This window comes from Abramis brama (genome assembly GCF_963993115.1).
Source record: "Abramis brama genome assembly, chromosome: 3".
NCBI lineage: Eukaryota > Metazoa > Chordata > Actinopteri > Cypriniformes > Leuciscidae > Abramis > Abramis brama.
Window position 1 is genome coordinate 15,810,178 of NC_139965.1, and position 60,948 is coordinate 15,871,125.

General features: G+C 37.6%; 3 protein-coding genes across 3 annotated transcripts; 1 reads left to right on the forward strand and 2 right to left on the reverse strand.

Annotated features, from left to right (window-relative positions):
• Positions 1 to 13,080: 13,080 nt before the first annotated feature.
• On the reverse strand, positions 13,081 to 22,094 carry rce1a (Ras converting CAAX endopeptidase 1a). The gene is made up of 8 exons (XM_084109802.1): positions 21,757 to 22,094; positions 21,175 to 21,277; positions 19,652 to 19,735; positions 18,825 to 18,903; positions 18,379 to 18,546; positions 17,353 to 17,424; positions 17,208 to 17,270; positions 13,081 to 16,463 (listed from the first exon to the last, which is right to left on the reverse strand). The coding sequence occupies exons 1-8, from the start codon at positions 21,918 to 21,920 to the stop codon at positions 16,237 to 16,239; spliced, it is 960 nt and encodes a 319-aa protein (XP_083965928.1). The 5' UTR covers positions 21,921 to 22,094; the 3' UTR covers positions 13,081 to 16,236.
• A 975-nt stretch (positions 22,095 to 23,069) lies between these two features.
• peli3 (pellino E3 ubiquitin protein ligase family member 3) lies at positions 23,070 to 47,275 on the forward strand. The gene is made up of 7 exons (XM_084108056.1): positions 23,070 to 23,421; positions 32,277 to 32,470; positions 35,411 to 35,540; positions 38,571 to 38,672; positions 39,949 to 40,170; positions 44,003 to 44,191; positions 46,479 to 47,275. The coding sequence occupies exons 2-7, from the start codon at positions 32,298 to 32,300 to the stop codon at positions 47,094 to 47,096; spliced, it is 1,434 nt and encodes a 477-aa protein (XP_083964182.1). The 5' UTR covers positions 23,070 to 23,421; positions 32,277 to 32,297; the 3' UTR covers positions 47,097 to 47,275.
• A 2,493-nt stretch (positions 47,276 to 49,768) lies between these two features.
• Positions 49,769 to 60,130, reverse strand: rab1ba (zRAB1B, member RAS oncogene family a). The gene is made up of 6 exons (XM_084108067.1): positions 59,814 to 60,130; positions 57,212 to 57,284; positions 56,944 to 57,039; positions 56,609 to 56,704; positions 54,164 to 54,295; positions 49,769 to 52,205 (listed from the first exon to the last, which is right to left on the reverse strand). The coding sequence occupies exons 1-6, from the start codon at positions 59,825 to 59,827 to the stop codon at positions 52,011 to 52,013; spliced, it is 606 nt and encodes a 201-aa protein (XP_083964193.1). The 5' UTR covers positions 59,828 to 60,130; the 3' UTR covers positions 49,769 to 52,010.
• Positions 60,131 to 60,948: the final 818 nt, after the last annotated feature.

Genomic DNA, 60,948 nt, shown 5'->3' on the forward strand with positions numbered 1-60,948 from the left:
GCAAGTGCTGTGACTAATAATAGCCTTAAAGACTGTTCTACAATAATATATGTGCATATATAATTAATTAGTATTTCTTACAGGAACAAATGAAAAGTGTGACTTTTTTTTTTAGTTAATTCATTTCTTAAGAATTTAGGAAGCCACATTTTACCGTTCTATTGTTTCACTGTAGTGTTTTACTGTAGCATAAGAATGGGGGGGGGGGTTCAGACAGGCCTACATTAGGTTTATTTAACAACAGAAATATAATAAACAAATGTACAAATAAAACACTGCTTAGACAGATAGACAGATGTCACAATAATGTGATTGTTGTGTGAGCAATATATAATGACTTTTAAGATTGACTGACGAACGGACGGATGGATGGACAGACGGACGACTGGCACTCACACAAGCTCTGTGAAAACAGAGAAGACTTGTTGGTACAGCAGCACAAATGAGCATCATCCCCCATAAGAACACAATGACCCATCATGACAAAGTAGTTATGTGTGTGCATGAGTTAGTGGACACAGAAAGACAGCATATATGGTAAACTTGTTACCTGCCCTTTCTCAGGAAGTGTCACATGTTCGGGCCGTAGCTCGTGACCACTCTCATGAACAGGGTGACGCTGTTAAACTAAAGACCAGCGGCCAAGCCTTGACCCCAGGGTTCAAACAAACAGAGCAATGTTAGGAGAAAGGATAGGAGACAGTATTGTAACAGACAAAAATCAGCTGTTACAGACATTAATATTTGTTTTTGTTTTTTGTACCGTTTTCTGGGCATAACCAGTGGTGTAAAGTATTTGAGTAAATGTAATTACTGTACTTAAGTGTCCTTTTGGCTACTTCGTAGTTTGAGTATCAAAGATATTAACAACTTTTACTCTCTACTCTATTTCATTTTTGAATAAGTATATGTACTCTTAACTCCTATATATTTTGCATGGCACCTAACTTTTTCTGCAGCAGTTTATTTCTGCTACAAAAGAAGTGATGTCGCCATCTACAGGGCACTGAAGGTACTATATCTTATGCGTTTTGCCCTTACTCACCCACACTTGTCAATAATGCTACTTTATGTGAATGTGAGTGCATTAGCAGGTAGTTGCTGAATCGCAGTTGTTTCCTTTTGTATTTCACAATTGTATTTATCTTTCATATTGAAGAGACCTTTTTTGAAGGATATTGGTTTATGGATGATTTTCTGTGTAAGGTTTGAGTCATTTACTCAAGTATGGATTTCAAGTACTCTTTACACCGCTGGGCATAGCCTAGATTATTTTCTAGCGAACTGCTTTCTAAAATAGCACTAGTGCACAGTGATTCATTTATAATAAGTCTCCTTTTGGCTGCATGTAAGTGTCAGAGCGATCCAGCTTCATTTGCATCCACTTTCCGCACCTGATTGCTGATTGGACGACGAGAGGCAGCTGTAATGTGCAATCCAGTCTCAGGAGCATTTGAATGCAAACGCATTTATGAGTCTTTCTCCAGATGGACTTCACTAGTTTATTGTAAAATGTCACACGTCAACTTTCCTCACCTCTAATCAGTATTTTTTTGAACATCACACTCACTCACATACTGTCACACACACCAGGCCGGCCATGAGTGGCCATGGCAATTATGTTGATAACAATAACTCTGGGTGTCTTTGATACTTTATGCCCTGGAACACGCATAAGTGGATCATTTGTGTGGGCATATCAGGGCATAGACAAACACAGTGGAGGCCACAGTGTTTGCCGATCAACGACAATAACCACAAACCACTTGCATTCATGCTGGAGCCCAATGGCAATTTAAAACATGAAGAATTGTGATTACGGTCTCTGCTCTTTTGGATTTATCATGATGACTGAAGTCACGCATCTCAGGGTTAAAACAGAACAAGTCTTGACAACCCCACAAAATATTTTTTTAATGCGAAAATTTATTTTTGAATTATTTGGGACAGGCAAACCGATCTAGATGGCTTGAAAGAGAGGCCTTTGCAAAGAAACAATTTTTTTATTGATTTTTTTAAATGTATTTTCTATTTATTTAAGTATTATGCTCACCAACATAAAACAATACAGTAATATTGTGAAATATTATTACAATTTAAAATAATTGTTTTCTAATTTAATATATTTTAAAATGTAATTTATCCCCGTGATTCAAAACTGAATTTTCAGCATCATTACTCCAGTCTTCAGTGTCACATGATCCTTCAGAAATCATTCTGATATGATGATTTGATGCTCAAGAAACATTTCTTATATCAATAATGAAAACAGTTGTGCTGCTTAATATTTAAGTGGAATCCATGATCATTTCCTTTTCAGTATTTTTTTGATGACTAGAAATATTTATTACGTAACATGTCTTTACTGTCACTTTTGACCAAATTATTGTCCTTGCTAAATAAAAGTAATAATTTCTTTCAATAATAATAATAATAATTATTATTATTATTATTATACATGTATAGTAATTACATCTTTACAACATTTATCTCTACAACTTTATTATTCAATGCCAATAATTGTATTTATTTGCTAAATGAAGACTACAGAATTACATGACTAATAAGCAAAACTTTTTCACCAGTTGTATGTCAAAACTATTTAAATTGTAAATTAGAATTGTAATTGTAAATCGTCTTCAAAATATCACAATGCAATTTACCTAAATGGTACTAAAAATAGATTGAATTTATGCAAATCGAGGACATAGGAACAATCGAACGCACAATGTAAACCTTATTAGGTAGGCTTATGAATATTAATTAGGTGATTATTGGTTGAAAGAAAGGTAAGTGGTCTATAGCCATAATATATTATCTACCGCATGAACACTGATTCAATCTCATGCCAGACGACGTAATAATTGTTAATGATTCAAAATATCATGTGTCAGCATTTTGATTTTAGGGTGAAATATGACCCTTTGTGCAATATTCTTTTGTAAGAAATGTGATTGATTTGATTGAATTTCCATGTCTTGACAGCTTAAGACCATTTGAAATGCACTGCATATCGCATATGGCCTAAAGCGACAATTAATCAGATATTTAAAACTTTCACTGACTCTCATTTAGATTTTACTATACACGTTTTTCCTGTTGCACGTTACTTCTGCGAGTTCCCATCTTAAGGGGGTATTGTGTTACTGTCTTGCCAGGAGAATTTTGTCAGTATAACTTCTGCGTTTGTGTGCTCAGTGTCTCTGGAGGACGATGGAATTAGACCTTCCACATTCAGCCTTCCTGATTTACCCTTCACCTCAGCGTCCGCAGCCCCGAACTGCAACAACCACAGGAAACGGGGAAAGTGGTTCCGAGTGACATGGGATCGAACAAGGCCGTGGTTCTGTAGTGCACGGGTAAATTGAATTAGAGCAAACGTACGGGTTGATTTCAGAATGCAGAAGAAGTCAAAGCAAAGCATGTTGCTTTCTGTTTCACTAAACACTATCTGTTTCCAATATGTTCATGCTGTTCGCTTTGGAGAGCTAGGATAATAGCTCAGGTTTCCCATTGAGAAGCATTTCATCTTATTGGCTTATTTTTGGAGAACCCAACGGCCAGTTTTCTTTGCATTTTATTTAATTTGGGTAACAAATCTGTGCCACTTCAGTTCAGGGTATAAAAAGTGCAGAGAACATGACAGCTTTAAGTCACGCATCTCAAGGTTAATTCTAAAGTTGGTAAAAACAGAAGTCTTCCCAGGTGAAAAAGTTTATTAAATTTATTAAAAATGCATTATGTGTATTGTACTAAAAAGTACATTTTTAATACATTTAATCGTACGTCTTTTTCACATGGATTGATATCCCCAAAAATATTTGAATTAGAAAATAAATTTTGGAATTATTTGCAAATAGATCTAAATGGCTTGAAAGAAGGTGAGAAACTATTTGTTAATGTTTTTTGTTTCTTTTAAGTCTTATGCTCACCAACATAAGACAGTAATATTGTGAAATATTATTACAATTTAAAATAACTTCTCTAATTTAATATATTTTAAAATGTAATTTATCCCTGTGATTCAAAACTGAATTTTCAGCATCATTACTCCAGTCTTCAGTGTCACATGATCCTTCAGAAATAATTTTAATATGCTGATATGATGCTCAGGTAACATTTTCTTATTATACAGCTTTAATGAGATAGTACAATACATTTTAAAGGGATATTTCAACCAAAAATACAAATTCTGTCATCATTTACTCACCCTTAAGTTGTTCCAAACCTGTAAGAATTTCTTTCTTCTGTTGAACACAAAAGAAGATATTTTAAAGAATATGGGCAACCAAACAGTTGATGGACCCGACGTTCATTGTACGGGGAAAAAAAGCCAATGGGGCACATCAGTTAGGTTACAGACATTCTTCAAAATATCTTCTCTCGTGTTCAACAGAATAAAGACATTCACACAGGTTTGGAATAAGTTGAGGATGAGTGAATGACAGAATTTTCCTTTTCGGGTGAACTATCCCTTTAAGTGAGCATATAGAGATGAATAGCTGTATTCTCAATTCATTGGCTTTTTAAAGGCACCCTAATAACCTTCTCTTTTCACAACTATTGAAAGAGAAACATTTTCAGCTGAAAACTGACATTCCACATAGAAAATTGTCAGACAACAAAGCTAGCTGTCAGTTTTATAACAGCAAGGTTGTGCGACACACAGCCATGACAAAGACCATAACCTCACGACACCACAACTGAATAATACACAAGAGCGAGGGATTAACTAAGCCTACCCACAACTTATCCCTAAATTCAGAGGGAAATGATGATTATATGTCAAAAGACCCCTTATATGTCATGTCTTGACCCCTTTAAAAGAAAAATGGAACAAGAAAAATGATGCAAATGAATAAAGAAATGGAAATCATGCAGCTCGAGTGCTGCAGTCATTACAGCGAAAGTAAGGCAAAATAAATGCTAAGAAATACATATCATGAGTAACATTTTACAATAAGGTCTCATTTGCTGACACTAATTAACTAGATAACATGAACGAACAATGAGCAATACATCTAAAGCATTTATTATTCTTAATTTCAACAATTACTAATACATTATAAAAATCAAATTGTATCGGTTAACATTAGTCAATGCATTATAAAGTAACACAAACAACTTCATTTATATCTTTAACATTATACTAATAATGAATACTACAAATTTAATAAATTCTGTAAAAACTCATGTTAGCGATAATGTTAACAGACTTTATTGTAAAATGTTAACAATTCATTCATTTTTCAATTACATTTTTCACTCACACTGTTAAGGTATTAAATTAATGCAAAATAGAAGCATTTTCACAAGTGGACTGAAGGCATAATTAAACGAGGCAAATTATTTAATAAACAAACAGGGATAAGACAGGGTCAGGTGGTGTAGTGGTTTGTGAATAATGGGTAATCCAATTCAGCATGTGGGATGGTTTATACCTCAACACCTCAACTGGCAGGAGAGTGACAACTATGTACGAAAGACAGACATGACTTCATGCGGCAGAGACACAACCGAGAGCGATGGGCGCACACGCTGTCATTATTTTTCTCCGTGGGAAAGAACACTGCCTAGAGATAATGCCTCATGCGCCACTGTAACTGCAAAGCATAAAAACAACAACGGCTGGAAACTCTTCCATCATCGTGTCATCAGACAGGCGGCAAATACCGTGAAATGCAGTGCTTCAGTTCCTAAAGATAAACTGTCTTCACAGACTGCGAATCTATTAAGATCTTGGGAAATGTGCACTCAGCAAGAGCACCTTCATTACCGACAACACTGTCTCTTCCACCCCTTCAAATATCACCGCCATCTGTTGTCATACAACAGCAAAAGAGGTATAATGCTGCTTTTTTTGGGAAAAGAAAATAGAGTGTGAATCACCACACAATAGGAGGCAATATTTCAAACGTAATGGTAAAGTTAGAGGACAACTGAAAAGAAATGAAGTCACACTTAAAAATGTCTGAATGCCATGGCATTAGATACAACATTTCAAACCAACTGGCTTCTGCAAAACAAGTGATTATGACCCTTTTCTCGGAATTAACTTTTACTTTACTTTTAAACAACTGGTCTCAATGTGATGCTCAATTTGAACAGAGTATCTATCCATTTCCATTTCCATTTCAAAGTACACAATGAAACTGTTTGTTCAAAATTAACAAGTCAATATGCCTGTGTGTCTCTCGTCATATCTGTAAATAGAGAAAAAATTAAAATAAATAATGAGTAAATAGAGAAACTCCGGCTACTATGGAGGAGAATCTGCTGGCAAAAAGAGAACATGACAGAGCTCGTAATAAAACAAGAATCAACATGGGCTTGGCTTTTTGGAGATGGCGAGAACTGAGGGATTTGAAATGTTTAGAAAAAGTTACACGGAGATGGTGTTTTTATTACTCAACAGGTGAGAAAGGTATTTTATTGAACAGATAACTGCCATATGTAGCTCTAACAGAGTTCACTGTAAAGCATTATCTATTGTGAAGGGTCGTTTCCTTATGGTTGTTGTAGTGCTGTGCTGGATTTTATTTTCAAGGAAGTACCGTGTCTATTAATGGGTAAAGCTACAGTAACGTCTTCAGCTAGTCAGCTTGAGATCCTTTTCATCTAAACTGGTTATATCTCTGAAGTCTAGTTGTGAATGTTTTATGAGCAGTGGGATGATCTCTTACTCTTTGGCCAGAATATCAGTTATTAAAAATATGCAATATGTTTGACCATAAGACTGGCAATCGCCATGATAACTTTGTAACATCATTCATTCAAAAATATCAGTGTTTCCAATAAGTCAGAACAACAGCATAAAATATTGCACTTACATGCTCAGATGTCAATATTTGGGGATTTCCATGTGTTGCCATGAACCATATTCATCAGCAGAGCCGAAGCACAACCAAAACAATGATAACAAGGCCAAAAGTTACATAAGCCGTGTCCCAATTCAGAGGTTGCATCCTTCGAAGGCCACAAAGGTCGGATCGAGCGCTGCAAAATGGGACGGTCTGGCTTACGGAGGACTGTTCTCGTCTCCATAGCCACTGAGACGCATTTGGCCTTCGAAGGATGCAGCCTCTGAATTTGGACACAGCTATTGTGTTCCTCTAATAAAATTAAATGATGGAAAATGGAAAAACAATATGTTAAAGCATTATATAAAATAAAACAATATATGAAGTGAAAACAAAATATAATATAAAAACATATCATATCATATATTTCGTTATCCTTTGCCAATTCGATCATTGTGATATCATTGTCCAAGTAGTTTTTCAGGCCCACTATACACCAGGGCTTAAATGTAGCCTTTCAAATTAACTATATTATATATGTAGTTACAGTTTTAGTTTATATACTATTTTCTTCCACTGTAAAATAATCACTTATGTTCATAAACACATTGCTAAAGACGTTAAGGTTACTGTAATTTGATGCACAGGCAAATCTAAGCGTTCTAGAGACCCGTCTGCTGAAAGGTCACCGCAGGACAACGTTCAACGCGCCCCTTCCTTAGAAACAGGAAAGAGAAAGTTCCCTGAAATCTGCTTCTCCAAACTGTGCAGAAACTCAGTATCGAGCCACACTGGCAATTCTACAACTCTCTCAGGACTGTTATGGTGGTAGAATATATATATAGATTCAATGTCAGTCTGCATGAAACCTTGCATTTTAGCCTCGGCTTTCCTTGGTATTCAAGTATGCATGTAATAAACAGAGTACAAACAAGAGAAGGCAAGGAAATATCAGATTTAAACAGATGGTGTATAGCCTCTTCCAGGAATATAAACCTGGTGAAAGATTTTTGAAGCTGCATTCCTGGTTTTCTCCTCAGCTTCATTTTCTGAAAAATCAATGAACTCCCTATTTTTTTATTATTATTTTTTATATAATGAAATAACTGAAATAATATGACAAGTAGTCATATGCCCTGTTTTTTTATAAAAAGGGCCAGGTGTGATATTTAAATACATGAATTTACATGCATTCTCTTGTGTGATGAATAGCAAATGTTCATTTCTGTGCATTTATTAGCAACATTAATTTCTGCCAAAATGTTGAATGATCCAGCTGACAATTTGTTCACTTACCGTATTTTAAAGAATGAGCCATATTTTTCGATCATCTAAAATGTGCTGCAACTTATATATTCCAAAGTGACTTATGTTTTTGTATAGCGCATATCCCACTCGCAGGTAGCTTTGTTTAGGCTTGGTTCGTTTGTTTATCAAGTTAACGCCATGTTAGCATCAAGGAAATTTACATGACAAACACAAGGTCAATATAACAATCCATAAACTTGACATTTCAGATTGAAAATCTAAAATGCATTTGGGTGATGCATGAAAATTCCATGTAAACATATTTCTGAATAAAAGTGTTTTCTGTTTATGCTTGGTGTTTATAATTGATAATTAAATTTAATGTTTATGAATGCCACCATGTTTGCTTTGTACTTCAGACCAATCTGAATACCATCGAACAAATTTGTTGTGGAGTGATTAGAACTATATTTAATTTTATTTACCAGTATTTAACATTATTTCTGAATGTATATACTTTTATACTAATGCAACTACTTTAGCGGTGTTGTTTTTTCTCTCTCAACGATGCAATTTGAAACAGAAGTTGCATTAGTCTTTTCTTCCCTGTTGTGACGTATATCCGTCGTATACGTAACGTAAAGCACGTATAGGTAAAAGTAGGGTGGGACTTGATTTTGTTCAGCAGTAATTCATTGGATCGTTGGATGGTTGTGGTTCGCTATTGGTCGATCACATGTGAGGAGGTTGTCCCGTAGTAAACGCATCAGTCAAGTTATTTTTATTAGAGATTACCAGGGCACATGATTTTTAATAATAATAAAGCGCACACATAAATCATTTAAAATAAATACGGCAACATTCCATAAAAAAAGAATGGCAAATTTGATTTCATTGTGACTAAGATTTCACACTTTGGTGACATAATGCTAATAGCCTACTCTGTTGTGAAGGCCGCATCAGAGCAGCCTCGGCAAAAAGTGCACAGAGAGCACTTATAAGCACCCTTCTGAAAACCATGATGACAAATGGGACACTCTAATGTTTTGAACTTCACAGTCAAGTACACTATTTAGGACATTTCCATACTTAGGAACGGGATCTTTTGACTTAAGTCAGTAATCAACCATGCACCTACAAAACCAATGTCCAATCACTACTCTTATTATGCCCCAAAAATATGCCTGAATAAAGATGAAAATTCTATCAGGGCCCCCCCAAAAAAAAAGCCTGATGTTTATGTTCATCTATCCAAAGGAGTCATTACCAGTTCCTTCCAAATGTTTCTTCGCTACAGGTCGCCTGCAGAGATTTCTTCACCCAACAGGTCGATATTAATAACAAAAATTGCAGTCTTCGGTTCATTTGCTTGCATTGATACTCCATGTCAACAATGTACTCTCACCGGGTTAAATCAAGCAAGACTAAAGCAAAACAGCATTACTCATCAAGATAAGCACTCACATTCATTTGGATTTAATTAAGATTTGACTAAGAGAAGCTTTCACGACAATTCATGCAGTAGATGGAGTTTTGCTTTGTTAATGCAGTTTTCACAGCTCTCCGTTCAAAAGCTTTGGCCAAGCTTTTGAAAAAGACAGATGCTCAAAAGAGATAGAAAACAGACCGGCAAAAAGAAAGAAAGCGAAGCATAGAACAGTGCTTTGAAATACAGAGCCGTAAAGCAAAAGACCTCTCCATGCTGTTTCAATGTGATTTAAAAACATAAAATAATGATAACTATAACCGCTTAAAAGATTCGGGTGAGTAAGGTTTTTCTTCATTCAAAATCACATTGAACGGAATTGAAAATACGGACGGACACACACACATTCAAAAGTTTGGGGTACGTTTTTTTATATAATTTAGATTTGAATTTGAACTTACATAAATTACATTCAAATATAATACAATATAAAAATAATATTTCACAATATTACTGTATTTTTTATTATAAACTCTTACCGACTCTATTTTCTGATTTGTATGAAGCAAATGAATCATCACAGATGAGATGACATGTGATTCAAGCCCAAGCCTGCAAAGAATGATTCTATGGGTACAACCTCTAAAATATTCACACATTCACAAGATCTAAAAGAGAGGGGAGAACAGACAGACGTCGTGACATGCTACTGTGGCTGAACGAGACCACAATGGTATTGTCAATCCACAAGTGTTCTTGGCCTAGTTTTGTCAGCGCTCAAAAATGTCAAAAGATGAGCTGTCAGCTTACTTGTACTGAAATGAATAAATAGTAGGGTGCATGAACAGGGAAGAATTTTAAATACAAGCATATCTTAAATATTGCATAAATGTAAAATGTTTATCATAACACCTCTCCCTGGTGGTCAAACACTGGTAACACAATTAAGAACAAAAGGAGATGACAAACTGTCAAAGGAGAAAAGGAGATGTCAAAGACATTACCTTTTCATGCAGTGTGTAATATTGCTGTTTGTGAATGTAAAAGGTCTAGAAAGTTTTAAAGATCAAAATGCATTATTGTCTCCTAAAAGAAAGAATCTATTCTGAACTGCTGAAACGTGTCGTCAGTAATTCCAGTCTCTCTTCTTGTTACATACCGAAGTAACAACGTAATAAATTTGCATAATGCCAGTCTATGGTCATCATTGTTTGTCAGCGAACAACATCTGCTTTGACCCTCAAACACTGTAGTTGAAGCTGAGACTGGAAGAGCTCAGTTCATGATGTCGATATGTCGAGAAGACGCTGTTTTCAGTGCTGTGAATCCACTTTGATTCACTTCAAAAGGATCAGGACTCACGCTGGACGCCATCGTTCCTGTTCGTATCATTGTGTATCAAGTGCCGAGGAAGCCTCCGGATCTGAAATTTAGATATGGTAATAGACGTCTGTTTCCGACATGCGCTGTAAGTGGTAGACCAATCACAACAAACTGGGCCTTTTGGCCAATCAGAGCAGAGTAAACCAATCACAACAGACAGACTGGGCCATCTGACCAATCAGAGCAGAGTAGACTCTTGGAAAGGAGGGGTTTAGAGAGACTGGATCTTTGAATGAACCGTCTTCAGACTCTTTGAGAAATGAGGTGATGTGCAATGGATATTATGAGAAGCTTAAAGTGTTTTTGACCTTGGATTCATGCAAACCTATTGTTGGAGACCTTCAAAATCAAATTAGGGAACCTTTTAAATAGCATAATATGGGGATTTACATTGTGTAAATATATTCAGTTTCTGCAGAAACAAATTCAAGCATATTTACGCATTAAAGTAAAAAAAAAAAAGAAAAGTTAAAGTCACGTTGTAAGATATAAAGTCACAATTGCGAGAAATACATTTGCAACTATGAGAAAAAGAAGATACATTATATTTGTAAGATATTAAAGCAACTACAAAATATAAAAGCTGCCATTACAATAAATAAAGCCACTATTACCTTTTTAAAACCTGTAGTGGAAATGCTTCCATAATTCTAATATCACTTAAAGCTGAAGTGTTTATCTTTTCCAATGTCATAAAAATGTTCTTCCATCCCAGTTTAGCAAGCAAATAATATATATATCAGATTAGGGGTGGGAATCTTTTACCATCTCACGATTCGATTCGATTCCGATTCTTGAGGCCACGATTCGATTCAAAATCGATTTTCGATTCAAAAAGATTTTCGATTCAAAACATTTCGATTTTATTCATAATGATTTCTAATCAGGTTTCGGATCATGATCTACTCTCATCTGCTTTGCAATACAGAATGACAAACGGAGACATTAAAGTGTCTTTTTCACATTTATTAAGTTCAATTCTCAGGGAAGTGCCTTTTATCAAAAACATTGAAAAAATATTTTTACTTGGTACTTTTAAAGCAAAGTATTTATGATGACCCATAACGAACTTACTTCCAATACTTCCTATATTAATTGTATTAATAAAACAAATGGAAGTGATTTGGCAAGTCAACTGTAAGGTTACATTTGCCAGCATATGTCCCAACATTGCTGAGAACCAACAGGAAAATAAATGTGTGCCTGTACTAGCAGCATACTTGTAGTAAATTAATACAAACTTCAGCATATTCTGAATCTCTAGCATTTAATAATAGACTTCTAACCAATATCCTCTTGTTATTTCCAATGAGCAATATAATCCTTCAGACAAAAAAAAACATTTTGCTGTAGCAAATTCACAAACAGTTTTCGTTCAAAAATATAGAATTATGTACCAGAAGCTATCATAACGTATAATGCTTGTGGACTAATGCATATTCTGAATAATTAGTAACATACAAAGTCGCTCTTGACTTATACACAACTAAATAATAAAGAGTTATGACTTGAAATGTTTGCTGTATACCACAATCAAAAATAGCAAAGAAAGTGAATGAACATCTGCAGAGAGTAACTTCCAGTCAAAATGTAACTTTTTGTGACTGGCATTGCACATATTGCATACAGATCAGATCGGTTTACGGCATATTGATGTGAAAACTAAACAATACAGAAATTAGCTCTCATACAAAAAAATACTAAATAGATCACAATGAAATTGCCAATGTTCCATACGTTAGCTTTTAACGAAGACATTCTCTGGTGCCGTTCGGATTTGGCGCCCAGCCATCATGCGTCTGTTATGTGCGCGTCTCTGTTATGTGCACGCCACAGACTGTCCGCGCACTGCACGTCCGCTTCAGAGTTCCGCCTTTTGCGTTCCTTCAATGTTACGTTATTAGATTTTTTTTTTTTTTTTTTTTTTTTTTTTGAAAATCGATTTTTGACATTTGTGAATCGATTCAGAATCGTCCACGTCCCGAATCGCGATTCATCTAAGAATCGATTTTTTTCCCCACCCCTATATCAGATGTTGATTTCCTCTGAAAGTGTGAACACTGCAGAGCTTTAAAAACACTGCATTTATCTGAGCTCGAGTTTAAGGCAGGATTACCTGTTTGTCCGAACAATGGCCGGAGTGTTCGGGAAAGAAATGACACACTTCATCTTTGAAGAGATACAGAAATAAAGAGAGTAAAAAGAAAACACAACACTAAGTGAGGCGTTTAAAAAAATCATTCATTTATTTACAAACGGCAGAGTTTCGCAGAGTGGATTGAAAGACCCCCAGAAAGATTGTCATAAAACATTTGTGATTTGCATCGCACATTAATCCAAAACAACAAGCATGCACATTATTCTCCAAAATAGATTTGATTATAAAATATATCTCTCAGTATAAACATCAGACTTGTTTGTAATCACAAACCAGTCTATTCAATTCATCATTCTCACGTACTTTACAGGTGATGTTTCAACGAGCTAAAACAGTGCTCAGCTACTTTTTCACATTTGCAAAAATAGATTTGAATGTCTTGCTCCTCCTTACTGTAAATATGACATTCAAAGCATCCAAACGTAAGCCAGGTGCGAATAATTTGCTTGCAACTAACCAGATTAAAGAAAGAACACTGTGAACTCGATGACAGGAAAAAAGAAAGAAAAAAAACCCTCTCTAGTAAAATTAATGAATGCAGAAACTTCAAAGAGAGAAAGTGAGAACAGGACAGGGACAGATCTTGGACAGGAATGGGTGACAAGCTTCCGACACGTATTAACTACGAGCATTCTTCATCTAAAAGTTACACCAGTGATCAATCACAGCGCTGACAGCAAGTGTGTTCAGCGTTCCTTAAACAATCACAACTCAACATCCCATAGTGCAGTTTAACCACTCAGCATCTCATGACTCAATTATCAAGCAAATCTGGAACAATGAGTGAATTTCCACAGATAGTTTAAAAGTTTACCTTCTTCAACATGTATTTTCAGTATCAGGGCATTTTTTTAATGATAGTTTAATTAAATTATCTAATAACAGGATTACATATGCAAAACAAAACGGACAAATAGATGAATAAAAACACGGGAAAACGAAAGAACACAAAAACACAACAATGGCGCCCTCTGTTGACCGTAACGCGTGCAAGCAACTAGACTAAAGCAGCATTCAGTGCAGCCAGTCACAGGCAAACAGTGCTCACATACAGCATTCTCTAGGTGTAAACACGATGATACAGTCATATTCACTATGGCACACTTAAAACACACACTTCTTTCAATGCTAGAGACTAGTAAACCAGATCACTGCAGTACCTTGGACAAGTTGCGATAAATTCCTACCATAACTTTGGCTGTTCAAGTGAAGATAAAGGTTATCTTTATAGAGAGTCAAATAATTAATTACTTTGGGAATGAATAAAAAGAAACACCCCAAACAAACCTCTTACTTGGCACTAGATGGAAATCCCTGATTTGATCCTGTTTGTGAGACTATTGCTTAAAATGCTTGCATGGTCTCTCACAACACAGAAAGGTCTATGATCGACCCCTATGCACTACACATAATGAATGTCAGGGCAAGCCATACCAATATATTAATAGATGATAGCTCTATATACTCTCTCTATATACTCTGCTTTCACATTTAATGAGAACTGAAACCAAAAAACAACTACATAACATTTTATGTTCTGCACAAAGCAGCCTCTATTCTGAGTAGCAAGCCGCATTTGCCAACTTAAAGGGATAGTTCACACAAAAATTAAAAATGTACTCACCCTCATTTTGATCTTTCTTCCACAGAACACTAAAGATGACGTTAGATACATTTCCTAATGAGGTAAATTTGAATATGTGCCACACAAATTAGTGGAACATAGCACATGTGAAGTATAATCTTTCACTTATATGGAAAAAGCAGCATGAACATTCTGACTAACATCTCCTTTTGTGGTCTATTACAGAAGAAACGACATGAGGGTGACTAAATATTAAAAATGTCAGAATTTAATTTTTTGGTGAACTACGCCTATAAGCAGTTATGCGAGTTATATTTGGTGATTCTGTATCAATCATCATCCGAACATCCATATGTCACCAGTGTAGCAGCATGCAGTTCAGTGGTATGAGTTTTCACGAACATTTCACGGTGAAGAAAGAACCCACTTAAAAATTCATGAGATCATGACTATGTCCTTTGTAATGTATAAAAGATCTATAAAAAAGCTTAGCATTTCGATTTAGAACCTAAAACATATCGGTTAAAGAACTCAAGGTTTAATCCTCTGATATAGGCTAGGTAGTTTCAATGTTGCTGCAGTTTGTTTATGACTACACAGTAACGTCATGAATAGAAAGTGTTGGAATTTCCACCAATTCTAAAGCAAAAGCGTTAAATCTACCTCAATATCCTCCAGTGCTACCTACTAAATTAACAATGAAATTCCTATGTTGACGTAAAAAGAATATATTTAGCTCTGCATTAAATATGAATGAAATAACATTGGTCAAAACCTATCACTGAATATCCTGAAATTGTACAAATGATCTCTATACAGTATAAACAGTAATTGGTATTAGTGATTTTTTTTTTTTTTTTAATGAACAAACGGCCATGGCAAGACCTACCAATGTGCTAAAAAGACCTCCTAATTTGAAACGTTGTGCTCGAGGCCACAATTCTGTCTAGACTAACACAAAAAGCTGTGTGCTCAGGGCAATTCAACTTCTGATACACACTCACTAAATCTTGTTATTCTAATAGGTCAAGGTCTATTGCTCCAATAGTGTACCTAAATACATTTATCTAGATTTAAGCCTAGTGAATTGAGTGATGCGATTTCTAGACAATAAAAAACAAGAGTAAAGCAAAAAGAATATCTGTAACGTCTGGAAAAACAAATGTCGTCCTCAAGTAACGGCACCAGACCAATGTATGTGTATCTGGGCAAGATTCTAATATCAGAATAGAAAAATAGGGAGTTTTGCATGTAAGAAATGCACATTTCAGTGTACAAATCTTCCCAGGAAACCTGTAATTGTGTCTGATCTTTATCCCCAGCACCAATCTCATGATAAACACACGGAAATGTTGTCATATAAACATGCAGACGCATATAATCAACTGGTCTTTGTCAAACGCAGGCCTGAAGTCACTTGATAACGCAACGTCGGCTGAATGGTAAAAAGAACTTCCAGTGAAACCTGAGGATGTTTTGCTTTCCATCGAGTTCTTCCAAGCACCTCACGGAGGCTGTGTATTTTCATACCTGTTCTCCAGCCGACCCTCGCTCTCCTGGTGAAACCAGCAACAAAACCTTTTCAAACGGCTGGAGAGAAGGAATGGATGCGACGCAGGATGGAGGTAGGGATGGATCAGGAGCAGATGGACCCATGAGTGGAGGTCAGGGTGCAGACGGGTGTGGGCAAACCGTAGAAGAGCGGGTCAGTCATGGGAAAGAGGAGGAGGAAGAAGAGAACGACGCCCAGCACGTAGAAAGAGAGAATCGTGAGGCGGTTCGGGTGGTCCAGGGCCGTGCCGAGAGCTGGAAAACCCATGTAGTTGCAGAAGGAATGACACAGCACAGGACCCACCAAATGACCTAGAGACACACAAACAGGGTATTTATTTGTGAGCGGTTGCAATTCGTTTGTTACAAATATAGCTATATCAGAACTACAATAAATGTTGCCAGGTCAATACAATTTCCAGGTCACAAAAAATAAGGAATTACAGAAAGAAAACAAAGCATTGTATATTATTTTCATGACAATTAAATAATTTCTTCCCTAAATATTATTGCTGTCTGTAATATAAACTAACAGATGTTATAATTGCAATTCTCAATTTACAGTAAGAACTATCATCATGTCTTCTCATAATTATTTTTTATAATAAAACCAGCATAAAGGCAATACCACAAATACTTCCTTCCCAGCATAATTCCTTCCTAAATTATCATGACTGTCAGTAATGCAAACTAAAAATTATTCTTATTAACTGTAATTCTCAATTTACAGTAAGAATCATCATCATGTCTGGATGCAATATTTTTAACAGAAGTGGAATTAAGGGAATACCACAAAAAAAAAAAAATCATGATGCATAATTATTAAATACAAGACAATTTAATGCAAATAATTATTATTTTTTAAAGTGCATTACAGTAAAAAAAAAATAGATATTTTTTTTTCAGCACGAAAGTCAATGTGCTTAATTGTCATGAAAATAGTCACAATACGAAAATTATTCTTTTTTAACACAAAACTTTTTATATTTTATACTTTTACTCCTCTTGTGAAGTAGTATAAGCATCAGTAGTATTAAAGATAAACCACAGATGCACCTGTCCTGATGAATATAAAGGCTGTATAAGCTCCAAATACTGCCGTGTAGGAGAACTGGAACACTGAAAAGGACACACAAACAAACACAGACATGAGTAATTATGTCTCGCACTATGGATGACGGTAAACTAATGACTCGGTTACCTGCAGAGAGGAAAATCCCTGAGACAGTGCCCTGTCTGAACCGCAGGAGCTCAATTACATGGTGAAAATGAGCTGCAGACACACGAGAGAGAGAGAGAAACAGACAGACGGAGGAAGAAAAAAAAGGCTACCATTACAATAATAGTCTACAAAAGCAACGCAAATAAAATGTGATGGTCAGCCAAATACACATTAATACAGGGGTGATGCCTACTGTAGTGAATAAGACATGAGTGTGTTGATTTTCCGCCAGAACCGTATGGAATGCTCAGGTTCCCAATTACCAGGTATCAAGTGCCGAGTATCTACAATCATTTCCCTGGAGTTTTCAAATCTGTTTTTTGCTATTATTGCAGCAACCTTTATTACATTAAAACTTGCAATGAAATAAAAATGTACACGGTCTAAACTACCGGTTAACAGTTTGGAATAATTACGATTTCATTTCATGTTATTGAACTATGCCATATAACTACGGCTGCATTTATTTGATAAAAAAACACTGTGAGATATTATTACAATAATTATGAATAAAATAATACATTTTATATTTATATATATTTAATTTATTCCTTTGATGGTAAAGCTGAACTGTCAGCAGCCATTGCCCCTGAATGATTTCTGAAGAATCGTGTGACAGAAGACTGACGTAAAAAACTGTTGAAAATTCAGTTGTGTCACAGGAATAAATTACATTTTAAAATATATTCAGTATTATTTGGCAATATTTTCCTCATCTGCATGGACTTGATGACAAAAGTCAGAGAAAGTTATTACATTTGATAAAAAAATAACCAGAAATGCACTGATAAACAGATAACATTAAGATGTGTATCAAGCAAGTAGATAGTCGATTTCTTGTTGACTAAAGTAGGATGAAAATCATGAACCTTGACCTCTTTAGCGCACGCACCTCAAAACCACACACCCTAAAGATGACCTTGCTTAATCGGCCATCAATAAGTTATATGGATTCAATTATTATCAGCAATTAATTGATCGTTAGCATCCCGAGTCGCCACTCACCAACACCAAAGAAGAGCGGGCATGTGAAGATTGCGGTGGAGGGGCCGGCGCAGGGTACCAGCATGGGAAGCATGCATGCCCGAAAAACCAGCTCCTCTGTCAGTGGCGCTACAACCTGGTTCCTCAGCCAGCGCATGTCGCTCAGACACAGCGTCCAGAAGCATGGGTCTGCAAACACATTACAGATCAATCACATTCACAACAATGACACTACAGCCTTTCTGACTCTTTTACAGCAACAAAGATCAGTCTAGTCGATTGATAGTTGGCCGCCTATTCCACTTCCCCAAAACAGATATGAGAATTTATTTAAGGATCCCTGACAGCAATCATTAACAATAGTTTAGCATCATGACGGCTCACTAACATTATAAAAATCCCCGAAATAGCTTTATAAATAGAGAGATTCACAGGAGAAATCACTGGAAGAGGAAAAGGCTGCTTACCGACTACAACTTTTATCCCATCAATGAACCCCCAGGGGCAGTCCATGGTTAGCTGGATCAGAGGGCCCAGAAACAGCACCTGACAGAGAGGAAAGTGATAAAATTATCAAATAAAACAAAAAATCTGCCAGGTCAGATGTCTAATGTAAGGACTCTTCTGCAATTTGAAGGAATTTGGATAACACTTTGCTTTAGGCCCAAGGAAAACTGCTGTTTGCTGCTTGTTTAATAATTGTTTAAAGGGATACTTCACCGATTAGTATTAAGCTTTGTATCAGTAGAAACCCAGTAGTATTTTCGAATGACCGTGCTTCCCTCCCTCATGTCCCCCTGAGACGAGAGATTTCTGTATTGTGTGTCTGGAAAAAAACTCTGATGACGCAAAAATCGTCATTTTGCATCATCAGAGGCTTTTCTGGCCAGAGGCGAGAGACTACAGCCAGTAGGAGGAGCTCGTTCCGCATGTGATCAACTCGCCCATAGGGGGATCTCACGATAAAACTGCGTCTTTTCAGTTTCGAGTCAACTAGTAGCCTAGTTGTATCATTTCTTCCGATATCATTTCTTCCGATACTGCCCTCTGGCAGGTAGGCGTGGCTTGGCCTTATAGGGCAGCAAAGCAAGTGCATTCTGGGAGTTGTTGTCTTTCATCCACATGAGCCAAAAATAAATTTTTCAGTCTTTTCTCAGTCTAGAAGGAACCAACTTCTAAAATAATTTCACATTTCTACTACATAAATGACCCAATTTAAATACACATTCATCTTTCCAGCGGTGAAATATCCTTTTAAAAAGAACACCAAGGACAGACTTTGTCATTTACTTACCATGGTCAGTAGGAGCGGTAGAATGATGGCAGGAATGAGCCCCTCCAACCGGATCCCCATAAGGGCCAGTAATGAGGGACCAGGCTAAAGGAGAAATCAAACACGTCTGATGTTTCACCATCAAATAAGATTAAGCACAAAGACCAAAGCAAAATGTTTCACAATAAAATAATAAAAAATAACGTTTTATTTTATTATAACTATAAACAGGATTGTATGATGCAGTGAGATCTACAAACACATATCACATAATAAGGAAACAATGTCAGAAATTTCAAACTGATGTTTTCACTTATCTGATTAATTTGGTTAGCCTTTCAAAGCTTTAAAACAATTCTCTTTACAAAATCCCTCTATACCAATCACCTTTTGACATATTAAAGTTCACATAACCTGAAATGTTTGAAGTCGGCGTGAAATATAGCCAGTACACTCGTAAACAGCTTCTCGAACAAGAAACAAATGAGGGGCGGGACTTGATTTTTGTCCATTGGGAATTGATGTTCTAAATCAGCACAAATTGAAATTATGGATAAGAAAAAAGGTCTAAGCCACCAGGAGCCTAAATTAGGAAAATTATGAGGGGAAACGTGTAAAAAATAAAGATATGTACTATGCAGCTATCATTATCATCTCATTATGAGTATAATATTATACATATACTAAATAGGTTTATATTAGTTATGTTATGCTATGTTGCTTGCATTACACATAGGGCAACAAAATTCCTTTTTCTGGCCAACTAGCGCTTACGCAACCAGACAGAAAGTTTGACTTTAACATCATAGTGTAACATTTTTTAAACAAACCAATATAATTTTTACTAATTATTTTAAACAAAATAATATCACTAATTATATTCATATTTTTACTTTACTGTTGTGCATTTGGGGGGGGGGGGGGGGGTATGGTTTTAATGGATTTAAATATATACATTTATATAAAATAGCAAATTTGTTTGGAAAATGTACTTCTCAATTTCATTTCATTCTCAACATGAAAAAATGTGCCATGGTGAAAATAAAAAAAATAACATGAATTGTATACAGCCATTAGATGGCAGCACCAGTCTCAAGTTTATCATTTAGATTTGTTTAGACATTATAAAATCATTATTATAACAAAATAACATTTTAGCATTTTTTTTTGTACTAAAAAGTATCATTTTGTCGCAGTTATGTCAACATTGGAGGAGTTGTGACCTAATGGTTAGAGAGTCGGCTTGTAACCTGAAGGTCGCAGGTTCGAGTCTCAGTACCGGCAGGAAATGTAGGTGGGGGGAGTGAATGAACAGCACTCTCTTACACTCTTATTACCCACAACTGAGGTGAACCTTGAGCGAGGCACCTAACCCCCAATCGCTCCCCGGGCGCCGCAGCAGTTCAACCGGGGTGCCATACAAGCTAGAACCGCCACTGATAAATACTACAATATTCCACACAAAATGAGAATTGTCCATTTTAATTTCAGTAAACACATCCAGCAACTGTAAGGATTACACATCTGTGTTGCAGTAAACTAACCTGGATGCCTGTGAATTCTTTCCATGCCCACACAAACAGTGGAGACAGAGCGGAAACAATCAGTACACTAGTGAAGCGCCTCTTTATCACTGCAGGATGATCCCTGTTGGTGCAAACAAATAAACGAACAAACAAACAAACAAACAAACAAACAGTGTTGTTTTAATGCATTCCACAGTAATACGTTTGCATCATCTAACCAGCAGCTTATGTCACATGATCAAGACAAACATAAAAAAACAGTGAGGGGAAAAAAGACAAGCTTCACATACGGCTACCACAACAAATTATCGACAAAATAAATATAAAACACAAGAAATATAGCAAAAAATAGTTTAGAACGCTCCATTCGACCTGAATTTTTAACATTCTATTCGAACAGCAATATTTAAATGTTTTCGACTCAAACAATACTGAACGTTCGATTCAAACTGTATTTGAACATTCGATTCAAACGATATTTTGAACATTCGAATGATATAATATGATTTAAGCGTCGAATCGAACGATGATAGTCAAAAAAGCTGTCTAGTTAGGGAGCTCGGTATGTTTTGTGACACAGCCAAAGTCTCCAAGCCATACCTTGGTAAATCGCTTTTCCAAACGTATAAACTTCCAACATAGGCGCACGCGAGCAGTAAACAGGAGAGGATTGACACCCAGCAAAGCCCATCAGGAACAGCCGCCACATTAGCATGGAGTTGAGTTGAACGAAACTCTGCCGTCAAACCATCGTCGTCTTTCATGGCGAAACCGACAGGGGCTGAAAACCACAAGACGCGCTGAAAAACTGCAGGTGTGGGTGACACATTAAACACCGCACACGGGATTTTGTTTTTAATCCTAGATAAGTGTATGTCCACAATGGAGGTACTCTGGAAAGCAGCTGAGAAGAGACTGTTTTGGCGCCACAGGATGACGCCATCAATGCGAGACGGTCCTGCTGGCCCATATCCCATATTTCCATTCACAACTCGTGTGGTTGCAGTTGCTGATGATGATACAGTTACTGTACATTAAATGGGGTAAAGGAAAACGACGTATTGTTTATAAAACTCATAACTGGGACGCTATGACGCTTTAACCTAATACGTTTTAAATAAATAAATATCCCACCGTGCAATAAAAAACTATTTTATAATTACATAGGCCTACTGTATGTATGCATACCAGTCTATGATGCATACTGTATCCTACGCCATTCCTTGCATAATTGTATCTGTGCAGATTATTTGGTGCATGCATATTTTGACTACTTTGCTTGTTTATGTCTATTGTCAAGTGGTCTCCCCAAAACATTTTTGGATTTCGATAAAGACATAACTCTGATCAACAAGTTAGACGGTTTTAGCTGTTTTATTCTGTGAAAATTATATAATTACATTATTATATATATATTATTATTATTGTTATACTTGCAAACCGTACAGAGATTACATTATTATTTGATATACAACTTTGAAAATTATAGTTATGTAGCTTTCTTGAATAACATGTGCATCATCGCGCGCAGATTGTCGTCTTAATTAAGAGGTGAGTGACACAGCACAGTCACTGCATATATTATTACAGGTGTAAAGGACTGTTCCACAGGTGTGTCCCTAAATGCGGAGAATGCGGAGGATTCCACGAGCTGTCAGATCAGCGTCACTGAGCGCGTATTAACAGCAGTGCTGTGGTGCCAACCCCACGAACGCCACCCTGAGGTGTAATCACGAAGCCTACGCTTAACTCATGAATATTAATTACTCCGAGTAATCTTCTAATGGCGAAGCCTGATTTTCGAATATGTATTAGCCTCTGCTGACGTAGCGCTTTAACAGTCCAATGGCGAAGGTTCTGCTCATGAATATTAATGAGCCTCCTACCGTATTAGGATTTGCTAATCCGCTTCCGGAGGCGGGGCTTAAGCGTGTCGTGGCACCGAGGCGCATGATGTGGGCGAGGGCAAAACCCTTCCTCGGATTTCTTTACCGACAGAGAGAACTGCGAGGAAGAGATGAGATGGGCGTGACAGCTGAGTGTCTGGACTAGACTGAAAACACTCTTCTCCTGGATTAAGATCCGCGCTGGTTTCCGTGTAACTGATGACAACGGAGTGTGGCAATGCAAACCACACGACGTGATGCGCGTGCCATCCAGTTTAACACCGCGAGTGATGAATTAACAGCCCGACGCCCAGTTTTACGGCCACACGGGGATTGACAAGCCAAGGATATTCAAGGCAGGGGTCTAGAACATCATCAGGTGCGTACTCGGATAGTTTTCCCCCTTTTTCTGGCGGTCTGGCACCAAATATTTTCCTCTTTTTATTTGATCACTTAAACAGTCTTCTCGTTATTTCGGTGTCCATGTTATTATTTTATTTCTAAGCAAAAAAATAAAATAATAATGAATGTAATTATTTTTATTTAAAGTGTTTTATTTAAATTATACGAATTATAATTAAATGCTACTATTTATAATAAATTAAATCAATAATGTATTTTTTTTTTTTTTTTTGCGGAATCCCTTGTGTACTTCCCAGGCCTCATATAGTGAAATGGCTCAGTATAAATAAGAGCATCTCAATTCTATTGGGATACAATTGCAGTGATGATTCTGATGAATAACAAATAGGTCTAGTAATCTGTCCATATGTAACATGCATTTTTTAAAAACATCCTTTACCCACGGATTAAAAATTTAAATGGGAGTAATGCAAGTGTGACACTTACATCAAGGTGACACCTTATAAATTAATCATTATTTTAAAAGTATTGCCAGACCTTCACATTTCATATATATAGTAGGCTAAACGTCTCGCGTGCGTGTGTGTTTCTCGGGGTGAATCAGTAGGCCTATGATTAGGCTACGTCGTGAAATTCGAATTAGACATCGAACTATAATTCGGATTTTAGAATTCGAATCTTTGGATTCAGCGACGCAATCCGCTGCAATCTGTCGTGCGAGAGCACGGGCTGGTCCACGGGTCATGCTGTCTCGAGGAAATGAGCAGAATACGAGCAATGCAATTACATAATCCTGCTTATAGTTTCTGATGTCTCACTATTGCTGTTCTATTGTTTTGTTTTGTCATTCAAAGAAGTTGTAAACAAGATATCTTAGCAATTATTTAACTAAAATTAGCAAACCATTCCATTCATTAATCATAACAATAATAATAAAAAAAATCTTAATTTTTAATGTTCACTCAACGTTCTGTGATGTAACTAAACCACATTGTTTTGCAATTTAGATTTGTTCTATAAATGTTAGAGATTATTGTACAGCTAATGAAACATGAGGGGGCTGTTGTAAATCTATACATAAGTAACATCACAGAATGTTGAGTGAACATTAAAAATGAAGAATGCATTTTTTTTTTAATCATTGTTATTTTTTAATCATTGTTATAATTAATTCATTGGAAGGTTTTGTTAATTTCAGTTAATAAATTGCTTTTGTTTACAACTTTGAATGACCAATAAAACAATAGAAAAAGCAATAAATAGCTAGACATTCTGATAAGCACAGCGTAAATACATTTTTTAAATAATAAACAATCTGTTTGTCTCATAAACCTACAGTAATTTGTTCATGTTCAGATCAAAATACATGCTTTTCTGGTGACTAAGCAATCTGATCTCATAAACCTTTCCCATTTACTTATTGTCTGACACAACATATTGAACATTCATTTAAAAAGATGCTTTGATTTAGATGTCTCCTTCATTCTTTGATGTTTATGGATGGGGAGTAGCCACATGCAACACCAAAAATAAGCCTTTAGATTTCCAGCAATCATCTTTAAAACAATATACTGCACATTTACTAGAAAAGGACAAAGTGTTTTCAGTGAAATCTAGACACAATATCTTGTTATTTTGAATGTCAAGTAGATATGTTCTGTTGTAAGGAAAGGGAGACGAACATGATGATTAAGAAAACGATTTTGTTTTTCCCATTGTGAACCATGTCTGAGAGGAGACGTTTCTCAATTATCATTAGTTTGAGAGGGATGAGTGCTCATTTAACCGAATAGAACATCATTTTTAAATCTAGTTATTTCTCAATAATTCTTAATGTCTTAAAATCCTCATCAATCCCCCAGACGCTTTGCATGGATTTTTAGAAAGTGATGTTTTGAAGTTGGGAAAGTGCAATTAAGTTTGCTTGTGTTGTTGAGGTGTGGGATAATTATTACATGTCAGTTTAGTGTGCACTACAGTAATGCTTTTTTAATAGTATAATCAGCACTATAATGTGTTAAGTTGACACATTTGTAAAATATTCCTTTTCATTCATCTGTAGTGATCGTTTATTACTTCACAGATTGTCTTGATGCGCTTCATATAGTAATGCCCCATGGAATTGTTGAAAAAAGCTTCATTATTATTCATTTGAATCATAAACTAACGTCTTTGCAATGTCACATAGGTGACCCATATACAGTTTTGCTGACATGCACCTGTGAATGCTGATGTGCTGTTAGAACAGGAAGGGTGTAAATGATAGAGGTTCTGCGGAGGTCCCTGCTCTGAAGGTCACTATCATGTTTCACAATCACGTTACCTCTAACGGGGAGACGATGTCAACGTGTTCTCGCTCTTTCTCTCGTTCCCTCCCTTCGGTGGCTGCAGCTCTTTCAACCGCTCGTCCAGACAGGAGCAGCGGGGTCAGACAGCACTGTAGGACACTCACTCCATCATGAGTCGCACACACACACACACACCACAACAGCCATGACATCCATTCAACAAGCTGCTGCTGAGATAATGACATTATATTGTATAGTGAGCAACACTGTTATAGATGGTATGCAAATATGCACCACTGTTGTAATGGTGCAGACTGCAGTCTATTCAGCTCACCAGAACAAATAAATGGTGTTATTCTGTTAAAAGACAACGCAAAAGACAACATGGTGCTAATGTAGAACATAGTGTACTGTGCATAAAAGAGATTTCCATCATCTCCACAGTATTGCATATATTTATTTAGCCTAATGATTTACAAGAAATGCACTCAAAAGATCGTTTTTGTCTGATTTGTTTATCTTGGAAAATGCATTGTGCAGTACAAGAGAGAGAACGTCACAAGACACAAATATTAAAATTAAAACATACACTATCAGTTATTTCGAGCAGTTACGGCTATTACATTTCATGCAATGTGTAATACAGCTGTTTGTGAATGTAAAGCAAAAGGTCTGCAAAGTTTTAAAGATCAAAGTGCACCATAAATAAAGTTATTGTCTCACAAAATAAAGAATCGATTCGGAACTGCCGAAACGAGTAATCGGTTTTTCATCGGTAATTCCAGTCTTTCTTTCGTAACTTACAGACGTAACACATTTGCATAATGCTCTCCTATGGTCTTCATTGGCTGCTCGTGAACAACATCTACTTTGACTCGACCTCAAACACTGTAGCTGGTTCGTGTTGTGTACATGCTGTTTTCTGCTCTCCAGAAGCAAATTCTCTTTGTAAAGTATTATAAAGGATAAGGATGTAAAGAGTCAGTGGTTAAAATTACCACAGTGATACAACAGCTCTTTAATCTTCTGACGATTTTAACAACCTAAATGGGATTTACAAAATGCTTATCCATTAAAGATGGGACATTATTTGGACCAACTTGCTCCCCAGAATCCCAGCAACCTGTATCAAGTATGATCAATTATTGATGTATATAATTTCTACCGGGTGTTCAAAACACGTAGTTTTGTGTTTTATATTGTGATGGTCTACAGCTAACCAGCTAACTCACGTTATTACGGTCTCACTGAAACACTTCTGCTAAGTAGCTGTGGGCCACTGTTACCTAAAACTGTCTGCAGATTTTACGTTGTTGTAACTATGAGTTATGATAATGGATGGAGCAAGATTTGTTTTACAAACTTTAATGTTACATTAGTCATTCACGTTATTGATACAGTTCCCACATGTGCAGCGCAATAAATTAGAAATATACACATTGGTTTGTTGATGGACATACACTTGTTAGTGAGGAATTACTGATGGTGAGGAAAGACAGCTGCAATATCTCATAATGTACCTCATACTGAGAAGTGTATCACTGAGAAACGTCCTGCTCGAGTCGTCCTTGCGATTGAGGTTCGGGTTGAATAAATAGTTCTTCCAATGTTCCATCATCGGACTCGCGCTCGGATTGATATGGTAAAATCGATGCCATCATTACTGTCTTTATAGTGTGTACAATCGCTGAGGATTTAGAAAGTCTCCGGAGCTGAAGTTCAGTGATGGTAGTGGGCGTTTCGTTTCCGACACACGCTGTAAGCAGTAGACCAATCACAACACAGACTGGGCCGTCTGACCAATCAGTGCAGAGTAGCTTGTGGAAAAGAGGGATTTAGAGAGACTGAATCTTCAGACGAGTCGTTTGAGAATCTTTGAAAAATGTGGTGGTGATGTGCAATGTATATTATGAGAAAATAAAAGTGTTTTTGACCTTTGATGCATGTAAACCTGTTATAGGAGATCTCCAAAACAAAATTAGGAACCTTTAAATTAGCATAATAGGGGCTCTTTAAGCAGCACAACTGTTTTCAACATTGGCAACAATACGAAATGTTAATTGAGCACCAAATTAGTGTTATGGGTAGTCAGGCAAGGGAGAGGAGATTTGCATCTAAATGCAACGAAACAAAGAAGAAAATCAACAGCTAATAAACAACAGCTTTACAACACGCAAAGACAAGAACTGACAAATCTGAACTGAAAACACAGGCTTAAGTACATTGGGAAGGTGAGGGATTTGTCCTCTGCATTTAACCCATCTAATTTAGTTCACACACATTAGGAGAAGTGAGTTGTGAGAAACAAAATAGCAGAGGAAACCAAGGGAACAAAGGAACATAGGAACTAGCTATACACAAGAACAGAAACCAAGAACTAAAATCTGACAATTGCCATTTGATATCTGAAGGATCATGTGACACTGAAGACGGGAGTAATGATGCTGAAAATTCAGCTTTGTCATAATAGGAATAATTTGTATTTATATATATATATATATATACACACACACACATATATATATATATATATATATATATATATATATATATACACATATAGACTTTTACATGACTACGATGTACTAAAAACTTTGCGTTTTTTGTCGAAACGATCTTCGAAAACAAATAGAAACGCTGTATTATTCAGGCCAGGCCAGTAGTTGGCGATGTCACTTTGTAAAGAAACACTCTGTGACTATAGACTGAAAACGTAATGTGCATGACGTCATCTCTTTCCCAAATTCATGTTTATACATGGAGATGATAACGATATGTTTTTCAACAACTTGCTCTCTGAATCTCGTTTTCGTTTGCATTTTCAGGCAAGATGCCATTGTCATGTAAATGAACGGCCAAAACACATAAAAAGTGTTTAGTTGAAATAGGTGTCGTGTAAATGCCCCCTTATTTCAAAAACATTTAAAAATCATACTTCAAAAATCATACTGACCCAAGACCTTTGAATGGTAGTGTATATAAATAAACAATACATTTTAAACAATATCTAATAGCTATCATAACTATAAACCTCAAGTAAGGGTTAACGTACACAGCAAGTCATTATTACAAAATAAAACCATGACAGGGTAATCGGGACGTACCATCTTGAATTTATTTTGCAATAATAACAAAGAGGCCACTGAGAGATTTCAAACCTGTGGAAATGGCTTGTTATACAAATATATTTGACCATAAATTGACCAATCAGAAGCAAGTACTCCAGAGAGCTGAGCAATCACAAACAATTAAAGACCGTTGTAGACACATATCATTGGATTTATGAGATGCCATCACTTCAACTGACTCCTCCAGATAAAACATTCTTCTACCTATACAAATTCATTTTACAACAGAATCTCAAATGTGTAAAAGCATAACAGAAATACTATTGTTTGCAGACAGAACAACAATGCAGACAGAAATTTTTGCAGCCCTACAAGAATTCAAGATGTGTATTCCACAAAAAAAACGCCGCTCCAACAAAGCTGCGAAATAGCTAATGATCTGCTGAAAAGCAGATATAGATTTTGAAGAATTGAGTTTGGCAAGTCTGGACTCGAGTAAGCCTCATAAGTTATTTGTGAGATCATTTCCTTGTGCGTGTATATTTAGAACCCACTTCATCTGGCTCCTGATATAGATGGATGAGGCAGACTCGCTCTCTGTCTACCCCGCTCACACTCATACACACGGTCTCACACACCACACTCGCTCACCCCGCTGCAGAGGATTGTGGGAATAAGGGGAGAAGGTAATGGGAGATGATACAGTAAGACATAAAATTAATAAAGGCACTAGAAGTAAATGAATTATTAACAAGCGGCTCAATAATGTGTAGAGAACAGTAAGAGCTCAGAGACGGTGCTTGTCATTTTATTACCGCCATGCACTATACGCTAAAGTTGTTGTGTCTGGAAAGATCTCATTCCATAATGATGTGTGTGTCTTCACGTGCATTCCTGTTGATCTTCTTTCCTATATCTCTCTCGTTCCCTCTTTCCCCCCCCCCAGGGTGTGGGCTGATTAGAAATTGCGTGGCACAGAACAGGCGATCCATCACCCTGCCAAATCTAAGCACACACACACACACACACACACACACACTCACACGCAATCTCTTCGTAACAGTGCTTGTTCATCTCTAGTAATCTTCTGTTATCTACAATCTGCTGTTTTGTAAGCACTATATGTAGTACACCTCTACATACCCTTCTCCATCCCTGCTCCTCTCCCCTTCATCACCTGCACCACCATGCTATTTCTATTTTTGTCCTCTCTCGATTTCCCTCCCTCTCCTTGCTCGCCCCCTCATCCTCCAGTCCACCTCTCACCATTGCACACCCACAGTCATGCAGTGCCATAATAGCGCAGAGATTGGCTCATCCGTGCTGTCCGTCATCTCTAAACCAGTGTGATTCCTGTGAAGGCGAGGTTTGCACTCGGTTCAGATTCATTTGCTGCATTAGGGAGCCTGGAGGAAGGAAATGGACTTATAACCAGTTGCTGTAAATGATATGCTGTTTTTGCACTGCAAAGGTTTTACATAATTGTTTTATAGTGTTAATTTAGTTAAACATTACACACACAGTTCTGCTAAAAACAAACTGCACTGCAAGATGCTTATAATTAAAAAAATAAGTGTGAACATAAAATTGCATTTTGTTTTTTGTTTTATTTAGGACTAGAGTGTGGACATTTTCCAGACAAAGTAATAGAAGTTAGATCTTTAGATCTATCCTTGTCCTTATCCTCAACAGGGTCAAGTTCAACTGATATTTATGTTTTTATGAATCATTTTCTCAGGGTACGTTTACACGACAACTGTATGCTTAAAATGGAGAAGTTTTTCCTTTGAGTTTTCCGCGTACGGACGACACCATTCTCAAAACGATCCCCATGTATTCTGCTGCCAGGCCATTAGATGACGATATAACACTATAGACTGAACATGTAATACGCATGTGCATGAGTCATCCCCGTTTTCAAAAGTCTGCGTTTTCAGGCATCCAAAACGCTGTTGTCATAAAAACGAACGGCCAAATCGCATTCAATTTTTACCTTTTTAGTTGAAAACGGTGTCGTGTAAAACAGCCCCTTAGACAAGCGAATTTACTGAATGCTACCAGGAAAGCTAGATAATCGCTAGGTAGTTTATTTATTCACAAAACATTCCTAAGTAATCTTATGCTTATACAAATTACTGTTAATGTTTCATCTCATCACATTGACAGTTACGAATTATATTGCATGAATCATGGAAATTATATATTTTTTCAATTCAAAATGGCGAAATTAGACAAACGTTAATTAGTTTGCATCCCTGATTATTTCTGTTGGTTGTTTAACATTTGAACAACTGTCAAATATTAATTGTTTAGTTTAGCTACATCTTATCTCACGCTTTTTGATCGTTAACTGAAGTGTCGCGCTGGATATCGATACCATGGGGAAAACTGTCATGTAGATATTTGTAATATTATATCATAATTTGGCAGCAGGCATATTAGGCTGCTGTCACTTTAAGATCTGATGCACAAATACATTATACTGTTACGCAAATGCGTTTTCTTTCTCAACTGTTTACGTTCTCTTAAAACATAACTGGCTGTGTTTACGTGAATACTGGCCAAGACTGGCATTTTGACATTATTTTGTGTGTATTTGACTGTTTAAGCACAATAAGCAACGAAAAAGGACTCAATTTAGCACTGAAAGGGGGCTTTATGTGCGCACACTTTGGGTATGAGCACAAAATCTGAGGGAATGAGTAAAATTATGCATGTAATTTTAAAAATAATGAAATTCAAGCCCTATAAAACCGAAAATATTCATCCTGAGCAAATGAAAAGAGTGAGTGAGGAGAGGCGGGTTTGTGTGTCAACTCGCCGTCGGAGAGATACGAGGCCGAGAATATTTTCTTTATTTTTATTTGACAGTAGTCTTTTTCCTTGAACATAGCACATACCAAACCGTACCGAAACCGTGACCCTAAAACCGTGATGATAACTGAACCGTGAGTAATTTGATCCGTTACACACCCCTAACGGGCATTATGCAAACTGACAAACAAACAATGGACGGCTCTTAATGTAATGACCACACCAATTTGTCTAACAGTCAGTATCGAACCATTGAAATGCCACTGCTATGTTTCCAAGTCTGTATGAAAAACAACAATAAAGTCATTTGCACTGGAGCACTTGACTGTGTGTTTGCAGAGAGGTTGTTACTCTCCTGGGATTGGTTAAATCTCCTGTTCCCGACAGGTTGTCAATTGATGGTTGGCTGCTTGTTGACTTCAAAACACTGCAGAGACAGCCACACTATCTCAGGCCGTTCTCACAGGATCAGCCGTTACATAAATACATAACAGCTGATCCATGATACGCCTGTTATTGTTTGTTACAGGTGAAGTAACTGGTGTGGGGGAAGGGTTGGGAAGCAGATAATAATCATACCGTTTTTCCATTTCCTCTCCCTATTGCGCTTATTAGATAAAGTTGTCATTTCACTGTGAGAAAACAAGCAAATGTGAACAATAATCTCAGTCTCACATTCTTCCCTTCGCTGTCTCTCATAGCTGCGAGTCGTTCTTGTGGATATGGTTTTGGAAGGGAGCTCCGAAGCTCTTTGCCCTCCTCCGTCCCTGGAGCTGCGCCCATCATGCAACAAGAACCAGCCGTCTCCTCCTCTGGGATCAGGATCTCAGTCCCATGATGCTCTCTGCCCTGAGGACAAGGAGCCCATCAAGTACGGGGAGCTGATAGTACTGGGGTAAGACAAAGTCCACAGCAACCCCTGAGGCATTTATAGTAATATTAAAAGGATGAAATTAAGGTTATGCTATCTATATATCTGTATATATCTATATATAAAAGAAGTATAGGCTCATCTAGGCTGCTTTTTGATTAAAAAAAGTAATATTATGAAATATTAGTACGATTTAAAATAACTGTTTTCTATTTGATTATAAAATGTAATTTATTCCATTGATGCAAAGCTGAATTTTCAGCATCATTACTCCAGTCTTCAGTGTCACATGATCCTTCAGAAATCATTCTGATATGCTGATTTGCTGCTCTAAGTAAATGGGTCCAATGTAGCGAAGCGTCTTCACAATAAAAAGAGAAAGTCATTCAGACATGATGTCATTTACCACAGAAAATAATTTCAGCTCGTTTCGACTTGTCGTTTTTTTTAAGCAAACATTGTAGTAGCCTATACAGTAAGGCAGGAAGTAAAGTCTAATAATAAATAAATATTAAAATGCACATACAACCAGTAGAGCCACGACACCTAAACAACATTGTGCATGTTAACATAGAATTGACTACTAACCTTGTAAGTTGTATCGATTATTACATCATGATCATGTAAAGCTGGTAAACCCTGTAACTTTGATGATATGCTGAAGGATAACGGAAAAGTTGGCGATGAAGTTAAATCACCTAAAACGCACACTTTTTTTTTGTATAAAAATATATATATTTTTCAATTTATTCATTCGTTGCATAAAAAAAATTGTGCTTTACAACTCTTTGTACTCTCTTGCCTTAGATTTACATTGTAAGTGCATTCAAATGGTAATTCATCAAAATGATTAACATTACACAACACAGTTTGTTGAGTCCAGAATATGCATTGTTGCAAATAAAAGGAAATCATAAAATTATTCCAAAGAGATGTTGCAGATTGGATTGTGTCTGAACATTTAGTTCTGATTAAATGAAACCGTTGACATCAGCAGCATCATTCAGGTTTAACTGTACCCACACGAGTTAGAACTGTACGACACTGTCTCGGATTCCTGAAATCCATTTATCTAAATTACAGCTCCTCCACTCAGCCAGCGTTTTGCTGAATGCAGGAGTTCAGTGGGAGTTCAAGGGTAAAATTACCCTCAAATAAATATGACTTCAATTAACATCTTTTCTCACGGATGAATGAACGCCACGTCATCCGGGCCAATTGGTTCCCCTGGTGTACCTGCAGCCGGTTTTCCTGCCTTATCTTTAGATTTCAGCTGCGGATGCAAAACACTTCATTTGACTGCCAACAAAGATGTCATTCAAATCACACTGCCATGGAGCAGAGCAGAGCAGTAAATGTTTTCAGTGCCAGGAAGGGGAAGAAGGTTTAACCCTTGAGCCACTAGAAGTGGGAAAGAGAAAGCACATAGTGGTGTTTGTGTTGACAAAATTTGACAAAAATGTTCGTTGACAGACTGTGATAATAATCAGCATATTAGAATGATTTCTGAAGGATCATGTGACACTGAAGACTGGAGTAATGATCAGCTTTGCCTCACAGGACTCAGCCTTGGGCAAATTAGCGTGAGAACGTAATTCCAGAAAAGCGCTGACAGGAGTGGAAAGTTCTGCACGTGATCTACTGACGACGCGCAAATTAAACAACACAGACGCAGCCGGATCATTTCCATAATGACCAACGCAAATTAGCATCTGGTTTAAGACAATGCTTTTTTGGTTGGTAAATAATGGCACAAATACCAGTAAATTGACCAGCAAACCTTCGTAAATCATCTTTAGTGATTAATTTAAATACTCCCCTCCCATAAATTTTACATCTGAAAGGGGAACTCCTACAAATGCATATGCAACAAGGTCAGCCGCAAAAATAACACTGTCCATGCCTTTTCAGCACGAATTTTTCACTGCATGTCTTTAGTAAATCTTGACAGTAGTTTTTTTTACGGCAAAAGAGGGTGCCTTCAGGGTGCTGGTGCAAGCTGGAAATCTGGCCCTACATATTACATTTCAGAAAGGGTAGAATAGACAAAAAATTTGCTCAATTTAAAGGACAATATCATCACAAGTAGGGATACACCGATATGAAAATTTTGGCCGATAACCCATATATTGGCGATAAATCTAAATCCAATTTTTTTATAATTTTTGAGAGCCTGATTTAAAAAAAATAAAATAATTCTTGATGACTCAAGCACACAATTATAATGTTCTATAATTTTATGTAGCCTATATGACAGACTTAACCTTATTTTCCTTTTTGAAGTGATTTCAATCATATTTCATTCAAGCAATTCAAAACCATCTTGGCGAACAGTGCGCATCTAAAGTGTCTCAGCTGAAGGAAACAATCCATTATTTATCGGCTTTAATATATCAGCCAAATGTTCTTACCGGGTCGATAACGGTAACGTTAAAAATGAACATATATCAGCCGATACCAATATGGTGGCCAATATATCGTGCATCCCTAATCACAAGATACCACAGCTGAAACAAAAAAACTGTAAAAATTAACACTGCCTCCCAGTGAGATGAAAGGAGATATAGAGAGCTCATTTAAGTGTCTGGACTATTGATCGTTGTCTAAATGAATTATAAGATGGCTTCGCCCCCTCATTGACAGACTCCCAAAGGCCTGCATCAGCCATTTTGTGGACGGCTCATGACTCCTGTCATAGTATCGACGGAGAGATAGATTAATGCCATTTAATTATTTTTAAGTACACGCCAATGCTCTTAAGTGAAAACAAGTCGTCCATGCCTAGTTTTTTTGTCATTCCCAAGACAACAGTCTGTCCTCAATCTGTCATCTCTATCAAAATCAGACAGCGGGTGAGGTGCTGCTTCTAAATTAAGCATCAAATGTGTTTTCATTAACTCATTCTTTATTGTTCAAAGCATTTGCAAAGCTTAGATTGTACTATTGTGGTTTTGCTACCCGCAGGCATAATGGTTCACTAGCTAGCGGGGACAAGGGCCGCAGGAGGAGTCGGCTGGCCCTTTACAAACGGCCTAAAGCTAACGGCGTCAAACCTGATGTCATCCACAATGTCTCCACACCTCTGGTGTCCAAGGTAAAAGCTTTTGCATAAATTCCTTGCTATTTCTATGCCTGTTATAAAAATATAAAAGTGTTTAAAGTTAAAGTGCCCCTATTATGCTATTTTAGACGTTCCTAGTTTTGTTTTGAAGGTCTCTTACAATAGGTTTACATGTAAGGACAAAAAACACTTTAATTTTCTCATAATATACATTGCAGCATCCGAAATGATTAAATCAAGGATCCAGTCTCTCTAAACTCCTAATTTCCAAGAGCCTACTCTTCTCTGATTGGTCAGACGGCCCAGTCTGTTGAGATTGGTCTACTCTGCTCTGATTGGTCAGACAGCCCAGTCTGTTGTGATTGGTCTACTCTGCTCTGATTGGTCAGACGGCCCAGTCTGTTGTGATTGGTCTACTCTGCTCTGATTGGTCAGACGGCCCAGTCTGTTGAGATTGGTCTACTCTGCTCTGATTGGTCAGACAGCCCAGTCTGTTGTGATTGGTCTACTCTGCTCTGATTGGTCAGACGGCCCCGTCTGTTGTGATTGGTCTACTCTGCTCTGATTGGTCAGACGGCCCAGTCTGTTGTGATTGGTCTACTCTGCTCTGATTGGTCAGATGGCCCAGTCTGTTGTGATTGGTCTACTCTGCTCTGATTGGTCAGACGGCCCAGGCTGTTGAGATTGGTCTACTCTGCTCTGATTGGTCAGATGGCCCAGTCTGTTGTGATTGGTCTACTCTGCTCTGATTGGTCAGACGGCCCAGTCTGTTGTGATTGGTCTACTCTGCTCTGATTGGTCAGATGGCCCAGTCTGTTGTGATTGGTCTACTCTGCTCTGATTGGTCAGATGGCCTAGTCTGTTGTGATTGGTCTACTCTGCTCTGATTGGTCAGACGGCCCAGGCTGTTGAGATTGGTCTACTCTGCTCTGATTGGTCAGATGGCCCAGTCTGTTGTGATTTGTCTACTTTGCTCTGATTGGTCAGACGGCCCAGTCTGTTGTGATTGGTCTACTCTGCTCTGATTGGTCAAACGGCCCAGGCTGTTGAGATTGGTCTACTCTGTTCTGATTGGTCAGACGGCCCAGTCTGTTGTGATTGGTCTACTCTGCTCTGATTGGTCAGACGGCCCAGTCTGTTGTGATTGGTCTACTCTGCTCTGATTGGTCAGACGGCCCAGTCTGTTGTGATTGGTCTACTCTGCTCTGATTGGTCAGACGGCCCAGTCTGTTGTGATTGGTCTACTCTGCTCTGATTGGTCAGACGGCCCAGTCTGTTGTGATTGGTCTACTCTGCTCTGATTGGTCAGACGGCTCAGTCTGTTGAACGACATGTTTCCTGGAAACAGTGTGCAACGGGGTTTGAGATACGTTTTCTCTTGTGTGTCAAAAATGTCAGCCCAATCAGCAGCAACATGTATATAAACCACGCGGTATTAAAGAGACAGCTCACACAATGGGTCCAAGTAAAGTCATTTACAAATGTGTCCGCTGCAGCTTACGCAAGAATTGAAGATATTAGAAGACATGTTTGTCGTAAGAGTTTTATAGTAAAAATATAGCATATCAACAGTGATCAGCAATAATGATAGGCCTAATAATCACAATAAAAATAATGAGGTCATAGATCATAACACAGTCTCGGAGGTAAGAAGTGGATTATCCTTCACCTGAAATGTTTGTCTTTTCATCCTGAAATGCGAGGCAAATGTTGGATCACAATAATTAGGAACCACAGTTTCCACAAATCCCTTCACTCGATTGGGATGTTCTTTTATACTGGATGGCAAGGGCAGTGACTGTAACATCGCGCGTATTTATACCGATTTCATCAGGCTCTGAAAATTCTTCAAAAAGAACACAAGGAATGGCCTTCTCAGCTGCCATAGTTGTAACTCTTGTGTCATCAGAATAGGGTGTTCAACACACCAATCTTTTCCGTTTAAAAAACATTTTGCAACTTTTTGTCGGGGCTGAATGTGATGATGTGATTGGTCTACTCTGCTCTGATTAGTCAGACAGCCCCGTCTGTTGTGATTGGTCTACTCTGCTCTGATTAGTCAGACAGCCCCGTCTGTTGTGATTGGTCTACTCTGTTCTGATTGGTCAGAATGCACCATCTGTTGTGATTGGTTTACTCTGCTCTGATTGGTCAGATGGCTCAGTCTGTTTTGATTGGTCTACTCTGCTCTGATTGGTCAGATGGCTCAGTCTGTTTTGATTGGTCTACTCTGCTCTGATTGGTCAGATGGCTCAGTCTGTTGTGATTGGTCTACCTCTTACAGCGTCTGTCAGAAACGAAACACCTATTAGCATATCTGAATTTCAGCTTTAGAGGCTTCCTCAGTACTTGATGCACAGGGATACGAACAGTAACAATGGCGTCAAATTTACCGGTTCAATTCGAACCCAAGTCCGCATCCTTTTGAAGTTCAAGCAAAAGAGTATTTGCTTTCACAGCGCAGAAAACAGCGTCTCCTCTACATGTTGACAACATGAACCACACTCTTCCAGGCTTCAGTGTTTGAGGGTCAAAGTAGATTTTGTACACGGGGCAATGAAGACCATGCAAATCTGTTACAGACCTACGTAGATTCGTACAGGAAGACTGGAAGTACTGACGGCTCGTTTCAGAAGACAATAACTTTTATACTTTGATATTTAAAACTTTGCAGACCTTTCACATTCACAAACAGCTATATTACACACTGCATAAAAGGTTATATCCGAAAAAAAGCATAATAGGGGCACTTTAATGTATTAATACTAACACTTGATAGGACAAAATACTCATAGAAAACCTTCTTCTTTTTTTTTAAATGATTTTTTATGGCTTCCAAAAGATGTGAAATCTGTTCCAGCATAAGTGTCCTCTTGACCCACCCACTAAATTCTGTAAGAGTCATTGCATAACGTTGCAACCAACCGAGTGTTTTGCCAATCTATTGCATAAGGTTAGGGAACCTGAAAGTACCTTATGTTCCTCTGCCTTGTTAAAGTATGCATAATGCAACAAAGGCCATTAGTCAAAGAGTTGTTTTTTTGTGTGTGTGTGTGTGTGTAGGCCCTAAGCAACAAAAGCCAACACAGCATCTCCTACACACTGTCCCGGAGTCATTCTGTTATAGTGGAATATACACATGACCCCAACACCGACATGTTTCAGGTGAGCAAAAGAGGATTCTTTCATTTCACATCAACTGCCTGCCTCAATCTAATTATTGAGTTCATGTCTACAAATACATTTAAACTAATTTAATATTGTCTTAGTGGTGGATGTCTTTACCTTCCTATATATTTGGCCTCAATGACGTACGTCTTTGTTTTTTTAACAAATGTTCATCCAAAAATTAACATTTTGTCATCATTTATTCACCCTCATGTCATTCCAAATCTGAATTACTTTCTTTCTTCCTTTATTAGAGACACGGAAAAGAAGCTATTTTTAATAATGTACTGGATAGTGATGCATCAGTATAAAAAAAAAATCAGGCTGATAATAATAAACCAGTAATTTTGTTACGACTGATAAGAACAATAATAGTCAATATTTTAATTCTTAATTTTTTCTTAAAAATGAAGACCAAAAAATAAAATCAATATTCATTAAGGCATTATAGCCTTACTGTATGAAAGATTGATGTTCATTTGAAATTTGCTGAAGATTATGATTAACACTGTTAGCAATAATACTAATTAAGTACTAATTTAAGTAAGCATTAAGGTGTCAGAAATCAAAGTGTAAAAATAGGAGGAAATTTGCATGCACATTAATATAATTGATAGCAATAACTTTACAGAAAGGTCTACTGTATTTACACCCAAATGGAAATACAGTGGGTAGAGTTTCCATTCCACCCAAATGGAAATACCATTTGGAAATTCCACCCAAACCAACTAACAGTGTTTATTATTCTTTGTTAATGTTAGTTTATGTTAGCTCAGGTCCATTAAATAATATTAACAGATACAACTTTTGATTTAAATCATGCATTAGTAAGATACTCACCAAGTCTGCATTATTTTGATCAAAAATACAGTAGAAACGGTAATATTGTGAAATATACATTTAAATAGGTTCAGATGTAATTTATTACTGTGATGGCAACAAAAAATGTTTCTGACTAACATCTCAAAACAAAAAATCCTTGGAACGGTAGTGCATATACTGTGCATCCCTAGTGCGTGTTGTTATTTTCCAGGAAATTACAGTGAATGGGAATGCTTTCAAGCTTCAAAAAGAACACCGAAGCACCAAAAACACATCATAAAAGTAGTTAAATTACACGGAAAAGAGAAACCAGAACATTATGAAACATTTTTTTGTTTGTTTGTGTTCCACAAAGGAAAGAAAGTCATGTGGGTTTGGAACAACATAAGGCTGAGTAAATAATGAGACGAATCCTTTTATATCTCACTTACTCTTGTCAATGTGTCTTTAGATCGGCCGTTCCACAGAGAGCATGATAGACTTCGTGGTGACAGACACAGCAGGCAGTGGCACTGGAGGACAAGGGCAGGGGGGCGCAAACGGAGAGGGAGGACAGTCGGCCCAGAGCACCATCTCCCGCTACGCTTGCCGCATCATGTGTGAGCGTAGCGCTCCGTACACAGCACGAATATATGCAGCGGGCTTTGACTCTTCCAAAAACATCTTCCTTGGGGTGAGTCATAACACGACCTTACTGAGTCATAATCACGATTTCTAATGCAGAATCTTTGCCAAAGTATAGAAGACAACTCAGCTCAATATGATAATTCACACTGATATCAAAGACGAAGAGGACACATTATTTTCCTACTGCTTTGCATGTTGAAGTCTTGTTTGTGTTGCCTTAAAGGGATAGTTCACCCAAAAATGAAAATTCTGTCATCATTTACTCACCATCATGTCGTTCCGAACCCGTAAGGCTTTCTTTGGAAATGATGAGTAAATGATGACAGAATTTAAATTTTTGGGGGAACTATCCCTTTAATAGGCAATGAGAATTAGGGTGCGTTCACACTTGGCAGGTTTGGTTCGATTAAAACGAACTCTGGTGCAATTGCTCTTTTAGTGCGGTTCATTTGAATGTGTGAACGCTGCCATCCGAACCTTGGTGCGCACCAAACAAGCGGACCGAGTCGAGACCCACGGAACCAAAGACATCTAAACTAACCAAAAACAGGATGTGATGTCACAAGATGTGACCTTAAAAGGGACAGAATGTTGAAGCATACATGGACTGCATCCGAAATCGCCTCCATACCCTTAAATAGGGAAACATTTGAAAGGATAGCCATTTGTCGTGGTGTCCAAAACCATAGTGGACATTATAGTGTGCACTCATTGAATCCCATTATGCACCGCAATAACGAGTGTACAAACGATGTAAACTCAACGGCTACAAAATACCCATAATGCACTGTCACGGTTGTGCCGAATGAATTCCCGCGTTTCTTTTTGGTCTGGACCAAAAGAACCAAGGGAACTGAATTACAAGTGTGAACACTTCCTTAGTCACTTCAGTTCACAGAATGTGAGGAAAAAATGTCAGTTTATTTTTTATTTTTTATTGGATATCTTATAATGGATATCTTGTACAAATAACATTTTGAATAACATTTTTAATTGATATATCACTTGTAACAATGTCAAAAGTGGATTTATTGTTAAATAAAATGAATAAAATTTAACTAAATTTTAACATTTTCCTGAAAAATGTAAAGAGTTTTTACCTGTACAGGTGGTTGCCAGTCAGAAGAAACCACCTGAAATATCAAAATACAATATTTATTTAATAAAATGTTAATAAATATATTAAAATATTCATTTAAAAATGTTGTTTTCCAAGACCATTTTTCTAGTTGTCTGTCGGTTGAGAGTCTTGTTGCTTAGAAAAGTATAGCACACCTCTCCTCTACAAGCATGAGTATCATTGCTGTCCATAGTTCAAACAGTGTTTGATGGGTTACTTAGTGCAAAGGGCTTGTTTAAGCAGGTTTGTTGCCTCAGCAAACACCGCTAATTACATTCTGTAGGTCTATATTTACAACATTAATAGATGCATTTACATCACAGACGGATATTAACATCAGTGTAAACATTCTCAGTGTAGCTTGGGCTATGTGTAATCTTTACAGATAAAGGTTTTGCATGTTTATTGAGAAGCAACCAGTGAAAGCAGATAAAACCATCCATCATTCATGTCCTCGCAACCATAGATATATATATATACATTAGTGGTGTGAGAAACAAGATGAGATTTTTACAGTATTTTTAAGAAATCCTCATTGACTAAATACATGACTAGAAAAATAGTCTGCAGGTGCATTTGAAATGTTTGAACTAGTCATCTTGTATTGAATGTCATTTTAGTTCTGCTTTCTGAGTATGAATGGTCATATGCAATAAAAGACAACAAGCACTCAAATACTCAACTGCACTCAAATACTCAACTGACTGGCTTCTCTCCTGTATGATTTCATGAGTCTCTTCAGATCTTACAACTCTACATGATTTATGAGCTTCTACAACTTTTGGAACAACTTTCCACAAATTGATCATAGAAATAAAAACGACCAGTTTTTTTCTTAGTCTTATTAAGTGCAACCACAATCTAAGTACTCTCTCAATATTCAAAGTGAAAATAGAGACCAAATGTTTATTCAAGCATGATACAGAGCTAAGAGATGTTTACAACTACACAGCCCAGCCTAAGATAGCTTTCATATTGGGAGATATTTGCATGCATCGGGGAGCTTCTTTCAAAATTCGGGGAATTGAAATCGCGTTTGAATGCGCGCTCACGTTTTACTTTCGCATTAGATTTTCGTACTCTGTGAATAGGGAGCGGCGGTGCTAAACACACACTCTACAAAATAAGACATTTGTCAGACGCTTAGGCTCTGTTGTGCAATGAATCCTCCGCCATGGTCTTGTCAGTCATCCCGTCACTTACTCTCGTCACGTGATCAGTGAACTCTTGATTCCTGCTTGCATTACGTACGACTCTACAGCTCGTGCTGGATGGGAATGAAGCGACCATTATCCAACTGAATTAAATGGTTTTTATTTGTATAAAAAGCAAAACAACAACAGTGAAGGCGTAATGTAAACATAGCGGTGGCATATTCTATCCTAATCGCGAGAAATCTCGTGACATTTTAAGTCATTAGCGGACGTTTCTATGGGCCTCTCTACGCAAGCCATCCGCCATATTGGAACAGTCAAAGCCAGTCGATGAACATTCGAGAGCAAATTGATTTGATCAGCAAATTGAATCAATGTATGATTATCTATTAAAAAAATTACCATAGCATAAAAACCTGTAATATTGAGATAATACATATAAAAACACAAACCTGTGAAAGGGAACGTGGGAATTTAAATCACGGCTGTTTCACGACCAGAAGCTGCCCAATATTGTGCCATCATTGATTCTTACTTGTTAGTCACGACACGTTGACCATTCCAAGATGGCGATGTGCCGACGTGTCTGGAGCGGTCGAATGTGGAATCTACGTGTACATATCTATGCTCACAACCACCAGGCATTGAAACATGCGGATACAATTTTTTTTTACTGAATTCTGAAGAGACATATCATTCATTACAAACAGCAGGCACATTATGGAGGTTTACACTTCCCGCTGTCACAGACTAAGATGCTTAAGATCAAAATGACTCATTTCCCACCAGGTCACATCGCTACTCACATTTAATGCGCTTGATTAAACGATCAGCAAGTGTATGTGACTCAAAGCGACAGTTCACACAAAAATTAAAATTCTGCCATTACCTAATCATCCTCATGTCGTTCCAAATCTGTATGACTTCTGCAGAACACGAAAAAAGAATGTTGCCCGTACAATTAAAGTCAATGGGGTCCAAGATAACACTTAACCCCATTGACTTTCATCGTATAGACAAAAAAAATGACAGGAAGTAAGAATATCTTGCTTTAATCCATTAGTATTTGTATGCTTTCATTCCTTTTCAAATTGTGACCTTAATATTTCCTTTGACCTTGATGGTAGCCAATTCAATAGTGAAGATCTACGCTTCGCTTTTACTCTGAAAAATACACGGACACCTCGAGGACGGTAATGGTCCAGTTGACGGCATGACATATCAACACACGGCTTCGGCCTCATACAAATGTCCTTGACAGGCTCTCTGCCCACTGCTGTTCTGCGGAGGTGGAAAGAGAACGAGGGAGAAAGAATGGATACTGTATTCCAGTCGAGTATAAATATTTCAGACTCCCACTTTATAATGCAGCTCCAAGTAGTAGGTGTGTTGTGTAATAGCTAGTAGCTATAAACGGAAAGCCTACAGTGTCTGTCTGTGCATTATAACCCTCTAAGCTTGGTTAGTCAGTGATTTATTATATAACACACGACTTATAATACAAACAGAACCGTTGTTAATCTGACAATAAGCCACGACACGTTTTGAGTTCATCTTGATGCTTTAGAGATTAGTGAAATCCTCTTGATGTGCTTGATTTCCAGGAGCGAGCTGCTAAATGGAGGACCTCAGATGGTTTGATGGATGGACTAACAACCAATGGGGTGCTGGTAATGCACCCGGCAGGGGAGTTCGTATCTGAGCCCGCTCCAGGGGTGTGGAGGGAAATCTCCGTGTGTGGGAACGTGTTCGCCCTTCGAGAGACACGGTCCGCCCAGCAGAGAGGAAAACTGGTGAGAATTTGCTTCAATATCAGTAATCAGTCGGCAGTAAAAATGTTTAAAAGGTACACTGCGGAACATCTGTGGTTCACACATAAACTACCGTTGAAAAGTTTGGGGTCAGTGAGATTTCTTTTGCAAGGAATTAATACTTTTATTCTGCAAGGATGCATTAAATTGATCAAAAGTGACTTTTGTAAGACACTGTAAAATTCTATATCAAATAAATGTTGTTCTTTTGAACTTTGTATTAAATAAAGAATCCTGAAAATCCACAAAAATATGAAGCAGCGCAACTGTTTTCAACATTGATAATTGTAATAAATGTTTCTTGAGCAGCAAATCATCATATTAGAATGATTTCTGAAGGATCATGTGACACTGAAGACTGGAGTAATGATGAAAATTGCATTTTAAGATATATTAAAATAGAAACCATTGTACTGGTAATTGTAAATAAATTGTATTTATTTATATTTCACAATATTACTGTTTTTACTGTACAAATAAGTGCAGCCTTGGTGAGCAGTAGAGACTTTCAAAAACCGTAAAAAAAATCGTACCGACCCCAAACTTTTGAACAGCAGTGTATATAAACCAACTACACAATTCTTAGGGTGGCATTTCAACTATATATATTATCTATAGCCTATAAACTTTCAAACATGAAGGCTTTTTAAATGTTACTTAATCCAAGGTTAAAGAGGCCAAGAAAGGGAATTCTTGACAAAGTTTGCTTTTCTACATTTAAAAGTTAGTCGTCATTTTAATTCTAGTTTCTTACATACACATTTGAATTGCACTTCAGCATCCATTAATTTCTAACAAAAATTAAACCAAAAATATTTCAGTGTATCTTTAAGTTTACTTAAATCAAACATGTTTGACATTAAAGGTGCACTATGTAACTTTTGGCCCCCTAGTGGTTAAAAAACAAAACTGCATGCATTTTGCAGAAGAACATTGTTTTGGTTGTGCCTCGGCTCTGTGTGACTGTGTGGATGAATATGGTTATTCTCCTGCTCATAAAACATTCACTAGTAGACTTCAGAGATATAACCAGTTTAAATGGAAAGGATCTCAAGCTGACTAGCTGAAGACGTTACTGTAGCTTTACCCATTAATAGACACGGTACTTCCTTAAAGGTCCCGTATTATGCCCCTTTTCACAAGATGTAAAATAAGTCTCTGATGTCCCCAGAGTGTGTATGTGAAGTTTCAGCTCAAAATACCCAACAGATCATTTTTTACAGCATGTTTAAATTGTCATTTTTTGGGGCTCAGAAAAACGCGCTGTTTTAGTGTGTGCCCTTTAAATGCAAATAAGCTGCTGCTGCACGGCCCAGGGGGCGGAGCTTCATGAGCTCGCGCTCAGTCTCTCAGGACAATTTCATCTCACACAATGATGATAATATCAGAAACTCTCAGTAACGATGTTCATTTCGAGTCGGACAATAATGCCTACAGAGTCAGAGTGCTGTATAGAGATGAAACAGGTGTAGTTTAGTAGTTTAATTACGGTTATTTTAACGTATTTGTCATCTGCTTGTATGTATCCATTATTTATTAATAGCCTACAAGTCTGCTGTCTGAATGATGATCAAACATATACTGATGAGTTTAATAAAGTTTATTGTACATCACACAAAAGATGAAGCGTCAGTTTTACTTCAGAAAATCACCGTAAGAGCTGAGTAAACACAGTAAGTTATAAGAAGTGCGCAAGTACATAAACGAATTTCGGTAGAGTTGAGGGAGCATTCCTGTGGGCGGAGGTTAGTCAAAAAACTGTTCTACTGACGTCATTAAAGAAGGAAGTAGAGGGATGTAGTCCAAACGGGCCGTTCGCTGTAGGCGACTTCTGTTAAATAAAATATCTCACTTGGCATTGAACTTTGAGCTTTATAAATTTACAGATATTATTTATACTCTAACAACAACATTACACACTAACTAAAGTTTGAAACATGGGATCACGAAGAACGGGACCTTTAAAAAAAATTTATTCCAGCACAGCGCTACAACAACCATAATGAAACGACCCTTCACAATAGATAATGCTTTTTAAAACTTTAAAAAGCTTAGTGTCTGAAGTAACATGGCTCTATCATCTGTTAAATGGCACAAATGATCAATGAGTTGGATATTATATGCCAGTTTCAGGCTTAAAACGTCAGTTCACCCAAATATGTGCATTCTGTCATCAACTTTACATCATTCCAAACCTGAATGACTTTTTTTTCCTGTGTTACCCAAAGCATGTCCTGAGTGAATATTTGTGTGTGTCTTTACCTCACAGGTAGAGAACGAGTCAAACATGCTGCAGGATGGTTCTCTCATCGATCTCTGCGGGGCCACTCTGCTATGGCGGACCCCTAGCGGTCTTCGTCACACCCCGACTCTCAAACAGCTGGAGTCTCTACGTCAGGAACTAAACGCAGCCCGTCCCCAGTGCCCCGTGGGCTTCAACACGCTCGCCTTCCCCAGCCTGGCACAGCGCGCCACCATCGACAAGAAACAGCCCTGGGTCTATATGAACTGCGGACACGTGCACGGATACCACAACTGGGGGTTTCGGAAGGAGAAAGCGGGATCCTCTGCGGTGGCATTAACCGGAGGTGGAGGCACGGCTCCGGCTACGACCGGAGATCGCGAGTGTCCCATGTGCAGAGGGGTTGGTCCCTACGTGCCCCTCTGGCTCGGGTGCGAAGGGGGCCTGTACCTGGACGCAGGGCCCCCGACACATGCTTTCTGCCCCTGCGGTCACGTGTGCTCGGAAAAGACGGTGCAAGGCTGGAGTCAGATCCCACTGCCGCACGGAACGCATGCCTTCCACGCTGCTTGTCCTTTCTGTGGAACGTGGCTGACCGGGGAACAAGGCCACATCAAACTCATCTTCCAAGGGCCCGTCGACTGAGAGGAACGGTGAGATGTTGAGACTGAATTACAGAAACTGAGAGTTTGGACTGTGGAGGATGGACACAAAAGGAGGAAGAGCTTGTGAAAAAGGCAAGGATGACAAAAAGGGAATATACTTTGTTATGCGATGGAGAATGTGTAAATAAAAGTGATGAAATAAAAGGTGAAAACATGGAATTGTTGTGTGTAAGAAGAAGTGAATGGAAATGGCATACATTTGCATATGTAATATCTTCTGGGAAGGCCTTTATTTATATAATGTGTAATATGTTGACAACGCAACTGCAGTCAGCAACTGGGTTAAACATATCTGGGTCACATTTCACCCCCTAAATCATGAGTAAACAAGTATTATAGGAAGACTTTGCATTGTGGCATTTACGAAATTATTATTATAAAAAAAAAAGTGGAAAAATACAATAAAAATTATTTTATTTAAATCAGGGCAATCAAAATTAGGGCAACACTAATACCATGAAGTGCATATACTAGAGAATGAATGAAATTATAAAATCCATGTTTGTTCTATTTATTTATTTTTACATAACAGGAATGAGAATATAGGGGGAAAAATGTCTTGAATAATGTGAAACCTGAAAATGAAAATTGTCATCATTTACTCAACCTCATATCATTCCAAACCCGTATGACTTTGAAACACAATATAAGTTATTTTAATGAAATATGATCTGTCCCTGCACTGAAAGTTCAGGTAACCAAAAATTAGAAGATCCAAAAATGTCATAAAGACATCATAAAACAAATCCGTATGAATTCAGCAGTTTAATCTAAGTCTTGTGAAGAGATTCGGTTGCTTTATATGATGAACAGATTTATTTTAGGCTTTTATTTACATATAAAAAATAAAAAAAAAACTCATTTTCATTTGAAATATATGAATTTGTGTTTCAAAGATTAACCAAAGTCTAATGGGTTTGGTACAACCTGAGAGTAAATGATGACATTTTTGGGTGAACTGTCCCTTTAAGAGTCCTAAAAATAGCTTCTGCTTATTTCTTTCTTCTATGGGGTGAAATCTGACCCAGACAAGCTTTTGATAGTGAAATTCACAATCAGCAATGCAACATTTTGTGCTAGAGAGAAAGCGAGAAAAAATAAAGAGGAAAAAGACAAAGCTATCAACCAGCTCTCAGCCAGAAAACAAGTTTAAATTTAGCATCCACGTGTGTGTGTGTGTGTGTGTGTGTGTGTGTGTGTGTGTGTGTGTGTGTGTGTGTGTGTAATGGTGCATGAACTATACAGGAATGCTCAGATCTCTTTACATTTTTCAGGGTCTCACTTAGGGATTCTGATGAGCTGGCACACTGAGAAATTAGAGAGAGGGATGCTGCATTCGCTCTTACCTCCTCCCTCTCTCTCTCTCTCTCTCTCAGGGGAGTCTGAGCAGAACGGTACAATCCTGCACACTGACTGCAGCTACTCTAACTGGCTATAAATAACTCAAGGTCATTTGCTCACCCCTTCTACACATGCACACGCCTCCCTCCAAATGTGTCTGTGCACAGACAAAAACTAGCACACAAGATATAGTAAATCCAGCACTAAATCAAATATGACATCAAATGGTTTCTATTTATGATGTAAAGTCATACTGCAAGTCTGTCTGGAACAGTGTTGTTATTGTCAACTAGTACATTAATCAATTCATCTATCCGTTCTCCATACCGCTTATCCTCTGTGGGGTCGCAGGAGAGCTGCCGCATTCACACATTCACAGTTTTTTTCCCAATTCACCAACAGATTATTCCATGTTTTGGGATTGTGAGAGAAACTGAAGCATCCGGAGGAAAACATGCAAACTCACTATTGACATTGTTGGATACACTTTATTTTAAGGTGTCTTTGTTACAGTGCAACTATACACTTAAGAGCCAAGTAATATTAATAATTAACAACATGTACTTGCTATAAAATTAGGGTCAGGGTTTGGTTTAGGGTTAGTTGCAAGTAAATATGCAGAATTAACTGTTATTAATACAGTAAGGGCATGTAACATGCAACAAGGACAAGGTAAAATAAAGTGTTAACAAATTATTTTTGGCAATTGAAAGGAAGCTGAAATAAATATTAGATAATACTAATACTAATAAGAAGAATTTATTAAAAATTAAAGCTATATAGAAGCATTAAAAAATACTAAAAATGAAAAATCACAAATTACTAAACTGCTGATTACTAAAACTTAAACACATATACACACACACGTACGCGTGTGTGTATATTAAAATAGATATTTTGTGAAAAAGAAAAATGTTAATTGATTTTACATTCTTTCATGACAACTATCCACATTTCCTCACCCAATTCTCATTACTATAATGCATCCAGATGTTTTAATGTTGAGGTTATCTGTAATTCTCATTATTCTAAATAATGGTCTTCATTACATTCTACATTCTACTGTAATTCAGTGATGATGTGAATCATCCAGTCCAGACAAAATGATTTTTATCATTAAAATCGACATGAATATTTTGTGATTCCGGGGTGAAACATGTTCCCGTTCATGTTCTTGACAGGTTTTATGAGATTTGACTTTTCAAAACGCTCAGTCATCACATTTCCAACTCGCACAGGAAGTGATACTCACCTCACCACCCACACAAGATTACTCTCCACACAACAGAAAAGCAAGCAGGAGAAGTCATCTTTAAGTCTCATGTTGATCATTTTATTATATATATTTATAATATGTACAGAGAAAGAGAAAACGAGATCAAACCCAGCTATGAAACAGCACCGGGATGAGCAAGCAAAAGGGGGGGATAGAGAAAGAGCGTGTATATTAGTCAGGGAAACTACTAAAGAACTGCTTGCCATTTTACCATCGCCGTGTCTTAATTCAAAAAAATGAGGTGTGCAAATGACATGGGTAAAAAGTAAAAATGAAAACGCACATTCATAAGCAACGACCCCCCTCCCCCCAACCCCATACCCTTCATCTTTCCTCTAACCCAACACATTACCACAAAACTCTAAATTCATAGATCAAAAAGACAGCAATCCATCTGAGAAAACAGAATGCATCCAAAAAAAGCACTTGTTTAGTGTGAATGAGCGCAGGGTTTAAATGAGACTTTCATATACTGCTTATTTTCACACAGATGTAACGCAGGATCCACGACGGACCCGTTTTTAAAAATCAAAGGAATGTTCCCAAACGCAGTTTCTGCAGTTGCCCCTTGCCCGTCCCTCCTTCCCAGCCATTGCACGCGCACCCATATCCCTGCTACTGCTCCCTCCAACCCGACGCTACCAGTTCACTTACAAAATAGTACAGGTAAATCCACCACACAACATTAGAGATGAGAATGTGCGGTTATGTTAGCATTAGCAGACGTTAGTGGTGTGAGAACAATTACACTGGCTCAGTGAGTGAAAGAGATCTAATGTCACGATGGCGAGACTATCCTAATTAAGACCGGGTGACGCACTAATACTAGTGAAGTTCACAAACTATCTACATTTTCTAGATCCACGTTGTACATGATAAAACAGCCAGATCAAAAACAGTCATCAGGCCAATCATTTGCAGTTTGCGGATAAGAGATCGAACCATGTGGAGGGGCTTTAGGTTGCCATGTAGGATCCCGTATGAACCTCTTGGATCGCCAAAGGCAACATCTCTGAATGACACCCTTATTTTGAGAAAGGTCCATCAGTAGGTAGATTGGAAAGCTATAATCTACGTCTACGAATATTTTTCATTAAAGAACATGGGAGGTCATATCCGGTCTCCAACGCTGGACCAGTCAATCCCAATACTCCTAGATGTAATACACAACTTTCCCACACAAACACACAGCACACTGAACCGGATCCACGGAACTACCACGCTTTCATTGGTGGCGAAATTAAGGCCCTTTACAAATATGCAAATATATTTACCGTATGTAAATAAACGCAAAGCACGCGCAATGCATGATGGACCATTTTTGGCAGCAGCGAGGACTACGGATTGGCTTTAATCGATGGTAAAAGGTTTCAAACCAAAGCCACAAAACTGCTGACCACAGGAGGAAGCGACCTCAACGCGAGTCAAGATGGTGTTCGTTCATTCGTTTTGAACCTGTGATGGGCGAACACTCAAAAGTAGCAGAGGTCGTTGAGGTAATAGAGGGAACAGTAGCTTTCATCGACCAACCTAAAGCCTAGAGCCCCGTAATCCTGATTATGAACAAAAAAACAACTCTATCCGTATCGTTCCCCAACCAACAATGTCATTGACAGCAGTAAGCCTTTGTACAAGCCTTCATTAGAAAAACAAAAACCTAAAAAAAAAAAAAAAAAAAAGAAAACAACAAAAACAAATCAGTCTTAAAAATCACCATAATAACAATAATATACTAGTAGGATGAGAACAAGTAGAGAATATTGCCGACTTTGTATGCGGTTGACTTCCTGTCGATTCAGCCTCAGAAGCCATGCTGTCGCCCACAAAACCTCATTCAAGTGACAATGTGTGAGAGAGATTTAGAAATACTAGAGAGATAGGTTAACTTTCTTAACGTAACCTCGCTAGTCGTTTAAAAGGAGGATTTGAGAATCGCCCCTAGATCTGCTCCCATTATAGACATCTATACATGGACACATGACTGTACCTAAGCTCCACTTTAAGTACAGGGGGGCGGGACTGTGGAAGTGGGCGGGGTTATTCATGTGCACGGGGAGGAAAAAGGGGTGAGGTGTCTTACAAAAGGGGATAATAATAAAAACAAGAAGACTAGGATGTCATAAATGAAGCCATAAGGCTGTTAGACGTTGGCTCTTAATGCAGTGGTTCCTCCCGTGAGAATGCTGTTTTTTTTTTGGTGTGTGTGTGTGAGAGAAAATGTGTTTGAGGGGGAAAGGGATGGTTTTGTGTGTGTGTGTGTGTGTGCGCTCAGGCTCTTCAACAGCAGCCGCCGCCAGACTGCCGCACAGGAGTGCTCTCGATCTTCAGGTTGGGCTTGTCTCCTCCAGTTGTGGCTCCAGGGCCCATGCGCTTCTTGATCTCGGCAGCCATGGTCATGAAGGCCTGCTCCACATTTGTGGCATTCTTAGCGCTCGTCTCAAGGAAGGGGATTGCTAAAGAGTCGGCAAATTCCTGGAAGGTAAAAAGAACCAGAGTGAGACACTTCAGAACGCTTTTTTATTTTGCCCAACCTCATGCTTGGCACTTCTGTAAAAAGGCCCATTCATACCAATAGCATTGGAATCACTTTCACAATGATTTTTTTTTTCCAGTTGATGAATGATAAACACCTTGGCAGCCAATCAGAATCCATCCTGCTTTAAAGAGCTTGAGCATTTAAAGTGGCAGACGACATAACTGCAGCTTACAATAAACAGAATGATAAAGTGCATTGGATGCTAATACAGTTATAGTTATCTTTATAGTTATTGTTCTTGATGTGAACAGGCCTTAAAGGCCCACTGAAGTGTATTCGGTGTGTTGGTGTAATTACCACTGAAACAGGAAGACAGGGTGGGGCATAGAGCAGCCCCTCCCCTTTTTTAAAATGGCCAATAGCATTTCATTTATATCACAGCTTGGTCAGAGCCGTTGAACTCAGCAAAACCACATTTGACACCCTTATGAAAGCCACAGTTTAATAGATTCCCCTTTTAGATGTAATATGAAACTGTTACTAACGCAACACCGTGATCATAATCATGCTTTATGTTGGTGCAGTGCACGATGTTATCTCTTCTACTCGTCAGTGCTGTTTCTAATGATGAGTCTGTCCGGAACTGACCATGTGCGCTACGGCGGTTTGCAAGACACTAACCCGGAACCAGACTTCATTCGCATATTTACACTGTCTGAATCGTTCCCTGTCCCCTATATAGTGCACTATGTGCCATTCACCATGTAGAAAATAGTAAATGTGTGAACAAGTGACCGATTTCAGCAGCAGCTTCAGCATCTATTTATAATGTAGGGGGCGGAGCTTCAGACAGAATCTAGAGAGCATTTGATTGGACAGAAAATCTGATGTGAAACTGAAGTGCAGTGATGTCTCTAAAATCATCCATATTGGCAGAAGTGAGAGACTAAATTTGAAATGCTTATCTTCTAAATGGAAATTGTCACTAGGCTAACATTCATACTAAAAGTCAAAAAACTTGCATTTTGATTTCACAAGGACTAGCGCTAACGTCGCCAGCCAGAGCCGGCATTTTTGATAATATTCACAGCAAAGTTTTCATGCAACATTTCATTAAGTAACATTAAGCAGTTTTGATTTATATGCTATTGAATGTTTGATGATCGCTTTAGCTTACATGCGCGTAAGCTATGCTTCTATTGCTTCTTCACTTGTTTTTTTATCCAAAGATTCTGTACTCTTTCAGAAGATGCGCAACGACGCCCCCTAACGTATAACAGTGATTTCCGGAAAATTCTGTCAACGGTAGGGACAAAGTAAATTGTCAAAAAGCTTTACCGACTGTATTCAAGACTGTTGATAAAGTTTTTGTTCTGAAGAAAATTTGAGTAGTTTATGCCTGTTCATAATTTCCCACCATAAAGTGTTGTAAGTGGTTGCGAGGGTGTTGCTATGCTGATGCTAAAATGTTCTGAGTGGCTGTTCATGCATTGCCATGCTGTTGCTAGGGAGTTCTGGTTGGTTGCTAGATGGTTACTTACTGGCCAAAGCCAAAATGGGCTCACTGCCAAGTCTTCATGATATTCTGGCCTCTAAACAAGTCTGGTTCCCTCTTTCAGTGCAGGGCTATGGGATTTTTTGGCCTGTTTTTATCTGCTACCAGGTAAAGGCATAAATCAGAGCGCTGAGAACAAGCCCCACAATTTGACATATAATTCATGTTCGCAAAACAAGTGGTGCAAGACGGGTAAAACATTAGGTTGGGGGTTTATTCAAATCTCCAACCGTTAGCATGAAGATCAGGATTAGTGATGGAAAGTATTATGCAACCAATGTCACAAAAATGGGAAGCAATTGGACTTGTAATGTCCACTAGTTTTGATAAAAAAGGGAACAGAGATTCAAACTCAGCCACTAACACAGATTAAACATGTCTATTTCGATGCATTAGTACCTTGGCTGTTGTGTAGTCCACTACTTTCTTGGTGGTGAGATCACATTTGTTCCCCACCAGAAGCTTGTTGACATTCTCGCTTGCGTAGCGGTCTATTTCCTGTAGCCACTGTTTCACATTGTTATACGATTCCTTTAGAGAGAGCAGGACACAGAAAATTATTTTCAATTTCAACTGAAAGGTCGATACCGAAAGGTATGTGATGATAAAGCAATGTTGTTATTGTTAACTAACTAACTAACTAACTTTAACATAATAAGTTTAAGTTAAGGTACTAAAATTACTAAAAATGAAACCTATACATACATACACACACACACACACACATTATATATATATATATATATATATATATATATTAGTATATAAACTAATAAAAATGACAAAAGCACATACAAATATACTAAAACTTTAAGAATAAAAAGAAAACATAAAAATAAAAGAATAGAAAATATTAACAAGTATTTGAATAGTACATAAATGATACTAAACTAACACTGGTGTATTAACACAAATTTGACAAGCAGGTCATCAAGTAAGAGAAGTTTTCTGAGGATGACATCAGCACAGTTTGCACAGTTTTTATAGATGTCACAACATCAGATTTTTTCACTGCACTGTTATCGTAGCCAAAAGAATTCACAATAATATATCGCGATATCTATAGAAATTTTGAAAAAAAGATCATCCGGCGTCGAGTATGAATGAAGAGTTTAGCTCTCCAAAAAGCTCACATCGCCCTATTTTGGGTAAAAATAGAAAAAACACTGCTCTCTAAAAATATTTGTCCGAATGAGCACACGAAAAGCCCTGAGGGGTGTAAATATAATAAAACACAGAAAGGCGTCAGCAGTTAACGGTTAATGTAACATTTCCTGTTTCAGGACTAGCAAAATAATGGTAAACTTACTCTCTGTACAGTGGCCAAGATAACAGAGACAGAGACGGGGGAACAGTTTGGTGGTATTGCCTCGTTTAGCGCTCGCTGTTGATCGGCAAGTCCTGCATACTCGGGTGATTAATGAGTCATTTTCACGGAACCAAAAAAACTTCCACATTGGCGAGCCATAACTTTCTTGGAGTGCCGGTAGAGCGTCTCATCTGTCATATCCGAAGACGTGCTTTTACGCGGCAGTAGCAGCTGCACACTGAGACTGCTTGTGTTTTATGACAGGTGGCAACCAGCCTTATGCCTGGGGCAGATTACACGATTTTGTTAGGATAGTCACTGTGTCAAATTATGCGATTTTTCCTTAAATCTTGCCGTGGACAAGAAACATGTCAGACTACACGTTGCTTTCCAACCAGTCATCACATGCTGTCTCACACGCACACATATATAAACACACACACTCACTCACTCACACAAACTCACTCACTCACACAAACTCACTCACTCACACAAACTCACTCACTCACACAAACTCACTCACTCACACAAACTCACTCACTCACACAAACTCACTCACTCACACAAACTCACTCACTCACTCACACAAACTCACTCACACAAACTCACTCACACAAACTCACTCACACAAACTCACTCACACAAACTCACTCACACAAACTCACTCACACAAACTCACTCACACAAACTCACTCACACAAACTCACTCACACACACAAACTCACACACACAAACTCACTCACTCTTTTATTGTGATGTTGTGAAGCATCGCAGACGCAACCTCGGTTGTCGCCCACTATGACACACTATACGAGATGAAACGATCAAATTTTGCGTCGTTGTCGTTTAAGAATCCCCACGACACCCTACGTCAAACGGATCGTGCCAAAATCGGGCTAAAATCACGTAATCTGAACCATGCATTAGGGTGCTATACCAACACCTCCTGTACGTTGTGAAGTCAACCAGATACTGGCGCTTGATAATTTACATGCCACATTATCATACGTGTATTATTCATTTGAAATATTACGGTTATCGCCAATACCGGTATATTGCCTCTGGCTTGCTTAGTTGGGGACATTTAATATTCAGCAATATTATTGATCTGACTGCACTGACGCTGCTGTATGAGAACTGAAATGAGCTGGACGATGACATCTTTTTTTTGCAGAAAAATTCTTTATGGATGAAATGAACTAATTTGATGATCTTTACAAAGGAACTGAATCAACACAGAACCGACTTCAGATGAACAACAGCCGAAATGCATAATTTTCCTGTCATCGCTGTAAAGCTGCTCTGAAACGATCTGTATTGTATAAAGCGCTGTATAAACAAAGGTGAGTTGACTGACGACACCCCTAATTAACACGATAGAGATATTTTCATTTTTTAAATATCACGGTTATCGTCAATACCGGTATATCGCAACACCACTATAGACTACAGCAATTCATTATTGATTCTGTTGCAAAGTGTGCCTTGTTAAATTTGGGACAAATAAGGAAGGAGAACATCTGATGATGTCTCACCTGATCCGTGACATCATAAACCACAATGATACCGTGAGCCCCTCGATAGTAACTGGAGGTGATGGTTCGAAATCGTTCTTGCCCTGCAGTGTCCCACTATGAGAGAGAAAGAAAAAACAAAGAAAAGAAGATCATTTATAGTAATGTCAAACCATGCATGTTTCTATTAAAGCATTTGGCCCCATTCTCACATGTACAATGTAACGAGTTTCTAGATTTGTCTATTGTCCCAAGAAACAAGGTCATCATAATGTACTGGTGTGCATACTAGTGACTGTCACGCTGTTGCAGAACCTGTGAAAAATTACTATTCAGTGTGTAATTTATGGACTTACAATCTGTAGCTTAATGGTTTTGCCATCAAGTTCAATGGTGCGGATCTTGAAGTCCACGCCTATGGTGCTGATGTAGCTCTCGGTGTATGTGTCATCCTGCAGGATCAAAACACACACAGAAAGGAGAATGAAAACTAATATGTGCACTGTGCCTATTTACATTTGTGGATATAAATAATCTCCTATAAATACATAAGCATTCGTAAACTGCATGACTTCCACTGATCTTTTTAATTGATGTTAACAAGCCATCTGTGCCTTTACTCACAGCAAATCTCAACAGAAGACACGACTTTCCAACTCCAGAGTCACCGATGAGGAGAAGTTTGAACAGGTAGTCGCTAAAATGGAGAAACACAATAGCAGTTTATTAAAATGCATCAACAGGAATATATACAATTTCAGTTTCATTATGACATTCACCAGTCAGATGAGTTACCATCACATTACTGACCTTATTCACAGCAGCGCCATCTTTGATTTTTAACGGGAATGAAAGCGAGGCGGTGAGGGATAGACATATCTCTTCAGTGGGTTGTACTGTTATTTCATGAGTTTTTGGATTGTTCTGCAGATGAAATATCTTTACAAGACATTTCAGTAGAGAAAAAAATCCCAGACAACATGAAGTGTGGAAAATTATAAGTGATCTAGGAGCTTTATATTACAGCTTTATTGCAGCGGCTATCCCTCACAGCCTCGCTTCATACCTGTCATGGCGCTGCTCTGAATAAGGTCTAAAAACACGTCACGTTTTATTGCATCACTACAGTACAGTGTTACTTTAGTATTATTTGTATTATTAAATATTTTTGCATTATTTTACTATTATAATATTTGTTTTATGTTTTATAATTTTCAGATTTTATTTGAAAGTTTTTGTAATTTTGTTATGCTTTTTTATTTTTATATATTTCTATTTCGTTTTCATTTATTTATTTATTTTTTATTTCAGTTTTAGTTACTGTAGAACGTCAACTTATTTCAGTTAATTCGGTTTCAATTCTAAATTGCTTACATTGTTTAAATGAACTTTTTTTTCATCAAATTTTAATTCATTTACTTTTCACTATTTCAGTTAATTTGGTTTCAAACTATTCTATTTTTACTTTTTCATGGGGTTTTTTTCCATCTAATATCTGTTTTATTTCAGCTTCATTTAAATTATCGAAAACAATTCACAATACTTTTACTTTTCATTATCAATGCCAACAATGCTACAGTAGTTACATTACTGATGATAGCCTAATTACACATGACAGATCTAACAGGTTGTTCAGCTCATGTGAATATTTAACTAATTCTCTTCTTGCACACACACAGTAAGACCAACAGCAAATATATTTGTATTGTCAAGAGTTAACGTGTGAAAACGGACTTTTAGGAATGGTGTTAGTCCTGTTATGTTAAAATATTAACGACACTACATCTCATAGTATTGAAATAAACATATAGCACACCGCATCTGGCTCTCAACTGATATAATAAATAGGTGCCATATTAATATGGCTATAATGTTAACTGGTTTGAAGAGACAACTACATCAGATTACAAGTTGCAAAATCAACTCCCATTTCCAAGAACTGATGGTGAGGAAGGTTCAAAACAAAATCAGCATAAACAAAGTATCCAGCAGCTCAAAATACAGCTGAGAGAATCTATTTCCAACGATGACACAGTCTGTCGCAATGGTTTCTGAGTTCAAGTACTAACATTAGACGAGCTGACAAAACGCTTCATCACGTGAAGCAATCTTAACTGAGTCTAGGTCAAGAGGAAAACAAGGTACAAACAATGAGAAAAACCTTAATCTCAGACAAGAAAAGCATTTATTTTAGTGTTTTAACAACTGAATTTTAAAGCACTCTGGCAATAAAAACAAACTGGATAGTAGTGGGCTTTCAAATGACAATGGCCAGTGATGATCCAGATATATCTTGATATAGGCTAATACAATTTAAATATAGACTTTTACAAATTAAGGCAAACTGGAATGTACTTATTAACATTGTAAAGTGTATTAACTTTGCCATTCACAAAACGGAAAGGAAGTGAAATTGTTTGAGAACCCTGACAGGGTCAACATCGGCTCAACCAATGGGCGGGGACTATCCGTTTAACTGACCAATGGCACGAGCTTGATGCAGGGACTCTCTGTTTAACTGACCAATGGCAAACAGGGGAGTGTTGGAAACATGTTTGTGTTCTTTGTTGCCAGTGAATTAGCATTTGAAATACTGCTGATGGATATGGAGAGCAAGCAATACATTTCGGTTTTTCCATGCAATATTCATAATTAACGTAACTTCAATTCATAACACGTCTTCATTTATACAGACCAGTGAGTTGACCACATGCTATACTAAGAAATCAGGAACAATACGAAGCGTATCCTCCTCATGACCTCTTCCAGCTGTAACGCTGACTTTCAGTTCACAGGCCTAATGAACAGCACATGACTCGCAATGACAAGCTCGAGTCGTGTATGCTTCAAAACACCATAATTATGCGCTCATATGCAAGATACATTTTGACAGCTGGATTCAGCCTCACTACAAACTAATGACGTCACTCCGTCGCAACGCAACACACCAAAAATGACGTCACGCAGTACGGCAAATGCCGAAATTACGTGCGATAAACACCAAATAGCGACGTTTTTTTTCATTTAAGACGTTTAATAATGAACAATATCGTCATTTAGAGTAAGCAACTTTCTAAATAGAGGCTTTAAATGAGTAAACGTCCTCTGAAATCGCAGTTAAAACACCGGACGTTGTTAGCCGTTTAGGCTAGACAAAGCTAACGTACTCGCACTGATTATACAAACACTGACATCCGCAACACACGACTAGGCGTCAAATACTCACTATTCTGGATTCATGGTGTGTTTGTGTCGTTGTCGTTGTGTTCAGCAGGAGATCGGACTCTTTCCTCTGCGAGCGGACGCGATAATGATGAAGAGGATGACTTGTACGTCTGGAATACCGAGAAACCGGGGCCGCTTTCTCTGATTTACCCCCTCCAATCACACCTCAACACTGTCTTCTCGTTTGATTCAGTCACTTGACGGACATTACTGGACATATAACGCAAAACACTGTTATTTTGTTCTGCTTTCTTCCTTCCTTCCGATCTGCCCCTCGCTCGCAGTACAAGATGGCTGCGCAGGTGCGGCAGTGACATCAGATGACGTGGCATCACGGACTGATCTCGAAGACACAACCCAGAGATTCAAGATATTCTGGAAATATTTCAACTTGGATTTTTTTTTTATTATTATTATTATTTTTTTATTACATATGATTACATTTCTAAATTCCCCACATCATTAGGTGCTGTATCATATTATTTTCATATTTTCACCTCAAACATTAATGACCTTTTATTATTTTAAGTTTTTTTCAGAAGTGGACACCTTTTATTCTCAACTCCATAGCGAGAAAAATTTTTTTTAAAAGGATTTTACACAAAACTTGTAAAAAAAAAAGCATCTACCTACTGCTGATGTGTCCCTCATAAAAATGCAATGACTTCAAATGTAACATTTATGCTAATTTTCATTAGCGACTGAAGTTAAAAATAGACAAATTGTGTGTCTGTCGTCTCTTTATTTTTGTTTAACCCTCTAAGCCCCTTCATTTCTGGGTCACACTTGATACCTTTGTGCTCAAAAGTGACGGACGCCTTTTATCCCCAGGAAAATCAATGCAATATATTTTTGTTCAGTAATATTTATTGATTATTATTTAGAATTTTGAGGGGATTTTATGGTGCCATGCAATATTTATAAAATTGTATGAGCTATTTTTTTTCCCATTAAAATGTATTTTTTTTATGTTTATTTTTTCAAAAATGCAATGCGTTTTTTGTTTTGTTTTTTTTTAGTTAGAATAGTGCCATCTGAAGGCGCTAAAAATGAGCGCTTATATAAATAAATAGTTAAAAAATAAAATGTAAAAATTTCTTATTTTTACTAGGTTTTGCATTTAGATATATATTTAG

Excerpts from the sequence above, each read along its gene's own strand:
- peli3 (XM_084108056.1), top strand. The coding sequence starts at position 32,298 with ATGGTTTTGGAAGGGAGCTCCGAAGCTCTTTGCCCTCCTCCGTCCCTG. Across the intron at positions 40,171-44,002 it reads CCAAAAACATCTTCCTTGGG|GAGCGAGCTGCTAAATGGAG; the intron begins GTGAGTCATAAC and ends CTTGATTTCCAG. Across the intron at positions 44,192-46,478 it reads CCCAGCAGAGAGGAAAACTG|GTAGAGAACGAGTCAAACAT; the intron begins GTGAGAATTTGC and ends TTTACCTCACAG.
- rce1a (XM_084109802.1), bottom strand. The coding sequence starts at position 21,920 with ATGAAAGACGACGATGGTTTGACGGCAGAGTTTCGTTCAACTCAACTC. Across the intron at positions 18,904-19,651 it reads TACCGCTCCTACTGACCATG|GTGCTGTTTCTGGGCCCTCT; the intron begins GTAAGTAAATGA and ends CCTCTCTGTCAG. Across the intron at positions 16,464-17,207 it reads CTTTATATTCATCAGGACAG|GTCATTTGGTGGGTCCTGTG; the intron begins GTGCATCTGTGG and ends GTGTGTCTCTAG.
- rab1ba (XM_084108067.1), bottom strand. Across the intron at positions 57,040-57,211 it reads GTCTTCTGTTGAGATTTGCT|GATGACACATACACCGAGAG; the intron begins GTGAGTAAAGGC and ends TTGATCCTGCAG. Across the intron at positions 56,705-56,943 it reads AAACCATTAAGCTACAGATT|TGGGACACTGCAGGGCAAGA; the intron begins GTAAGTCCATAA and ends TCTCTCTCATAG.